This window comes from Notolepis coatsorum (assembly GCF_963971535.1).
Source record: "Notolepis coatsorum genome assembly, chromosome: 9".
In the NCBI taxonomy this organism is placed as follows: Eukaryota; Metazoa; Chordata; class Actinopteri; order Aulopiformes; family Paralepididae; genus Notolepis; species Notolepis coatsorum.
Genome location: NC_140173.1, coordinates 114,696,974 through 114,769,062, shown reverse-complemented (window position 1 = coordinate 114,769,062; position 72,089 = coordinate 114,696,974). Strand labels below are relative to the sequence as shown.

Below are 72,089 nucleotides of genomic sequence, written 5' to 3'. Positions count from 1 at the left end.
TGTCTGTAGATGCATCCACTAGTGGACTGGGAGCTGTGCTTTCACAAGTGCAGGAAGGGTGTGGCACAGCCAGGCCCATAGCTTTTGCTAGTAAATCTTTGAATCATGCGCAGTCTAAATATCCAGCTCATAGGCTTGATCTCGCCATGAAATGGGCTATACACGACAAGTTTAGCCATTGGCTGCGAGGACATAGATTTACAGTGTGGACAGATAATAACCCACTTAAGTACATCCTCACAAAGCCAAAACTTGATGCATGCGAGCAGAGATGGGTGGCTAAGCTGGCACCTTTTGATTTTGACATTCAGTACATTCCTGGGCCTAAGAATACAGTAGCTGATGCACTGAGCAGGGAGCCATTTACTCGGCCTAGGGTGATGCACAGGCTGACAAGGACCTCGTATGATGTCTTGTTGAGGGAGGCTAAAGGTTTGGAGGTGGATGACGTGCAGAACATGTTCCGTCTTACCTGTGAGGAACCAGAGGTGAGGAGGAAGGGCCTAGGATTGTCCACTCAGAGTTCCCTTAAGGCCAGTGGTGAGGTGGGTAGTGATAGTGGGAGCATATCCCGTGAAGAGGTATCTGCTGTACTCCACACACATCGCTGTTGGGAGGATGGCGCAGCTATGAGAGCAGTCTCTCATGTGCAGCAGTTAGAAAGGTTGGTGTCCATGGGACAGAGCCCATTGCCGGTCATCACTCATGAGGAATTGTACGACAAGCAGTGCCAGGACCCTGTTACTAGTAGAGTCAAATTCTTTGTAGATAGAGGCCACCGCCCATCTCGAAGAGAGAGAGTTCATGAGTCAAAAGAAACAAACCGCACACTGAGACAGTGGGGAAAACTCACAAACAAATTAGGAGTGTTGTACCGTGTTTCAAAACACGCTGTGAGTAAGAAGAAGGTCTTTCAATATGTTGTACCGAGCGCTCTGAGAGGACAGGTGCTGAAAGGGGTACATGATGAGGCTGGTCACCAGGGCCAGCAGCGCACATTGTGGCTCACTAGACAACGTTTCTATTGGAACTCCATGGAAAAGGATGTCAAAGAATATGTGAGTCATTGTAAGAGATGTGTATTGAGCAAAGCACCGGAGCCTGAAGCTAGAGCTCCATTGGTATCGATAGTCACCACTGCACCGTTGGAGTTGGTGTGTATTGACTTTTGGTCGGCTGAGGATGCCAATAATAAGTCCATTGATGTGCTTGTTATAACTGACCATTTTACCAAACTAGCATGTTCTTACCCGTGTCCCAATCAATCTGCCAAGACAGTGGCCAGGGTGCTCTGGAATAATTTTTTTTCTGTTTATGGTTTTGCAGCCTGCATTCATAGCAACAGAGGGGCTAATTTTGAGAGTGCACTCATAGCAGAGATGCTTCAGATGGCAGGGGTTGAAAAATCCCATACCACGCCATACCATCCTATGGGAAATGGACAGGCAGAACGTCTAAACCGCACTTTGGGTAATATGATCCGTGCTTTGCCACCTCGTTCCAAGGTGAAATGGCCTCAGATGTTGAACACATTGACGTTTGCTTATAACTGCACGGTGCATGAGACCACAGGGCTCCCACCCTTCTTTTTGATGTTTGGTCGCACCCCAAGATTACCTGTCGATGTCATGTTTGAGAGTGTCCTTTTGGATGGAGATACGGTGGATGTGGATAAGTATGTCCAGTCACTGGGAAAGGATCTGAGGGAAGCAATGGCACTTGCTCAAAAGCATGCTGAGAAGCAACAGACCAGGCAAGCTGAGGTGTATAACAGACAGTTAAAGGGACATTCGGTAGAGAAGGGGGATCGGGTCTTACTGGCAAATAAGGGGGAGCGAGGCAAGAAAAAGCTAGCTGACCGCTGGGAGAGTGCTGTCTATACTGTAGTGTGTAAAAACAGTGTGCTGAACATATACAGTATCCGTCATCCTGTCACAGGGAGGATTAAGACTGTTCATAGGAATTTGATTATGCCCGTCAATTTCCTGCCTCTGCCGTCATGGGATGAGCCAGAGATTGAGGTGTCTGTTCCTGGCACTGTTCCGAGTGAGGAGATGACAGATGATTCTGTTCAGGATGAGCTGAGAACTGCCCGGTGGGTTGCTCATCTTCCTGAGTCCAGTGTGGAGGGGGTAGTAGATACCATGACAGGGACGGGTGTATCAGAGCTAGCAGAGGAGCAGGTGGGAAGTATGGGTAGTGATCAACATCATATAATTACACTTGAGACACATAATGGTGGGGAGCAGGAGTGTATACTGAAGAAACCACGCCATTTTTGGATGGAGGGACCAGATGCAGATGTTGAATCAGAGGAGTCATACTCTGTAATTGTTTATCAGGACAGTGATCAGTCGTCGGACACGACGACTGTGGAATCAGGCACTGAGGACATGATGGCTCCGGGGAAGGCCCCCTGTAGTTCATCCTTACTGGTTCCAGTGTGTGAACCTGAGTCGGCCATATCAGGCACTGAGGACATGATGGCTCCGGGGAAGGCCCCCTGTAGTTCATCCTTACTTGTTCCAGTGTGTGGACCTGAGTCGGCCATATCAGGCACTGAGGACATGATGGCTCCGGGGAAGGCCCCCTGTAGTTCATCCTTACTTGTTCCAGTGTGTGAACCTGAGTCGGCCATTGTCACTGTCATACCGAGTGTAGTTGGGGTACCTCAAGGGGTTTACACTAGGCTGGGGAGGTTCATCAGGCCAGTTAACAGGCTCATTCAGACGATGGCTGTACAAAGAGTCAGGGCTCTGCTGTCATCTTAAAAGATGACACAATTTTTTTTAGTGATTCTTTTTATTAATAATTTTTTTTTCTTTTCTTTCTTTGATTTTGCTGTTTGATTTTCTTTGAGTCATACTGGTAGTTATGGTTGTCTATTGCATTAGACATGATTGAGTAATTTTGGTGTATTCCATGGTATAAATATGTACATGGCATGTTTTTTTTCTATGGTTAGATGAGGGATTAGCTACCCTTTATTTTTCCTGATCCTTCATCGGATAGCTTTTGAGCTGGTCAACCTATTTTCTAGGTTTGGAATTAAGGGAATACACCGAGTTACATGTGACGCGTTGACTCATGGTGATAATTTTTTTATTTTCTATTTCTTTGGTTTATACTTACGCTGTTGAGTTAATTGAAGGGAACAATGTCCATAATCTGGCATAAAACAGTAGGGGTGAATGTAGCAGAGTGAAGTTGTTATGCTAGATCATGGACAGAAACTGTTATCTTTCATCTTAAATAAGTAGGTCAAGACGGAAACACTCTTATTTTGAAGGAACAAAGTGGACCGAGCTCACTCTAGTGTTTTGGAGGGGTGCCTTGGTTACTAGTTTATATTAATTTCCTCATATTGAGTTATTGATTCTCCAAACAAAATCCCTTTTGGTCTTTTATAATGGGTTTAGAGAGGATAGGTCATCTTTCCAGTTGAATATTTGTTGTATTGTAAATACTTTAAATAATGTATATATTGGTTTAGCCGGTTCGTCGGCAAGAGAAACGCCGGCGGAAGTGATCTCTCTCTTTGAGTTTACCGTGAAAGAGAACAGAGGTATGCACTTTCGGTTACCTAATATTGGATTTAATTGCTATGTATAACTTGTAAAATTGATTTATGTTTTGGTTTTGGTACTGAAATTGTCCTGTGTGTGATGACATTAACTCGCCCTGTGTAAAACAGCCACATATACCGTCGTGTGCTAACTCGTATTCTGTTTAACAATAACAGGTGGACTACACGGCTATGACGGTAGCTCACGCCATGTTGTGTGTGCTGTTTTTGGTTCGATAACAGGTATGAACCGTTGTTTTTGTATTTCGGTTTAATTAATGCTTACACACTGTCTTTCATTTCATATTATTTCATATGTTTTTGCTGAAGTTGACTTGTACTGAGTTACATGTATTTGATAGTAGCTAACAATTGCTGTAACTGTGGATGGCGCACTGTTTTGAGTGTGTGCGCTCTCTCTCTTTGAGTTTACCGTGAAAGAGAACAGAGGTGGACTACACGGCTATGACGGTAGCTCACGCCATGTTGTGTGTGCTGTTTTTGGTTCGATAACAGGAGATCACCAATAAAACCAACCATCAATTGAGTACCGTTGTCGGAGTCTACTTCTACCTCACACCAGACACAACGCAGATTGGATCACGCTACATGTACAACAAGATAAAACAACAAAACAATGTGCAGTGCAATCAGTTAAAAACAGTTACAACATGAATCATTTAGAAATTAAATCAGACATTTAAATTCCCTAAGGGAAGGAAGAACTTCCAACTTTAACTGTGATTGAATGTCATTCCAGGACTTTGGGGCTGCATAAGAGAATGCTGTCCTGCCGAGTCCTGTACTAGTCTGTGGTACTTTAAATGTGATCCAGTTACTAGATCGTGTTTGATGGGCTGGAGCATTCCTGTCCAACAGGGCAGCTATATACGGTGACTGTTTGCCGGTCAATGCCTTGAAAATGTACAAGAGCCAATGATAGTCTCGCCGAGCTGCCTTTCTTTCACATTTCATTGTTGCAATAGTATTATATAATAATAGTCCAGCTACTGTAAATGTTGATTTTGTCCATTGATATACTGTAGGTTTATATGATAGATAGATAAATAGATAGCCCTGTATTTCATAGAGGTATAGATAGATACAGGTAGATCAGAATGCAGCACTACTGTAAAGGATCCAATTTAGTTTCCTAGTTATAATTTAAAAAGTAACTTAGATTTCCAATGTTGTAATTATCTGTATTTTCTTACTTCCTGTACCGTTTAGTTATGGGGACTGTTTCGGTAACGAAGGAGACGTTGGTCTGGTGTAATTGACTATTCATTGTTGACGTTGATGGTAACAACCGATGAGGTAGGTAACAACCGATGAGGTACTCAAAAAATTGAGCGCCCTCCAACCTAACAAGGCCACTGGCCATGACAACATCCCCTCCAAATTCCTCAGAGACGCAGCAGCCGCCATCACCCCAGTTATCACTCACATAATAAACCTCTCTATAAAACAGGGACACGTCCCCAAGGACTTCAAAATTGCGAGAGTGACCCCTCTGCACAAAAAGGGCAGCAAATTAGACCCAGGCAACTACCGCCCTGTTTCTATTCTTACCTCCATCTCGAAAGTCATGGAGAAAATAGTCTTCGAACAGGTCGAAAAGTACCTGACGGAAAAAAATCGAATCTACGAATTCCAATCTGGCTTCAGAACGTCCCACTCCACTGACACATGCCTCCTCTATTTGAACGACCACATCAAACAAGAGGTGGACGCGGGCAAATACTGCGGCATGGTCATGCTGGACCTACAAAAGGCCTTCGACACTGTCAATCACTCCATTCTGATTGACAAGCTAAAAGCAATTGGTTTTGATAGCTTATCAGTGAGCTGGATGCAATCCTACCTGGAGGGGAGAGAACAGATGGTAGAGGTAAACGGTACTCTATCCCCCCCCCTCACAGTGAGCTGTGGTGTTCCACAAGGAAGCATACTAGGACCGCTACTCTTCCTAATTTATGCAAATGACATGTCGTCAGCCTGTGACTGCAACTTGTTCCTGTTTGCGGACGACTCAGCCCTGCTGGTCTCTGACAAGAACAAGTTGCAGGTGGAAAAAACCCTCAGCTCTGAACTAGGCAAAATCTGCATATGGCTCGCTGATAACAAACTATCATTACCCATGGGCAAAACAGAGTCCATTCTCTTTGGTTCAAATAACAAACTCAGCAAGACCGACGGCTTCTCAGTTGCAGTGGGTGACAATATTGTCACAAGGAAAGACGAAATTACCTACCTGGGTTCCATCCTAGAGGCAAATCTTTCCTGTGACAAAATGGCATCCAATGTAATATAAAAAAAGTCAACCAACGAACTAGATTCTTGTACCGGATCTCCTCTCTGGTAAACAAGAATACCCTGAAGACTCTGGCAGGAGCACTCATTCAAGGGTACTACGACTATGCGTGCACCTCATGGTACCAAAGCACCTCAAAGGCGCTTAAAACAAAATTACAAACATCACAAAACAAACTGGTCAGACTACTACTTGACCTTACCCCCAGAACCCACCTCACCCCTGCCCACTTTGACAACCTAGGATGGCTTAGAGTAGACGACAGAGTACAGCAACTTGCAATGGGCCTGGTCTACAAGATACACTATACGACTAAGGTACCCATGTACATGTCAAAATACTTCCCAAAGGTCAGTGAATACCACAACCACTACACCAGAGGAAGCTCAACAAATCATGTTAAACCCAGATTCGGCTCAAACAAGGGACTAAACACGTTTCGCAATTATGCCACATCAATGTGGAACGCCCTACCCAAAGCTGTAAAGGAATGTGAATCCCTACCCACATTCAAAACCGCTCTCAAAGAGCACCTACGGGAGGCTGCAATTAGAAACTGGCCACCGTAAATGCCCAAAACCCCCACCACCTCCTAATAGACAGTCTCCTCCCCACTGCATGTATATATTCCCTCCCCGCCGTATGTATATCTCTCTCCCACCCACCCACCCCCTCCTAATGTACAGTCCCCTCCCCATCATATGTATATACTCTGTCAGGATCTAGGGGTAACAGTACTGTATATTTGAATACCGTTTATGTCACAAATGTATCAGTACTAAATACCTATATGTCCCCATGCCATAAATGTCATGTATGTTGTGTATGTCATAAATGTCTATATGAATTGAAAATGGGGGACCCTGATGGAAACAAGACAAACGTCTTTCTCAGGTCTGCATCCCCTTAACAATTGTGTGTATTGAGCCGTACTGTATTGTACCCATTCTGCAATCTGTTAAATAAAGTTTTCATTCATTCATTCATTCATTCATTCATTCATTCATTCATTCATTCATTCATTCATTCATTCATTCATTCATTCATTCATTCATCACGTCCAGCAGCGCCACGGTACAGTGGTTAACCTCAACGTAACATCCACGCGTAGTATACATTCACATACTGTAGGCTACCACTAGGTGGCAGTGAGATCCTGTAACTTCTCCCTTTCTTTAATAACAGTTAGGCTACTGACTAGGCTCCACTTACTACAAGAAACAACATAACATGTTCCATCTTAATAAATAACAATATATACAGTCAAACCCCAAACAATCCTTTAGCAAACAATAAAGACTACAGATCAAGTCTGTTAGGAGCCCGATCTGCCGTCCATAGCGTGACATAGCTGGGAGCTTTGCTGGGGTGGTTATCGGATGAACAGGTTGGTTGGTGGATATTGGATGAACAGGTGGGCTGTCTGCCTGCCTGGGTGGGGTAGCGCATGCCTCGTTACCACCCAGCTCTTCGACCAGTATCTCTGGCTCATGGGGGGCCCATTCCTCAGCATGCTGCTCTCCACACGGTATTCCGTGTTCTGTGGTGTGGTTGGCTCTGCCACACGAAGATCAACTCTGTTTCGGCGGTATAGTGATCCCTGCACCTCGACCAGGTAAGACCGTGGGGCAACCTTCTGCACGCAGGATCCCCGTCTCCAGATGCCTGTTCGGTCACCAGGCAACGGCTTCATCCGCACTGCTTGGCCTACCATGAGCTCTGGTAAATCCTTTGCTGAGCTGTCATAGCTTGCTTTGGAGACCTGTCTCCTGTGACGCAGCTTGTCCAACACCCCCGTCACCACACATGGTTCCAACAGCCTGTTGGCCACCGGTAGCCCCGTCTTCAGACATCACATCGACATCACATCGACATCAGGCGCTGCGCTGGACTGCTGTACATGCCTTCCGTTGGTGTGTTGCGCCACTGCAGGATCGCTTTCCAGGCGTCGCCACCTTCTCTGTGCGCTTTTCTGCATAAGTTCTTTGCTATCTTTACTGCGGCTTCAGCTTTCCCATTGGCCTTGGGATGACGTGGAGATGAGGTGATGTGTTCAAACTCCCACTCTGCTGCAAACCGCTTGAACTGGTGACATGAAAACTGAGGGCCGTTGTCAGAGATGACCCGATCAGGCTGACCGTGGCGAGCAAACTGGGCTTTGAAGCGTTTGATTGTGGTCTCGGCCGAAAGATCAGGTAGTAGATCGATTTCCCAGAAGTCAGAGTGATGATCGACTATCAGGAGAAAGTCTTTGCCATTATGTTGGAAGAGGTCCGTGCTTACAATCTGCCAGGGGCGTGTTGGCAGCTTGTGGGACATCATCGACTCTTTCTGCTGCTCAATGGCATACTCGTTAAAGACTGTGCACTTTCCCACAAAGTCTATGATGTCAGCTCGCATCCCTGGCCAGTACAGCGTGTCGCGTGCTTGCCTGTAGCAGGCCTCGCCCCCTATGTGGCTTGAGTGAACCTGTGCCAACATCTCGGGACGCAACGCTTTGGGGATAACAACCCTGTCGCCTTTGAACAGCACTCCATTTTGAGCTCCTCCTTGTAAGCCCAATATTCTCTCACCTCTAGTGCTGCCTCTTCTTTGTCAGGCCAGCCCCTCAGTGTCACTGATTTCACTGCCCGGAGCTGTTCATCTTTCTCTGTGTGCTGTCGGAGTCTCTTGTCTGTGTCATTGAGATAGTCGGCCTGGTAGATGTGCTCTACATCTATCTGTTCTGCTCCCAGGCTGCAGACTGTGTGCACACCGTGCCTGGAGCTTGTGGGTGTGTCTGACACTGTGGCTCTGCTAAGCGTGTCACTCACATACATCTCCGGCCCGGGCTTGTACACAACTGTGAGAGTGTAGCTCTGTAGTGCCAGCAGCATGCTCTCCAGGCGCTTCGGGGCATTCAGTAGGGGCTTGCTGAATATGGCGACAAGGGGCTTGTGGTCAGTCTCTGCCGTGATGTTGTTGCGCCCATACAGGTACTGATGAAAGCGTTGGCACGCGAACACAATGCTGAGGCATTCCTTCTCGATTTGGGCATAATTCTGCTCCGTCGGTGTGAGCGCTCTTGAGGCGAATGCAACAGGCTGGCTGCAGGACATGCTGGCTCGAGTCACTCTGGATTGTCACCGCCTTCGTCACATCGTAGTAATGCAGCACAGGTGCTGTAGTCACCAGCTGTTTCACTTCCTGCACTGCCGCGTCATGTTTTGGGAGCCAGTGCCACACTGCGTCCTTATCCAGGAGCCTCCTTAGTGGCTCGCAGGCCTCTGAAAGGCGTGGCAGAAACTTGGCCAGGTACGTGACGAAGCCAACAAACCGCTGCACGGCTTTCATGTTGGTTGGGGGGGCATGTCTCTGACTGCCTTCACTTTCTCCGGATCAGCTTTCAATCCTTTTGATGACAGGATGTGCCCGTGAAAATGAACCTCTGCCACTTTGAACTGGAGCTTCTTCATGCCGAGCCGCAGCTTGACCTGTCTGCATCTGTCCATGAGAGCCAGCAGCTCGGCGTCATGGTCGCGTCCTGCCTCTTCGTCTGTATCCCCACAGCCCACGATTAGGATGTCGTCTGCTATGGGCTCCACCCCGCTGAGTCCCAGCAGGAGCTCGTGTTGTTTCCGTTGGTACACCTCCGGGGGCCACGAGACGCCGACGGGGAGTTTCAACCACCGATTGCGACCCCAGGGTGGGCTCGTCTAGCCTGCACTGGAGGAAAGCGTCCCTTGCGTCCACCAGGGTGAAGACCCTAGCCTTGGGGAGCTTGTAGAGTATGTCTTCCAGAGTGGGTATGATATAGTGTGACCGCCGCAGAGCCTGGTTGAGATGCTTTGGATCTATGCATATTCACAGCTTGTCTGGTTTTCTGATGATAACCATGTTGCTGATCCAGTCAGTCGGCTCTGTGACTGGGATGAGGTGGCCCTCCGCCTCATATTTATCGAGCTGAGCCTTCACTGCCCCCCTCATGGTGACCGGGACGTTGCGGGGAGCACACTGGACTGGCTGAACTGCTGCATCTAGCTGAAAGTGCACCACCCCTGGAATGGATTCTACTGGCGCAGTGAAGACATCCTGGTATTTTTTAATGAGAGCATCTCTTTTCAGTGGTACCGCCTGGGTGCTGTCCACAGCATTCAGGTCTGCCGGGACGGTGAACTGCATAAGTCTGAGGCGCTCACATGTGGATCCTGAAAGCAAAGGCTGCTGACCGGTTTCGACTATTTCGAAGTCTAAAGTGTGCCTGCGGTCACTCACAACACACTCTGTTACGAACAGTCCCATCGAGGTCATCAACTGACCCGAGTAGAGCTTGAGCTTGGTGCTGCTCGGTATGAGTTTGACTCTGGGTGCGACGTACCACTTTTTTCCTTTTGCTCCTACGGCCCTGATGCATTCGGTTGCCTGCCACGTGCAGAGCGCCGTTTGCCCCCACGGGAAGCCGGCCCGGAGGGACGGTGCTGAGGAGCCCCTTGGTCACGTCGATCCCTACCGTTCCCTCCGGGCGCAGGGCGACTTCCTCCACTCCTGGCCTTCTTCCTAGAAGGCCCGGCAGCGGCGGTGGTGACGGTGGCGACGGCCGCAGACCTCTGCCAGCGTTGCCTCCTCCTCACGTCACCGGTGGCATCGGGTCGGGGAAAGTGGGGTTGGAGCACGGAGCGCTCCTCCTCCATCTCTCTGCAGGCCGCCGTCATCTGCTGCATAGCCGACCCGAAGAGTCCAGCATCGGAGAGGGGGGCCTCGAGCAGTGGAATCCTCCTTCGGTCCGGCACCGCCGCCTGCTCCAGCCAAAGGTGGTGCTGGATGAGAGTGGCCAGGGCGCGCTCCTTCCCGGCGGCTATCGCCTGCAGCTGAGTCAGATGCAGGATGGCTCCAGCCGCCTGGGCGTGGAGGTACCTTTGACGGTCGTCCAGTACTGCCCCGCCCGCCATCAGCCCTGACATGTAGCGTGCCAGCTGTGCAATGTTGGAGGTTGTAGCCAGGCTCTGTGTCGAGGCGATGTATACCTGGTCACTCCATGAAGCCAACTGCCTAGCCGATTTCCCCTGGGGAAATGGCTTTCGTAATGGCTCCCACACCATCTCGGGCAAAGGATGAATGCCATCGGGCTATCAAGTCGAGGCACCCCGTCCTTCAGCCCCTGGACCAAACCCACCACCCGCGTGACTGGTACGTAGGAGGGGTAAGGCCGAGGATGCGGGATATTACCTCCCCGCGCCACATAGGCCTCCATCGATGGGAAGAATAGGCAGACAACGCCCGCCTCCCTCACAGGACGGCGTTGCCAGAGATGACCTATCATGTCATCGGGAACAGGTGCCGGTAGTGGCTGCGGCGGCCGCCATGAGCTCGGGGAACAAGGCAAGCAACTCCCCTTGCATACCTTCTTCCACGTCACTCGCGTCCCTCGCGTACGGGAGGCTGCACCGGGAACCATCGTCTGACGCGGCAGATAGCTGGGCATCTCGTCTCCGGGGTGGAGATCTTAACCCAGCCCCAGAGTACGAGGGTCCCCAGGGAGACATAGCACTCTCTGCCACTCCCTGAAGGGGAGAGTGTCTCCGCCGGGCCTTCGAACAAGAGAGCTCCCGCCCCCTCCATGAAATCCTTAGTCTCCATCGGATATGGAGAAGGGGCGAGGGAACTCTCGCTCGGCTCCAGCACAACACTGCCACTAGGCCGTTCACCCCCGCTGTTCGCCGTCCTACGACGAGAACGAGCCGAGGCAAAGAGTCTGCGACGCAAATCCTCTGCCACCAGAGGAACTGTCCGCCTGTCGGCCGACTGCCCTCTGGCGAGGGAACCAGGGCCGGAACTCAGCCACCTCACAGGAGATGGGAGCTCAACGGCCCCTCGGCGAAGCACACTCCCCTCCGGGCACCGCTCAAGCGCACCTGTCTGCCACAACCGTGGAGCCAGGAACGCCCCACGGAGGACGCTGCGACAGTGAAGCGCTGGTGGAGGGTAGAGTTGTAGTCGTCTAGACCCTCCGACGGTGAAGACATTATCTCTTTGTTTTTCCGAAAATTTGCGAGAGAGAAAAAACAAAGATACAATGTCAACGTAGGTCCTTTCCAACAAACTACTTTTAGCACTAAACTAAAGTGGTGTATACACAAAAACTTCTCGTGGTGAAAGTAGGGAAGGAGCTGATTGTGTGGCCACGACCCCGCTTATATAGGAGCGGATGTGGGTGTGGCCAGGCGGAGGTGAATAAGAGGTGTACATGTGAAAGGTTTTTTCATTGTTAGAATGGATTAAAGGGATAGTTCCAATAGAGCAGAGCGTAAAGCTATACGATCTATAATTAAACATATGATTAAAAAATCTATGAGCGCATTGCACAAGTAGATGGTGACTTTGATGCAGAGCGTGAAAGGAAGCGTCTCCGTCAGCTACACGCACACGACTATGCCCACTCCATTTACAGCACTCCCTCTCAATCATAACACTCAAGTTGTCACTCAGCATCACTGAGTATAGCAGCCAAGAGAGCAGATGCAGTCGCAGAGCTCGCCGCTAAGAAGTTCAATACAAATTGATGGAAGAAGAAATAGATCAAAAGGAAAAAAATAAGACTAATGGAAGAGCAGCATAACAAGGAGCTAGACCGGCAGAGACTTGAACTAGACCAGCAGAGGGTTAAATTACAGCGACTACAAGTAAAAGGGAACCTGGAGTGGAGGCGTGTAGCTTAATCCCAGCGGAAGAGTGCAAGAGCGCTTCCGCATTCTTCGCCGCGCATGCGCATGAGGTCCCTGCTTAGTTCAGACGCCCCATTCAACACGGTTAATCACAGATATAATATAATAATAATATATATACGCGATGGACGCAGCAGGCGATCTTCTTGCTGTCATTACATCCATGTATGTGATTGATTGATTGATTGATTGAAAAGTGTATTAACAGATTGCAGAATGGGTACAGTACAGTACAGCTCAATGTGCATCTTCTCTTCTGTGTTTGTTTCCTAATTTTGATCAATCGCAGAGAGTGCTGTTCACTCAGTTACCGGGGCGCGTGCGGTCTCCTCACCCAATAACACAAACAATTATGCTGAAGCAGCGATGCGGTTATGTGGTCTGTTACAATGTACAGTTATGGCGATACCGTATGGACGCAGCAGGCGATGTTTGCATACTTCATATATGTCTCTACCTCTTCTTGCTGTCATTACATCCATGTATGTGATTGATTGATTGATTGATTGAAAAGTGTTAACAGATTGCAGATGAATGGGTACAGTACAGTACAGCTCAATGTGCATCTTCTATGTTTGTTTCCTTATTTGATCAATCGCAGAGAGTGCTGGGCACTCAGTTACCGGGGCGCGTGCGGTCTCCTCACCCGGGGAAATAACACAAACAATTATGCTGAAGCAGCTACGACTCCGAGTACCACATAACCGCATCGCTGCTTCAGCATAATTGTTTGTGTTATTTCCCTGGGTGAGGAGACCGCGCGCGCCCCGGTAACTGAGTGCCCAGCACTCTCTGCGATTGATCAAATAAGGAAACAAACACAGAAGACGGAACCAGAGACTACAGTTAGATCTGCTGACCCAAGAAGCGGCAGCCAGCGTCGCCAGCACAACAGATCAACTGCTACCCACACAGACGGCGGCTAACGACATGATCAACGGCAACATTCCTCCTCTACCACCTCTTCAAAAGAACCCACGAGAGGCCACAGCGAGAGGGAAGGAACCGGGGTTCACAACCGAGGCGCCCAGCACGTCGCGGGGACAAAACAGCGAGGCATCGCTCCTCACACCGGCGCCGGAGATCAACAGCATCCACGCAATTGACGCTTAAGCCAACAGTTGCACCAGCTGACCAGCAAGCGGCGACATAAACCTTACCGAAGCCCCAGCAGGCTTGGAGAGCGGCGCGGATCACCAAGGACCCGACGATTAGCTCGGCTGGCCCCGCCATGCCAGCTAGTCTACCCGGGCCGGGGCCAGGACAAAAGGCACCCCCCCTCCCCCACAACGGAGTACTAACAGACACATCTGTAAACAACCAGCCCCCCCCCCCACATCGCGGGCTTTCACACAGAGGAATACAGACTCCAGCAAAGGACAAAGGATCACCCCCTCCCCCCCTCCCCACTCACGGCACAAACAGCAACAACGCCCCCCCTCCCCCCACCACAGGACAGGACACAAATGAACAGAGTTACCTCAAGTGTGACGACATCAATCTGATTACCAGCAAAAATGGACTTCACATATTCCATCTTAATACAAATAGCCTGAGACCTAAACTGGCTGAAATCAAACAGTTATTTTTAAACGGTAAGGCTAACATATTGTGTTTCACAGAAACAAAATTAGACTCATCTGTACAGGATCCAGAGATTGAAATTGAAAACTACTCAATAGTCAGGAGGGATAGGAACCAGTATGGAGGTGGCGTCTGTGTGTATATACACAAGGATACCAAATACATCAACCGTACTGACCTTAACCATGATGAAATTGAAACTGTTTGGATTGAAATCTTATTAGACAGGGCGAAACCAGTACTAGTAGGCACAATCTATAGACCACCAGAACAGAGTGGCTTTTATGACACACTTGATGGGTGTTTAGCTGGGGTGGAGGGGGTAGAAAAAATTCTTATTGGGGACTGGAACATTGGGGGTAGAACACATAGTAGCATACTACAAAAACCTAGGGGTCCACAAAGACGACTTCAAACTTGAAATGGTAACAACCGATGAGGTACTCAAAGAATTGAGCGCCCTCCAACCTAACAAGGCCACTGGCCATGACAACATCCCCTCCAAATTCCTCAGAGACGCAGCAGCCGCCATCACCCCAGTCATCACACACATAATAAACCTCTCTATAAAACAGGGGCACGTCCCCAAGGACTTCAAAATTGCGAGAGTGACCCCTCTGCACAAAAAGGGCAGCAAATTAGACCCAGGCAACTACCGCCCTGTTTCTATTCTTACCTCCATCTCGAAAGTCATGGAGAAAATAGTCTACGAACAGGTCGCAAAGTACCTGGTGGAAAAAAATCGAATCTACGAATTACAATCAGGCTTCAGAACGTCCCACTCCACTGACACATGCCTCCTCTATTTGAACGACCACATCAAACAAGAGGTGGACGCGGGCAAATGAATGCAATCCTACCTGGAGGGGAGAGAACAGATGGTAGAGGTAAACGGTACTCTATCCCCCCCCCCTCACAGTGAGCTGTGGTGTTCCACAAGGAAGCATACTAGGACCGCTACTCTTCCTAATTTATGCAAATGACATGTCGTCAGCCTGTGACTGCAACTTGTTCCTGTTTGCGGACGACTCAGCCCTGCTGGTCTCTGACAAGAACAAGTTGCAGGTTGAAAAAACCCTCAGCTCGGAACTAGGCAAAATCTGCATATGGCTCGCTGATAACAAACTATCATTACACATGGGCAAAACAGAGTCCATTCTCTTCGGTTCAAATAACAAACTCAGCAAGACCGACGGCTTCTCAGTGGGTGACAATATTGTCACAAGGAAAGACGAAATTACCTACCTGGGTTCCATCCTAGAGGCAAATCTTTCCTGTGACAAAATGGCATCCAATGTTGTAACTGAGGGGTACAATTCCATGACTGTATTGATAAGTATGGTATCATTAAACCACTACCGCTTGATGTACTTTAACTTCTGGCCATCCAGTACACGATATCTAAGTATGATGAACACTTTCCCACATATGAAATCAGGTCCACACAAATATAACAGTCGAAGGTTTAATATAGCAAAAGGTATATACAACATTCACTTAATTACATTTATGATTTGAATGCACTTGTAAGGCAAATGAGTATTCGTAGGCAAATCAACACTGAATGTCCAATCTCTGGTTACGCAGGAAGCAAGTATACAACCTGGTTCTTTAGGGAAACTATAGCGATGGTACTTAAGGATTATAGCGGGATACTAAAGGGGTCCTGCTGGTTGTAAGTCAGTAAGGGGGGGGGGGGGGGTTTGGAGAGCCGTCAGCTGCATCCCATCTGGCCAACGATTCCTGGGGAGAATTCAGGTACAGAAAACAGTGCCCGCAGGATCTTGATCCACAGATGAATACACTTGGGCCCTCTTGTAGACGGTAGCTGTAGGTCCACAACGAAGGAGAAGCGAGGCGGCCTCGGTCTGGGTTGAGCGCCGTCTCACCTGGGCTCCTCTCGGGGGTAATTCCAACACTCACTGGCGTTGGCTGTTATCCGCTCCACAAATCAAAGCACCCAAAGCAAATAGATATTCCATGCCGTATAGGCTCAGCAGTCGTCCGGGTAGGTAATCCAATGTGCAGGTCCACTCGTCCTCGCCCAGAACTCCTCGGATGAAAGCACCACGCGTGGTCTGCCCAGCCTGGTTAAGACTCTAGATAACGCAAGGAACGATGGGGGTGCTGCTCACTTTAGAACTCTAACCGAACGATGCACCATACATAATAGACTATTATTAACTTAATAGAAATACGTCCCACTCGACGGTACAGTGCCAAACTATGACAATTCAGCTATGAATTTACACGAGGTCTCAATGCCTATTCTGGGGCCAAATAGGCCATACTGCACCACACGTGGGTAGTGGGTGAGGCTTCACGTCTGTTACTAGGTTGGAGGGTAAAGGACTAATGGACTAAAAGAAAGTTCTACTTTACTTGCGCCCTATTTATATGCACGGTGAACAAATAGTACCATTCGTATTTCGGTAGCCGTATTCCTACGCGGAACCGGGGCTAGTTGGGACATGTTCGTCGGCACTATTGAACTTGACTCAAGGGGCCTGTCTGCTGGCGCCAGGTTCTTGTCCAATGAGAGAATGAACTATTATGGGCTGTAGTAGACTAAAGGGATATTCAGTGTATATGTACAAAGAATATACAAGGGATATCAAACGATATACAAATACTATTAAATATATATCCATAAATAAATATATATATTCGGTTTAATCTGATCCTTCACAACAGCCGCCCCCTAATTAGTCCCACCTAATTAGCTAAGCAGAGACAGATTAACCGCACTGTCTACCACTCAAGGTCCGCTGTAAGGGTCAGTCAACTCACAAAGTCATGGGGTCATGGTCGTCATCGATAGTGTCTGGGAGTCTTGGCAGTTCTATTAGCCTCGCCACGGGTCGTGTGTAAATTCGCCCTTGGACGAGCACTTCAGCTGCTCGGACCTTGCCATCGGCACCGGTGATCACTTTGCTTACGCGGCCAGCCGGCCACATAGCTCTGGGTAGTGACTGGTCGATAATCATGACGACTGTTCCTTCTGTCAAATTGTCTCTCTCTTTTACCCACTTCTGGCGGGTCTGTAGAGACGGTAGATAGTGGAGTAGGAAGCTATTCCAAAACTTGTCAGCCAGTACTTGACTGTACCTCCACATTCTTCGGCCGTTCGCTTCTTCAGGCCTGTACATTGTCTGGGGTAGCGCGGGGTCCAGCCGCCCCATCAAGAGTGTGTTGGGGGTGACTGGGTCGACATCTGCTACATCACTTGAGACGTAACCGAGGGGCTTGGAGTTCAATACTCCCTCGATCTCCGTGAGGACTGTCATTAGGACTTCTTCCGCCACAGTCTGGGCCCCAAGCACGGCGTACAGGGCTGTCTTTATAGAACGTACTTCTCGTTCCCAGGTTCCACCGAAGTGGGGTGCGTTCGGGGGATTAAACTGGAAGTCAATCTGGGATGGAGCGAGGTGGGTCTTAAGTTCTGGGCCCATAGCTTGGAAGCTCTCTCTCAGCTCTCTTTCTCCGCCTTTGAAGTTTGTCCCGTGATCAGACAACAATGTAGACGGTTTTCCTTTCCGCGATGTGAATCTTCGGAAGGCCATAAGGAATGAGTCTGTGCTCATGGTTGGAAGGAGTTCGATATGTATCGCTCTGGTGGTCATGCATTTGAATACAATACCCCACCGCTTCTCGGTTCCTCTTCCTTTCTTTATATACAACGGGCCAAAACAGTCCATGCCTGTGGAGTGAAAGGGCTTGAGTCGGAGGCGACAGGGAGGTAGGTCAGCCCTCCGGGGTATGCTGGGCTGCGCGCGCCACTTTCGGCAGTCTAGACAGGTTCGCTGGAAGCGTCGCACTGCTTCTCTCCCTTGAAGTATCCAATAGCGACGTCTGATCTCCGCGAAGACTCTCTCTGCTCCTGCGTGGTGCACATCCTCGTCGTATTTCTTTATGATCAGCTCTGTGACCTTGTGTCGGCTGTTCAAGACTATCGGGTACTTAACGTCATCCGGTAGGTCGGGGGCTCTCCGCAGACGACCACCCACTCTGATGAGATTATGGGCGTCACTCTCGGGTGCCAGGTGGAGCAGTCTGCTGTCTGATGGGACGGGCTTTCCTCCCTGTAGACAGTCTAGCTCATCGGGGAACGAGTCTCTCTGGGCTCGTTGTAGTAGAAGAAGTCCTGCTTCTTCGTAGTCAGCTGCTGAAATGTCAGTGGTGGGCTGAATCTCTGGGTGGTGCCACAGGAATGTCTTTATCTGCGCACTCTGTAGGGTGAGGCAATCATCTATGTTGGGGGCTGTGGAGGCGACTGTGCTCAATCCACAGAACATAGGTTTCTTGTTTTCAGCCTCCTCTTTACTCGCTTCCCGTGGGGTGGGCGTAGGCCACTCTTCTTCCGGGAGCTTGAGGAACTCTGGTCCGTCACTGTAGATGTTGTGACGGGTGAGGTCATCTAGGGACATTCCCCGGGTGATGACGTCAGCTGGGTTGTGTTTGGTGTCCACATACCGCCAGCTCGCTGCTTCTGTTAACTCTTGAATCTCTGTGACTCTGACTCCCACGAAGACCTTGTATCTGCATGAATCAGACTTGATCCATGTGAGTACTGTCGTAGAGTCTGACCACAAGATTGTTCTTTGCACCGGGATGGTGAGTTCACGTTGGATTAACGTGGCTAGATGCGCTCCTGCTAGGGCTGCGCAGAGCTCTAGACGCGGGATAGATTGTTGCTTTCGTGGGGCTATTCTTGAGCGAGCCAGGATGAAAGCGGTGTGTATCTCTCCTCCCTTCTCTTGGGCACGCAAGTAGGCCACAGATCCATAGGCTACTTCGGAGGCGTCGCTGAAGACGTGTAGATCCATCTTGCATGTCTCTGGCCTCACTGTGGGTGGGAAGTAGCTGCGGCGTATGTTGACGCCTGGGAGTGAGCGGAGTTCCGTCTCCCACTCTCTCCATGTGGAGGCAAGGTGTGCGGGTATTGGGTCGTCCCAGCCCTGGTCCTTGTCCCATAGTGCTCGTACAATCATCTTTGCCCTGGTGGTGTAAGGTAGAATACATCCCAACGGGTCATATTGTCTGGCGAGTGTTCTGTACACACTCCGTCTGGTGGTCGGTATCGCCGTCGACCTTCCCTGCTCCGTGGTCAGGGGTTTGTGTCTATAGTGGAGCGAGTCTGTTTTGAAGCGCCAGACTAGTCCTAGTGTCATTTCTTGGGCTTCTCCTGGGATGGTCGCCATCCAGGTCTCGCTACTGGCTGCCTTGTCCGCGGGGGAGAGGCTGCGCAATACTTGCGGGTCGCTGCTGGCCCACTGCCTGAGATCAAAGCCGCCTTTGATCAGGGAGGCGCGTAGCTTGAGTAGGAGAGCCTCGGCTTCTTCTTGGGTCGAAACGCTTTGTAAACAGTTGTCCACGTAGAAACTGTTCTTCACACTGTGTCGGACCTCTTCATCTGCTGCTGGGTCCTCTGCGACGTGTTTCTGCAGTGCAAATGTAGCACAGCACGGGCTGCATGTGGTTCCGAAGGGGAGGACTTCCCATTGGTAGATGGCTGGGTGCTCATCTCCGATCCTCTCTCTCCATAGGAACCGCAGTAGGGGCTTATCCTCCTCCACTAGTCTCACCTGCAGGAACATCCCTTTGATATCCCCGCTGATAGCCACCTTGTCCTGGCGGAAGCGTAGTAGCACGCCTAGTAGAGAGGGGCCGAGTGTGGGGCCGGGCAAGAGCTCTTTATTCAGATTCTGGGATCCGATCTGGTAGCTGCAGTTAAACACAATGCGATCCTTGCCGTTGTGGTGGACCTTGTGGTGCGGCACGTACCATGATTCGGTCGTCTGATCGGCCTCTTTAATGTCAATCTTCATTACGTGTCTCGCTGTGATTAGCTTCTCAATCTCAGCGCGGTACACACTCTCTTGAGCGGGGTCTTTGGCTAGGCGCCGCTCTGTGTTCAATAGATACCGCTCCGTAGCTTCTTTCGTGGCGTGAAAGGTGGGCATTCCCTCTCGCCTCAGGAGTGGAGTTGCGTATCTCATCACTCCGCCGACTGTGACTCTCTTTGTCCCTTGCTCGAGGAGGTTTATGGCGTAAATGTCTTCTTTAGAACGAATGTCTTTCTTTTCGTTCTTAAAGGGCATTGTCTCTAGTGTCCATAGCCTCTCGACATGCTGCAGGAGAGTGGTGTCTTCTTCTGTCACTCTGGAGTGGAGGCAGCTAGTGGCTGCTGTTCGGTTGAGAGATTTAGCGAGGGGGCCTTGTATGGTCCATCCTAGGCGGGTCTCGACTGCTGCAGGACAGCCTCTGGGTCCTGTATGGACCCGGTCTATCGGGACTATGAGGTCTGCATGGTCGGAGCCTATCAGCAGGGTCGGGGTGGCGCCGTCTATGAGCGGGATAGGTAGTTGACGCAGGTGCACATATTTATCCATCAGCTTGGCGATGGGGTAGGTGTACTGTGATAGTCCTATTTCTTGGCTGGTGAAAGCATTTGTAATCCTATACCGTCTCTCTGGCTGCCCGCTTGCTGCGATAGTGAAGGAGACATTCTCGCCTTTTATCGTCTTTAAATCTCTTCTTATTGTCCGAATCGTCATCTGGTTCTCGCTCCCCCGCAGTCCCAGCTGGGCCGCAGCAGATGCGAGGAGAAGGGTCTTCTCTGACCCGTCATCAAGGACGGCGTAAGTGTCCATGACTTTATCTTGGTGGCTCAATGTTACACGGACTACCTTTAAGAGCACCTGGGCACCGCTGCTGCTGGCGGGGTCAATGTACATGACACTTGCCTTTGTGCTGCTCGATGGTGCAGGTGCAGGCTTTCTTCTGTTACTGTCGTGTAGGACATCTAGGTGGGCTCCGTCACACCGACTGCACCTCTTCTTTAGGCGGCACTCGGCTGCCATGTGACTGCGCGCACATCGGTAACAGCGCCTGTTGGACTTTATCCATTGACTCACTTCTTCTGCATTCATCTTCTTGAACAGGTCACATTGTGACAGCCAGTGTTCCTTCTCGCAGTACGGGCACACCATCTTCCACTTCTCTTTTCTCGAGGGGGTACTGTGGTTCTTACTGCTCGGTACTGATTCTGATTGGTGCATGACAGTCACTGATCTTCTTCCATCGTTTACTCTCCTAGGTCCCTCTCTGGAGCTTGGTGTGCTCCGCACGAATGTATCCAAGCGTAGGCTGCTGACTTCTCTCGTCAGGAAGTCGGCTAAATCGAGGAGGGATGGTTCGGGACTGTTAGGATCACGGTGGTCTCTTTGCCGCCTAAAGCGCTCTTGTCTGGCGGGCGGCAGCTTCTCTAAAATCCTCTCGACGTTAGAGTTGGCGTATAGCTCGTGCATACCCTTTTCTCGTTGCGCTCCCAGCATCCCTACCAGGGACTGCACTTTTATAGACAGGTCGTCTAGTGAGCGATTGTCTGTTGCTGGGGGTAGGCGGTCAATATGCCTTATCTCTTGGATTACGTAATCCCATATACGTCCATATCTCTGGTCCAGCGCTGCTAGAGCCGCGGTGTATGGGGTCGTAGAGGTGGCATAGGCTAGCGCTATATTGTGCGCTCGGGGTACTTTCAGGTGCTTCAGTAATATTGCATACTTGTGGCGTTCGTCAACGACATCCACCATCATTGTCTCTAAGCACATCCGGAGCTCCGTGTACTGTGCTCGATTCTCATGGGTGAAGTCTGGAAACGTCGGTGTGCCAATGTATGACGCCGTGGATGGCTGGCACATCGGTGAGCGTTGGGAGAGAGGCCTCCTAGGCGAGTCTCCTCTTGCGCCTCTCTGTGGGCTGGTACCGGCAGGGTACCATGGCCCGCTGGTCCAGGTGCTGTTCCTCGGGGCTGGTCGTGCGTCATGCTCACCCGTGAATAGAGTCGGGGGTCTGTAGCGCAGCGCCGCGGGGGTATAGCCTGGGCTGTACTGGACCTCCTGGTCCGGTGGAGTACTGTGCTGTCGTCGGGCTTGGTTCTCCTCCTCTCCCTCTTCTTCTTCTGTCAGGTCCTCTAGATCCTGTAGTCGTTTATTTAGCCTCTCCGCAGTGTATGCTGCTCCTTCCTTGTAGCTGGGTCTCGCTTGGACCGGTCGGGGAAGGGGGTCTGCGGGGGGTATAGGCTCTCTCTGGTGGTCAAGTTCAGGGTCGCTTGGTCGGTTAGGGGATGCTGCCCTTGACTGTTGTCTCGACGAGGCCCTTGAACCCCTGGCGGAGGGAGAGGGTGTTGCCCTGGTGATCAGCTGCTCCATTAGCTGCGCTTGTAGTCTGTCGCGCTCGGCTTGTAGTCTGTCGCGCTCGGCTTCGCGCTGGATGAGAGCGATGTCGCGCTCTGCTTCTCTTTGGGCACCGTCAGCGGCGCGCTGGGTGTCGGACCGGTCTCTTGCCATATTCTCTTCCGTCTGAAGGCGTCTCATCTCCAGGCGTATGTGCTCTTCTTCGCTCCGCTGCTGTGTTTGGAGTCGATCGCGTTCACCCTGAAGTCGATCGCGTTCACCCTGGAGTCGATCGCGTTCGGTAGAGGCTGTCAGGCTGACGAGGAACGCCTGTGACAGCATCCTCTCTGCCTCGCTGGGGGAAGACGCTTGTAGAGGTGAGCCGCTCCTGGCTGTCCTCGTTGGGGAGTCCTGGAGCTCTATCTCCTTGGCGCTCTCCTCATCTTGTTCCGTGCAGGGTTCCACCTCTGGAGGGTTGTCTTCCTCCCGGAGCTGGTCGGGGACTACTTCTTCGGTATTGGCGGGGGGTAAAGGCATGTCTGTTCCCTCCTGGTCCCCACCGTGAGCTTGGTCAGTTACATTAGAACCCACTAGGGCCTCTGTGGTCGGGGTAACCTGGTCGTTAAGGTCAGACATAATTTTACTTTCTACTTTTACCGCGTTTACCGTCTGTAGAAGGCTAGGTAGTTGACTGACAGCGTAATCCTCTAAGTACTGAGGTGTCTGTCGTCTGCGCCGCGGGCGTTCTACGTTAGGAGGACCGTTTCGTGGAGTGTTCATCATAGGCCATTTCAATATTAATAACACTATATTAATATTACACTAGTTACCCTCCGGCTCGAAGGACCAATTGTAACTGAGGGGTACAATTCCCTGACTGTATTGATAAGTATGGTATCATTAAACCACTACCGCTTGATGTACTTTAACTTCTGGCCATCCAGTACACGATATCTAAGTATGAACACTTTCCCACATATGAAATCAGGTCCACACAAATATAACAGTCGAAGGTTTAATATAGCAAAAGGTATATACAACATTCACTTAATTACATTTATGATTTGAATGCACTTGTAAGGCAAATGAGTATTCGTAGGCAAATCAACACTGAATGTCCAATCTCTGGTTACGCAGGAAGCAAGTATACAACCTGGTTCTTTAGGGAAACTATAGCGATGGTACTTAAGGATTATAGCGGGATACTAAAGGGGTCCTGCTGGTTGTAAGTCAGTAAGGGGGGGGGGGGGTTTGGAGAGCCGTCAGCTGCATCCCATCTGGCCAACGATTCCTGGGGAGAATTCAGGTACAGAAAACAGTGCCCGCAGGATCTTGATCCACAGATGAATACACTTGGGCCCTCTTGTAGACGGTAGCTGTAGGTCCACAACGAAGGAGAAGCGAGGCGGCCTCGGTCTGGATTGAGCGCCGTCTCACCTGGGCTCCTCTCGGGGGTAATTCCAACACTCACTGGCGTTGGCTGTTATCCGCTCCACAAATCAAAGCACCCAAAGCAAATAGATATTCCATGCCGTATAGGCTCAGCAGTCGTCCGGGTAGGTAATCCAATGTGCAGGTCCACTCGTCCTCGCCCAGAACTCCTCGGATGAAAGCACCACGCGTGGTCTGCCCAGCCTGGTTAAGACTCTAGATAACGCGAGGAACGATGGGGGTGCTGCTCACTTTAGAACTCTAACCGAACGATGCACCATACATAATAGACTATTATTAACTTAATAGAAATACGTCCCACTCGACGGTACAGTGCCAAACTATGACAATTCAGCTATGAATTTACACGAGGTCTCAATGCCTATTCTGGGGCCAAATAGGCCATACTGCACCACACGTGGGTCGTGGGTGAGGCTTCACGTCTGTTACTAGGTTGGAGGGTAAAGGACTAATGGACTAAAAGAAAGTTCTACTTTACTTGCGCCCTATTTATATGCACGGTGAACAAATAGTACCATTCGTATTTCGGTAGCCGTATTCCTACGCGGAACCGGGGCTAGTTGGGACATGTTCGTCGGCACTATTGAACTTGACTCAAGGGGCCTGTCTGCTGGCGCCAGGTTCTTGTCCAATGAGAGAATGAACTATTATGGGCTGTAGTAGACTAAAGGGATATTCAGTGTATATGTACAAAGAATATACAAGGGATATCAAACGATATACAAATACTATTAAATATATATCCATAAATAAATATATATATTCGGTTTAATCTGATCCTTCACAACAAATGTAATAAAAAAAAAGTCAACCAACGAACTAGATTCTTGTACCGGATCTCCTCTCTGGTAAACAAGAATACCCTGAAGACTCTGGCAGGAGCACTCATTCAAGGGTACTATGACTATGCGTGCACCTCATGGTACCAAAGCACCTCAAAGGCTCTTAAAACAAAATTACAAACATCACAAAACAAACTGGTCAGACTACTACTTGACCTGAACCCCAGAACCCACCTCACCCCTGCCCACTTTGACAACCTAGGATGGCTTAGAGTAGACGACAGAGTACAGCAACTTGCAATGGGCCTGGTCTACAAGATACACTATACGACCGGGGTGCCCATGTACATGTCAAAATACTTCCCAAAGGTCAGTGAATACCACAACCACTACACCAGAGGAAGCTCAACAAATCATGTTAAACCCAGATTCGGCTCAAACAAGGGACTAAACACGTTTCGCAATTATGCCACAACAATGTGGAACGCCCTACCCAAAGCTGTAAAGGAGTGTGAATCCCTGCCCACATTCAAAACCGCTCTCAAAGAGCACCTACGGGAGGCTGCAATTCGAAACTGGCCACCGTAAATGCCCAAAACCCCCACCACCTCCTAATAGACAGTCTCCTCCCCACCGCATGTATATATTCCCTCCCCGCCGTATGTATATTTCTCTCCCGCCCACCCACCCCCTCCTAATGTACAGTCCCCTCCCCATCATATGTATATACTCTGTCAGGATCTAGGGGTAACAGTACTGTATATTGGAATACCGTTTATGTCACAAATGTATCCGTACTAAATACCTATATGTCCCTATGCCATAAATGTCATGTATGTTGTGTATGTCATAAATGTCTATATGAATTGAAAATGGGGGACCCTGATGGAAACAAGACAAACGTCTTTCTCAGGTCTGCATCCCCTTAACAATTGTATGTATTGAGCCGTACTGTATTGTACCCATTCTGCAATCTGTTAAATAAAGTTTTCATTCATTCATTCATTCAGAGAAGATGCACATTGAGCTGTACTGTACTGTACCCATTCTGCAATCTGTTAATACACTTTTCAATCAATCAATCAATCACATACATGGATGTAATGACAGCAAGAAGATCGCCTGCTGCGTCCATCACGTATATATTATTATTATATTATATCTGTGATTAACCGTGTTGAATGGGGCGTCTGAACTAAGCAGGGACCTCATGCGCATGCGTGGCGAAGAATGCGGAAGCGCTCTTGCACTCTTCCGCTGGGATTAAGCTACACGCGGAGTGGAGACTGCTCGCGTCAAACTCCAGACTTATGACAGAGATCAAACAGATCGGCGCTGATGAGCGGTACATAGAACAGAACGTCCATGAATATGATGAACAGCTCATGGAACGAAATTACATTCAGCTCCCCTCAAGTCTGTTTCAGAACCCACATGCTGTCAACATCAGCTGTCAGCGGTGCCTCCGGCTTGGCCGGTCCGTCATACTGATACAATTGGCAGTGTCAGCGGGAGGGAAGCTGGTGGGTGGTAATCTGGTCATTGTAAACAGCAACTCCTACAGGTCGGTCAGGGCGCCTGCACAGCGAGGAAGGGATCTGGGTGAGGTAGTGTGCCCTCCCACGCGTTACACTCACCCAATGAGAGTCCTCGCTGCCAGGTGAAAAGAGGCTGCTGACTGTCTCCTATGTATCGGAGGAAGCATGTGATAGACTTCAGGGCTCCCTAGACCGGCAAGTAGGGGGCAAATGTGCGCAACGACCAGGAAGGGGAGGGTGGAATTGGCATGACGACTAAATTGGGATGGGAGGAAAATACAAGAAAAAGTGGATACAAAATAAATCTTGGTGTTATTATTGACTCAGATCTCAGTTTTAACACCCACATCAAACATCAAGTCTATAGAAAATATCAGCCTATTATCATCTTAAGAATATAGCAAAAATAATTAGAGGATACATGTCCAAACAAGACCTAGAAAAACAAATTAACACTTTAACTTCCAGTAGGTTAGACTGTAATAGAAAAGCCCTGACCGACCTGTAGGAGTTGCTGTTTACAATGACCAGATTACCACCCACCAGCTTCCCTCCCGCTGACACTGCCAATTGTATCAGTATGACGGACCGGCCAAGCCGGAGGCACCGCTGACAGCTGATGTTGACAGCATGTAATGTAAATGTAAATGTAATAGTCTTTTCTCAGGCCTTCCCAAAAAAGCACAGCTACAGCTCGTCCAGAATGTTGCTGCTAGTGTTCTAACAAAGACTATGAAGACTGAACATATTACACCAGTTCTCAGGTATATGTATTGGCATAGTATTGACTTCAAAATACTTTTACTTGACTGTAAATCACCTAAAATCACTGCGTCCACACTATGAACCCTCTAGACCTCTCAGGTCATCAAGGACTGGTCTGCTAACTGTTCCTAGGATAAAAGAAAAACATGGTGAAGCAGCATTCAGTTATTAATTATGTTACACATAGCTGATCTTAGATCTGCCCCAACTCAGCTACTTTCTGAAATAGGCTAAAACCTTTATGTTCACCATTGAAATTGAATCACTGATAATAAATGCACCCGAAAATGCACTGACCATTTTTATCTCTTTCATGCTTTTAATTTTTTTTTGTGCTCTTTCCTTTGATCTATTTGATGTAAGATGAATTGCCTCTGTGTATGAAATGTGCGCTACAAATAAACTTGCCTTGCCTAGATAAGTTATTTTTCCAACTTCAGATCAGACTCTTCAAGAATGCCCCACATTGATAGTTGTTGACTCTGTGCTGTAGGAGACATATGGATGATCTCAGCAGGAGAGGTAAAAACTGGGCCGGAAGCCCATGCCCAGGCATTTTAGTAGTGTGTGTGTTAGTGTGGCATGGCTACAACAAGCCTGTGTGGGTGGGCGGGCGACTGGGTGTGCGTGGGCGGGTGTGCGTGCGTGGGTGGGTGGGGCCCTGGGCATGGCACAGCTGAGACCAGAGTGTCATAAACACTGCTGCTCCTCTTCCCCCTCCAACCCAGTCACAGAAGAGTCTCACCGTTTGTCCAGTCACAGAAGAGTCTCACCGTTTGTCCAGTCACAGAAGAGTCTCACCGTTTGTCCAGTCACAGAAGAGTCTCACCGTTTGTCCAGTCACAGAAGAGTCTCACCGTTTGTCCAGTCACAGAAGAGTTTGACCGTTTGTCCAATCACAGAAGAGTTTGACCAAAGCCTCTTTGTCTATGATTTGCTTTCCCATTGATGTTCCAACTAGTACTGCTGCCATTCTGCTCATTTGGTTTAATTTGATCAGGGCTGCAAACGCACTTTACTGTATCGCTAAACACAGAACCACCAGTCATCCAGCAGTAGCATCTTGGATGGAATTTGACTTTATTAGGACTGGAATTATTACACTCATAATTATTCAGTTTGCAACTGCACTCTGGTAGGTGTGTAGCGATTCAGTCCAATGATTAAATTGCGATTATTTAGGTGACAATTTGATGCATCAAAAAAATCTTGCATTTTGACCACCATTTGATTAATTTAGATTTAAAATCTGCACTCTATATAAAAACAATTGTCAGGGTTGATTCAAACCACAGTAATTAAATATAATGTATGCTATTTTAATCCTCACACACAACATTTTTTGTTCACAAAATAAAATCAATTAATTACAAAAGTCACTGTGCTGTTCTTTTTTTTTAAATCTTTAAGCATTACTGAAATATTTTGTGGTAATTGGCTACCAGTGTATTTAAAATGTGTCTTAAACACCACATAAACCCGTGAAAGTCACTACATTTGACTAGAATGGAAGATAAATGCACCTCAGATGATGGATGGATGATGGCAGATGTGGTGATGACTTTCATGAGTTAATGTGGTGTTTGTTTTATTTATGTGGTGAATTGGCAAAAAAAATAATATATCAGTAAAGGTAAAAATCAATGCAAGAATGACTCGGAACCCACATGTCAAAAAGACTGGTATGGTCAGTAAATTCAGAAAGCCGAATTATACTTCTGTGTGGGACGTGGCTCCTTTCTGCGACCATCATACCTACACGTTGTCATGTCGCACGATGTGCAGTTATATCTTTGTCCGACTGCATTATGCCGCTAGCAGCGCTACCCTCAGCGATTACTCGTGTATATGTGTATACTCGTGTATACAGGAAATAGGTTTGAGGCGATAAAATCTCTGAGCGATCGATCTGTCGCTCTGTCCTCTGAGGGGGAGGAGTTCTTGCAAAAACAAAGTGTCCCCACACTAAACTATCCCAGTTCAAAAGGTAGGCGATACTGCCACCTGGCAGGATTCGATCGTCATTGCAATTGTAACGTAGGCAGATGTGCCAGGGAGACCCAGGGAGCTCCGGCCGAGTGTCTAGAATGGGAAAAAGATCAAAGGATAAAAAAAAGTCGGGTTTGACGCTCAACCGTTGGCGACGAAACCTGACTTTTCTCGGGTTTGGCGGGCAAAGAGTTAACACTCACTTTAGACACTTTAACACTACATTATATTTATCTATTTTTTTGTATCCACTTTTTTCTCCCCATTTTCTATTTTTAATGTTCCCATGACTCATACAGAACTGTTTGCTCTATAATGTTCCCATGACTCATACAGAACTGTTTGCTCTATAATGTTCCCATGACTCATACAGAACGAAGGGTTATGTATATAACCCAATTCTGTGAGTTATGGTGCGCTCAGCACCTGTCTGCATATATCTCGCTTCAGCGTATATACACTGAATAAAAAATTCCACCATGTACCTTTACATGCCCGCATTCATCTGACCACACCCCCATCCGCTTACCTTCATAAGCAGGGGTGGGGCCACACACTCATCTCCTTCCCAACAAATTTCACCACAATGAAAAATCAAGGGCCGCAGAGGCGTCTAGGTGCTGAGCGCACCATAACTCACAGAACTGGGTTATATACATAACCCTTCGTTCTGTGTCGTTATGGCTTGCTCAGCACCTGTCTGCATAACAGGGGCTGAGCGGAGCCATAGGCCGACAAATGTACCCCGCTGAGGCCCCCCACAACCATCAGACCGGGGAGGACCGAGCCCCCCCGACCCTCCCTAATGGAGGATACCCCCCCTATTGGAGGTTCACAGGAGGGCGATGGATCCGACCGTGCGAAGAGGCACTCAAGCAACTCAACGCACAGGGTGAGCAGACCGTGGCTTGACCCCACGACTACACACACGCACAACCCGTATGCCACCCGGGAACGAACGGAAGGAACGAACGGAAGGAACAACCTCGTTACTGCCCCCAAAATCACGGGGTCAAGAGCAAACCGAACCCTGTGGCAAGGCTGTAGCAGCGGAGCGCGAAGGAAGACCCAGACCCACTGAAGGGACTGGATCCCCTGAAAAAGGGGGCCCGGAGAGGTCAATGACGCCAGGCATCAAGACCCCACCAGGTGGTCACTTAGTGACACCGCCCCCCACATCGCCAGCGTATTCGGATAAGGCCCCTCCAAGAGCGGGCCCTTTCCCCCCAATAGCACACCGCCTGGCACACTGACCCTGCAGAACAGGCAGTCAGCATGGCCGTAAGCACTCAAAAGGTTAACCAACGGAAGCAGGCAGCGCACCGGGGAAACCAGGCAACAGGCTGTAACCTGAGCCTGGAGCACTGCGGATGAGACAGGTGCCAAAGGAGTCCGCTGAAAACAGCCCCCCCGGCGGAAGGGGCGTATGCTGGCGTTGTTGATCACCATGACGAAGCCTCCATTAAAAAAAAAACACCCAGAGGGGTCGAGGCAGAGAAGGCTGACATGATTGGCAGACGTCATGAACGTGCAGGGGCACACTCAACCGGGTAACCCGGGAGTTGACTCTGCTCCAACACACCAGGGAATCAACCACCCTCTCTGTACAGACGGTGGTTGTTCCTATAACCCCTCAAGAAAAAACTCCAAAACACACTGGCTATACCGCAGTACAAGTGTTTCAGTTTTCAAAAAAGGGTTATCCCAGGCCTACGGTATCAACGAAACTTTACTTCGGACCGGGCCCGGCGGCACGGGAAGCACAGGGTTACCAGAGGAGGTCCAAGACCACCCCAACAGCCCCCTCTTCGCCACGCGTGAGAGAGGAGCGAAAAGAATGGAGAACCAGCCCTAAGCACACCGCACTTGGTATTCCCAGGCGGTCTCCCAACCAAATACTAACCAGGACCGAACCTGCGTAGCATCCGAGATCGGACGAGATCGGGCGTGTACAGGTTGGTATGGCCGTAAGCCATTACGATAGTGCAGAGTACAACATGTACCCAACAAAGGGTCTCCATAGTGCCTAACCCAGTGACACCCGGACCGACCCGGCATTTTTCCCCCCGAAAAAAGCACAAGTCTCTCAGTGGCCCACCCCAAGGGCGTGAGACCCCTCTACCTATGTTCTGATCTATTCCGTTAACACCCCCCAGATATGAACGAGAATTCATCGAGACAACCTAGTAAACTGGCGCTCGGAAGAGACAAAACTCCATCCCAGTTGCCCTATAAAAACGCTGTTTTAACAAGCAACCAAGGCGCACTTAGCCCCTGTGTGATTCTTTAACAGAAACACACGAGCCAGCACTATGTATGCGTCGAGACCCAAACACATCAATGGATAGTCTAGCAAGACACCAAACATTGTTCCTCCAAGTCGCCTGGGAGAACGACACGGAGCCGTCGTGCTTCATGTACCTTCCTCTTTTTATTCAAAAAAGAAAGAACACAGACTGACATGAATCCCACGTGACGCAGCTGAGGGTAATTTTTTTTTACATTTTTACATCCCACCATCCTCGCCATAGGGACGAGACGGAAATCCCCAGAGAGACATCCCACGCGAGCTGTATAGATTGAAAAGAATATATTGCAACATTGAGCTATGTAATATTTGGGTTAGGGCTCTCCGAGGAGGAGGCACTGAACCAATACACACTCAATAATCGAATTGAATCGAATACACACACAATAGAGCAGAACTCCTTTTTGAAGTTCTACCCACCTTGACAATCTGAGGAGGAGGCTCTGAACTCTGAGGAGGCTCCCTCACAGGGAAGGAGAGTCCTAACTCACAGAAGGCCCGAGGAGGAGCTTCGTGAGGAGGAGCTCTGACAACTCCCTGAAACAGATCCATCACATGGACCTGAACAACTCACGGAAGTCTTACCAACAGAGACGCGCACAGTGACGTACTCTATGGCGGGGGAATTTCTGCGGTGCACACGCCCAATCTTCCAGGGCGTGGGACCAGGAAACTCCCCCCCCCCCCCCTCTTACCCTGTAACGTGCCGAACAGCAACGTGACAGGAACCTTGAAGGACAGGAGGTTTTAACCCCTGACCAATCAAAAAGGGGACGAAAGGATTACCAGTTCACCCCTTTACGACCCCACACCCATGATACGATGTAATGACAAAAAAGAGCATGACACAGTCATAGTCGGCTACATGAAGTGTCTAACAGCTTCACACAGCTCATGTGCTAACCTGCTATCTGATTTTTACTAAGGAAAAAACACAGAATAGAGAGGGCCCCCTTAAGAGCCCCGGTACCAGACTTACATATGTGCTTCTGTGGCCAAACCTAACCCAGTTGTAGATCACAAGACACACACAACCCTTTATCACAACAAAAAATGGCAAGTACACTCTTGCTACAGAGGAACACCGTTTTTCATAACGAGAGAATACAGAATCCTCGATTATGTATTGGCCACAGGCCTTGCTAAGCACACACGATAAGCGACCAAACAATCTTTTCTTTAGGAAAATATAGTTTCTCAAGCGATTAGCACAACCCCAGCAATTAAGCTAAGGGTTACATCGTATCCCCACAAACACAGTGACACAATATATTGTAAACAACATGTCTGAGAGGAGGGTGGGGAAGCCCCAGGGAAACTGGGGGGATCACCCCTCCTACCTTACCCTTGATACGGCCAAGTTGAACAGGTAACCCTGTTAATATGTGAACACACTGTTCATTGTCATTACAGGCTGAGAAAAGAATTCATTCTTCACTCATATGTCACTAAGCATAGCTTTATAGGTTAATTAACCCCCTTAGTTGTGAGTTCACGGTACATGAACACACATGTTCTCAACACAACTAACCAGATCATTTTTACACATGTAAAACAACAACCCGATTTCTATGGAGAGAGAAGCCATACCAGTGACAAGACAATTCACACACAACACGCGTCGTATCCTCAATATATTGCAGCAACACCCGTTTTGGAAAACATCGTTATTACAAAACATTTAGAAGGGAAGGAAAGAAGAAGTGTTTAAGGTCCGGTCGGGACCTTCCTACCCTGAGCGCAGGCCAAGCAAACTGCAATCTGGCTAACGGGGCACCGACGTTGAACACAGCATTCCTGTGTTGACGACAAGGGCAGCGTCGCTGCGCCACCCAGCCGCTACAGTTCTCCATGTTGATGCAGTCCTCGCCGGCCGGGCTCCCGGTAGGTTCGACTAACATCCTCTGTCAAAGATGACGTCGTAGTCAGAGTGTTTAAGGCATGTTATAGTCACAGAAAACGTTCAACAGTGTAGCATTAAGCTAACAGCCGTTCGGCTGATAGCAACAAGCTAACGATTACTAGCCTGGTAAACACAGCGAGCTAACGCCGCAGCTAACAGCTGACTGGCTAACACAGTAGTCCACAAACTAGCATGCAAGCTAAGCAGCTATCACCTGAACTGTACACAATGACATAACAAGCCACACTTCAGACAGGCCGCTGTCCCAATCCCTCCCCTAACAGGGAAAAGAAAAAGAACGTCAGAACACAGTTGTCAACGGTGATCCAGACATACAGCGGGGCCCTTTGAGCATGGAACTCCCGATAAAGAAGATCCTATGCCCACATTTCCTCGTTAGGGTATACTTTCATTTGTATATGAAAGATGGGGCCTGCACGGGACAGAGAAGCATCCGCGCGAGAATCCTGGGATCACCAGGACCTAGCGCGGCCCACTAGATTAACCATCATGGGCGTCAGACCAAGATCCTCCGACCGCCGTTTAAGCCGAGCAGAGGACCCTAGTCTGGAGTCGGCGTTTCGTAAATTGTTAGCTAACCCCCACAGCATCAACAACAACCAGAGCTCGCAAGCAAACAGTACGTACCCAACCTGGAAACAACCGCTTCTCACAACAGTCGGTGCGTCCTACAGTCCAGCTGTGTTGCTGGAGGGTAACCCCATCCAACCTCAGCAAGGAGGACTGTAGCTGGGAAGCATGTCAGCGGCGTGAGCTCCTAATACGAAAAAAACGTTGAAGGTCGGAATGATCCAGACACTCCAGTAACGAAGACAATATCGCCGTATTTTCTCGAAAATAGTGAGAGAGAAAATAAAGATATGATGTCAACGTATCTCCTTGTTCTGTTTTCCTTTCCTCAGACTAAATATTTTTCTCCACGTCAAGTGGGCATATAGCAGGCACTTCCTGTGGATGAAATTTGAGAAGGAGATTAGTGTGTGGCCCCACCCCTGCTTATGAAGGTAAGCGGATGGGGGTGTGGTCAGATGAATGCGGGCATGTAAAGGTACATGGTGGAACTTTTTATTCAGTGTATATACGCTGAAGCGAGATATATGCAGACAGGTGCTGAGCAAGCCATAACGACACAGAACTGTTTGCTCTATAATGTTCCCATGACTCATCCAGAACTGTTTGCTCTATAATGTTCCCATGACTCATCCAGAACTGTTTGCTCTATAATGTTCCCATGACTCATACAGAACTGTTTGCTCTATAATGTTCCCATGACTCGTCCAGAACTGTTTGCTCTATAATGTTCCCATGACTCATACAGAACTGTTTGCTCTAATGTTCCCATGACTCGTCCAGAACTGTTTGCTCTAATGTTCCCATGACTCGTCCAGAACGGTTTGCTCTATAATGTTCCCATGACTCATACAGAACAGTTTTCTCTATAATGTTCCCATGACTCATACAGAACTGTTTTCTCTATAATGTTCCCATGACTCATACAGAACAGTTTTCTCTATAATGTTCCCATGACTCATACAGAACTGTTTGCTCTATAATGTTCCCATGACTCGTCCAGAACTGTTTTCTCTATAATGTTCCCATGACTCATCCAGAACTGTTTGCTCTATAATGTTCCCATGACTCGCCCAGAACTGTTTGCTCTATAATTTTCCCATGACTCATACAGAACTGTTTGCTCTATAATGTTCCCATGACTCATACAGAACTGTTTGCTCTATAATGTTCCCATGACTCATACAGAACTGTTTGCTCTATAATGTTCCCATGACTCATCCAGAACTGTTTGCTTTATAATGTTCCCATGACTCGTCCAGAACTGTTTGCTATATAATGTTCCCATGACTCATACAGAACTGTTTGCTCTGTAATGTTCCCATGACTCATACAGAACTGTTTGCTCTGTAATGTTCCCATGACTCATACAGAACTGTTTGCTCTGTAATGTTCCCATGACTCATACAGAACTGTTTGCTCTGTAATGTTCCCCTGACTCATCAGCTTTCTCCTATTTTGCACCGTGGGCATGGAATAATCTGCAGGAAGAGCTGAATGTAGTGAATCTCATACATCTGGGAGAATTTAAGTCTTATACAAGATACTGTAACTGAGGAGTGTAAATGTTTTTGAGATGCCATGTTTTCCGCCAGACTGAACAGCTGTCTCTGTGTATTGTTTTATGTACTGTTGACTGTTGTATTGTCTGTAATTATTGTGTAGGCCTACTGCTGCTAGCTTGGAGTGAGTCTTCCTGGATAAATACAGGTTAAGCGTAATCATTTGTATTATTATTAGTGCTGTCAGGCGATTAACATTTTTTATCTAATTAATTACAGGATTTGTAATTAATTAATCTAATTAATCGTATTTTAATCGCATAACCATTTTAGGCCTGATATTCTATATGCTATAATCATATTTCAAATGGCATGTGTCCGGATGCCAGAATTCAGTACTGTATCTACAAAACCTTCTGTTTAATCATCTTCCATTTATTCATTTGCTTAGATTTTTCAGGTCTGGTCAATTTTAGCATGGTGTTATTCACAGTCAAAGCTAAAAAAAATATTATTGATATTCTCATTTGGTTCATTACAATTTACTCAAGCCTAGTAACAGACACAGTATTTCTGACACTTGGAATACATTCCCTGAGATCCATACATGTCCCTAGAATCAGATACCAAGAACATGCAAATGGGCCATATTAAAAAAGTCTGTAAATGTGTATTCTATGTTCTTATGGAATTAATGAGATGAAAAGAAAATAATATATATATATTTAATTTGTTTATTGATTTTGAGTACATTTTCATAACGCGATAATTTGCTGTGTAATTAATTAATCTAATTAACGTGATAAACTGACAGCCCTAATTATTATTAATAATAATAACAATAATAATAATACATCCACAGGGCTTTTAGAAAGGTGCAGAACATGTTTTTGATTAATTACAGGTCCAAAATGTATGTTGTTGTTTACATGCATGTACATGTATCCCCTCCCTACTTCCCATTTACCCATGTGGAATGCACCTGATTGGATAAATGACATGCTGGTGCTCTAGAGCTACATATAGTGGTTGAATGTTATCTATAGCATGTTTAAATTAAATAAATAAAAAATGCAGTGAGGTCTGGGCACCCCCATGGGTCCTTGAGGGCCCCCAGGAAAAAAAGGGAAGTAGTTTAATTTCACCATTCCATTCACTTGAAGCCCAATGAGAGAATATGAATGACTTCTGATGATTGGTTTCACTTTCTCCATGGTTATCTCCTCAGCTGCTGTATAGAGACAACTGGCCCCATACAAATGTCCTAACCCAGTTGTATAGTAAATTACCAAGTATGGCTTTGTCAGTATTCCAATGTACAGTGTACTGTACAGTGCCCCCCCCCCACCCCCTACCCAACCCCACCCCACCTACCCAACCTCCTCCAATGTACAGTTTCTACGTCAAATGTATATACACTCTTTTCTGGACACTTTTTTTTATCACAAACGGTACTGTATTTGCAAATCTGGTATGTCATAAATGTATAGATGTAGCAGTACTGTCTATCTGTATGTCGTGTGTGTCATATATGTTATGATGAATTGAAAATGGGGGACCCTGATGTAAACAAGACGAAAGTCTTTCTCTGGTCTGCATCCCCTTAACAATTGTATGTATTGAGCTGTACTGTACTGTACCCATTCTGCAATCTGTTAATAAACTTTTCAATCAATCAATCAATCAAAAACGATGGAATTCTGAATTTAACCATATCTGACAACCAACATCTCCTCTCAGATGGGGGTCCCTGGCAATATATTATCAAATGGGGGTCCGTGGCCTTGACAGGAAAAGGTTGAGAACCACTGGTGCCTGGCCCTGTCCTGCACACAACAGACCGTGATGGATTTATTCCCAGTTCCAATTGATCTCTGTGGATTACAGGGTCATCTGAAGCGCCGCTGCACAGTAAAGCTTCTTTAACCACTTCCAGTGTCAAGATAAAGGCGTGGATGGATGGATTGACACAAAACAACACAACGCAACGCAACACAGGTGTCTTTGGGTATCTTGGTGGGTGACTGCATGTAGGCTGCATGCGAGTGGCGAGTCTGTGTACACTCTCAATATTTCTTTATTAGGAGTTACTAGGGGTTTTCAAAAATGTTGAGTTTTGGTGACCTAAAAACGCAGTTTGCGTTTTGAAATGGTATGTAATGTAATTTTATTTTACTTACTCAGAAGCATTTCATAAATGCCTAAACATAAAATGCCACTTATTTGTCAAACGCTTACCCTGAAGACCATTGTGAAATGGTCCAATTTCACTCCAATCTCTTTACTGGGCACTGCCATAATGAATTGAATGCGACAAATTTTACGTTGTAACCGAGATGTTAGTGCCCAGTAAACGGATACATTGACATTTTGAGACATTGGACCATTTCAACAACTTCAATAAAAAGGCTTCCGAGTACGTAAAATGAAATTACATGACATCACCCAAGAGATTAAAGGTTAATTTCAGTCCCAGCTGTGATATGAAGCAAGGAAAGCGTAGTGTTCATATATAGCCAGATATATACAGTATTAGTAAATACAGCAAATATGTTATTATGAGTATGAACTGATGATGTAAGGATGTACTTCAGTAGTTTATATGTGGCCTTAAAGGGAAAGTGTAATGTACCAGTATTGAGTTTTTATTAAGGCTGTCAAAGTTAACGCGGTATTAACGCGTTATCGCCCGATTCTATTAACGCCACTCTTTTTTTTTTACTCACGATTAACTTGCATTTTTGTTTTTGTTTTTACTAGACTTCACTCAGGTGTATTATTGATGCTCTCATTGATACTATGTTTGTTTCTGAAGTGTGTGTGTGTGTGTGTGAGAGATATAGAGAGAGAGAGGGGGGTGAGAGAGATGAGGAAGGGGCAAGAGAGAGAGCTGGGAGAGTGTGTGTGTGAGAGAGAGAGGGGGGGGGGGGGTGATTACTCAGCCCTTGTGTGGGTGAATGTAACAAGCTCCTAATGTTTCATGCACACTTTATTCATTGTTTTAAATTATTTTTTTCTTTTATTTTGTGCATCACTCTGTTTTGAATTTGATGCAAATTTGCAATGCATGAGGGTCATCCTTTTGTGTTAAATGGCTGCATAAAGCAAGCATTTGTTGACTCATGTTGATAAGAGTATTAAAACTTGGAACTTGAAAAAGATCCATTTAAGGTAGATACATATTTTTTTAAATGCGATTAATTTGCTAAATTAACTATGGACAATCATGCGATTAATCAGATTAAATATTGACTGCCCTTAAAAATTTTACTTCACATATGTCAAAAGGTATTGATACTATACATGCAAAGTAAATTCACCACAAGAGCGTGAATGGTGCAGGTAGTATGTGTTTGCATGTGTGTTTGGGTCAGAGGTGTGTCTACAGTGGCGTGTGTTGGTGGGGGTTGGAAAGGGGAAGTGTGCTCCGAGACGCTCCTCACAACAATGGTGTACTTTGGAACCGCTCCCTCTCACCAGCCTTCAAAGTGGAGACCAGAGCCAACGATCACTGATGCAGGTGAGGTGAGTGGGTGGCAGGTGTGTGTGTGTGAGAGAGAGAGAGAGAGAGAGAGAGAGAGAAAGAAAGAGAGAAGTTGTGTATGTGAGTGAGAACCAGAGAATATGTTATGTGTGAGAGCTTTTGTGTGTGCTTATGCACCTGTGTGTGTGCGTGTGTGTGTGCACGTGCATTGCTACATGTAAAGAGGAGTGGTTTGGCTAATATCAAGGTGTAAAGGACAAGCCCTAACCTGACACTGGTGTATGAAGGTAACCAGAGAACACACAAAGGACAGGACTGCTCCTCAGAGCCTCGCTGTCACCACATCACATGCTGAGCATGCTGAACTTCTTAAAGGAATCCATTAGTTACAGATCAGGTAGGTCTACTTGTGTTGTATGACAGCTTGTTTGTTTGCTGGGCATTTTTTGTTCCTTTAGGTGAGGATTTCTTAAACCTTTCAAGTCCTTTCAACCCAAATTAGGGTTGAAACATTGCTTTTTAGTCAATGAAGTATTGGGCTGTAATATTCTCTTCTTTTAGTCTCCACGTGTATCTTTATCCTGCACCTGGACGTGCACATAACTACTCTATTGTACCCACACTCATTGAAACAAATCACAAACATATTACTACTGTCATGTGGGGACCCACCAGAAGAAGGCTTAATCCATTTTGGGTCCCAACCCATAGATTGAGAAACCAGGCTTTAGGCGCTTTTGAGTTATGTACACAAATGTGTGAAAAGCTGCATAGCTGGCACTTTGGAGAGAGAGAGAGGGGGGGGGTGCTGGGAGAAGAGAGAGAGATGGAGAGCAGGGAGTAGAGAGGGAGAGCTGGATGGCAAGGAGTAGAGAGAGAAAGCTAGAGGGCAGGGAGTAGAGAGCTGGAGGGCAGGGAATAGAGCGAGAGAGTTAGAGGGGGAACAGAGGAGTCTAGATAATGCTGTCAAGTGGTTATTATTATTATTTACAACAGTGTCTGGGATATTCTGGATTTACCCTAATCTCTGCCTTGTCTGCATCCTCCACCACCGCTGCAGATCCTTGCTGTGAGCGCCATAACTTTTTATTCAAATCTTCTCAAATTTGCAGTGCACATTCATAACCCCTAGACTAGACAAAGAGCCCTATTCATTTAGGTGACCCCATAACCTTTCCTCTAGCTTTAAATGTTCAAATGAGCATTTTTCCTTTTGTTGTTCAGTCGCAGAAAGAAATTATATCCAGAGATGCAGCTTTTTCCCATAAGGTCCTATGAAGTCCACCATATTGGATTTTCTGCCATTTTTATTATTTTGAAAATCTTATTTCCCCTAGGCTGTTCACTTGATTCTTGATGTGTGGCATTTACGGACCAAAGTCTTACATAATTGAGCATAATTAAGCCAAACAGTATGACCAATAACATTTTGGGAAAATGCATTGGTAAACAGGAAGTGACGCGTTACTTGTTCACACCAAACTTGACAAATATAATAGCAAGGAGGCCTGTGATGTTTTGTGTCATTTGGCCTCATGGCACCATTATCAATTCTCACAAAACTAAAAACATCAAGAAGTGGTGCAAGCCTTGGTGGCTTGTGTGATCATGGTGATATTTGAAATGTGTTGTTACTTTGTGATGTCCAAGCTTTGTTATCTATATGAAAGTGACGTACAACTAGGGCCATTGAAATTTCACAATTTTGTTTTAAATTCTCTTATTCCTCCTAAGCCATTCACGTGATTCTCTCTAAACCTCTGTTTCGTGGATATAGCCGGTTCCAACCAACAGCATACGTCTGGTTTAACTAGGATGATCCCTTCAGCCAGTAGAAATCTCTCAAAACATTCTTTGAAAACCCCCAATGTTCTTACTATCAGTTTCTTATGAGGATTTCATTGACAATTTTTGTATTTGTATTTGATTTATTAACACATAAAGAGTTAAACAAAAGAAAAAAATACATAACCATATTGAGTAGGAGAAGTTTAGAAGCCTAGAGGCTTTATAGAGAACTTGCCCTGTTTTATAAAATCAAACATACAAAAATATACATATTATTTTTTAAATACCAGTAATACATTCAAAAGATATGTGTAAATACAAACATACATACACACAGTACATAGATGCATATATACTGTGTACATAATAATACATTACCACCTACCCACCTGCCTACAACCCTATACATAACCAAATGCATACATACATGTATATAGACCTATTTATCTATCTATACTGCTTTTTGGATATAAGCATTTATTTGTAGTTTGCTTTAGAAATAAGCAGAGGAATGGGTGATTTGATCACTTGATGAAAGCCTTGTGTTTTGAACTACCTCCCCTGAGAGAATGTCCTCCTTTGAAAGCTCATGCTGTTCTGTAATAGGTTTGAGAATAATGGAAGCCTAAGTAAGTAACCTTAGAGCAGTGTATCTTTACTGTGACCAATTTCTGACATCATACATTTCCTACAAAGAACGCACATACAGTACGTCATTGCTGATAAAGGTTGTTTTAGTGCTGTTTATTCAAATAATCAAGGACAGATTGTGTAATTGATGTAAGTGCGTGCACGTGTGCATCTTTGTGTGTGTGTCAGACAGAGAGAGGAGGATCTATTCAGTCAATCCCAGGACCCATATTATACAGTTTTTGTCATTGTCGATCTCTCTGTCTGTAATTACAACTGAATGCACGCAGACTGTTCCTGTCTCTCAACAACGCCAGTTCCCTGGATAGATAAGCTGCATGATGGATGAGATTATGGTGATGTTGGGCCGACGGAGTTGCTGAGTAACCCAGTAGTTGCACCAGTGGAGTTGAGATATGAGATCTAATTTCATTGAGATCCGCTCCACAATGAGCTTCGTTGTCTGGGTGATCAGTAACTGGTGAATGGAACACAAGAGTAGGTTGGTCTCAGTCACATTCATTAGCTGTTTCTGGGCAATAGCCATTCATTAGGACACATACTGTAGCCTAAATGTGGGCATTGGGCACACGCATACATGCATGACCATGCGCACACACACACTTTTATATATAGAAAAGACACACAAACGAAGAGTAATATGTTCACACACACAATGTGTACATATTACACACAAGCCATAACATAACACACACACATACATTGGATGCTAACAAAATATTAAGTTTACTAAAAACACAGGTTGTTGATCCAATACAACCTTTTGAAATCCGACCCTTAATCTCTGCACAGCTGTCTCTGGAAGCAGCTTCCCCTGCCCCCACACTCCTCCTCAACCCCATCCAGCCCCCACCCTCCTCCCCCAGATGTTCTCCCCGTCTTAATGACATGCCTTGCTCTTTATTAACCTTCTGCTGCCCCACACACACACTCATACGCACTAGGGTTGGTGACTATACATTGATTCAAAAGGCAGTGACACAATACATTAATGCAATGAACTATCAATTCAATAAACCCCACAGGCAGTTCAGAATGCACGATTTCTTTGAATCTGTCAAGCATGTTGGTTATGCTTTTGTTTTTTTAAAGTAGTCAAAATCTAATTTGAACAATTTATTAAATAAACTAGTCTAAATCAGATTCTTTTTTTTTTATTATTATCTTTGCCGCCCTTCTTTTTCCGTTTTTCTCCCCTCCCAATGTTATTCGTTATGCCCAATCCCCTTCCTGGTCGTTGCGCACTCTACCCCCTACCGTCGGTCCGGGAGGGCGGAGACTATCACATGCTTCCTCCGACACATGTGTACCCAGCCCACCGCTTCTTTTCACCTGGCAGCGCGGACTCTCACTGGGAGAGTGTAACGTGTGGAAGGTCACACTACCTCTCCCAGATCCTTCCCTTGCTGTGCAGGCGCCCCGACCGAACTGTAGGAGTCGCTGTTTACAACGACCAGGACCCACCCTTGCCGGGTTTCCCACCCGCTAACACTGCCAATTGTGTTAGTATGGACGGTCGGCCAACCCGGAAGCACTACAGCTGGATTCGATCCCACTGTCTCTGTGGTGGTAGACAGACGCTTGGTCCGCTGCGCTACCCGGCCGCCCAGTCTAAATCAGATTTGAATGATTTATTAACTAAACTAGTCTAAATCTAATATTAATGATTTATCAAAGAAACTAGTCTAACATTTTTTTTTTATAATTTATTAAATAAACAAGTCTAAATCTAATTGTAATGATTTTCCAGCACCTCTTTCTTCCTTTGTATTAAACACATTGAATTCATTATTTCCGTCCCTGTCTGTCCGTCCGTCCCTGTCTGGCTACTCCACACAAGAGTAAGACACCTGTACAAACTGGGCAGTACATTCGGTAGGCAGTGTTAATTGATTATCCAAAGCTAATTAATTGCTTGCATCCCCCTAGTGTGGACATCTGAACATCCTATAGGCTTGTGAATCTGAAGACTTCAAACCCTGGCCAAACAGCAAGGAGTAATTTTCACCAGTGCCTAAATAACATTTCAGACTGACCAGAACTGGGGAAAAAACTTTTTTCACAATATTTTGTATCATATTGATCATGTTACTGAATTTAATCTTATTGTATTGAAGCAAAATATGAAAATATGTACAATACTGCATTGTTCTGCATACAGTGTAATTCACTATTGACAATACCAAACCATTTTGACCACTAGAGAATTCAAATGACCAATGGTAAAATAAAGGTGAAATAAAAATAGATTACAAAAATAATTTCTTTGTCCTGTTGTCTGTCTTTTTATGACACCAGAGGCAAGTTTACTGCAGCAGTAAGAGTGACAGAGAAGGGGTGAGAAGATTCTGGTCTAGACGGAATGAGCGAGAAAGGGGGAGCAGGGCAGTAATAGCTCAGTTTAATCTAGATTGGGTGTGCTATAGGAGAAGCACATGGGAACCGCTGTAGATTTATTAGATTCTATGTGCGTGGGAGTGCAGTGTAATCGGGTGTAAGGATCTTCAGGTGTGTGTGGGAATCTGGAACAAAGATAAGATAAAATGCTGAAAGGACCACATTGTCTGGAATGGGAACATCCATGCATCAAGAAATAAGGGTTGAATAATCTGGCTGAACCTGTTGCCCTGGATCTGATTGGTCCTGACATAACGAGTGCAACCTGAACACCTCGTATTCAACTTGGTAACGTGATACATTTCCAAATTTACCAAGCTAATGTACATGTACATAATGTACATCTGTCTGTCTGAATGACGGGTACTGAGCCTTTTATAGACTGTGTCTTTACTACTACACAGTGTATATATATTAGGTACACCTAATAAAGTGACCACACTCAACTTTGTGTGTTGGGTGTGGCTACAGGTGTTGCTAATAGAATGGCCACTGTGTGTATTTGTCTTGTGTATAATGTGATGATGGTGATCCTGTCTGTTTAACAGACTGCATTTGAACCTGATATTCCCACAGGAAGGGACATTTTGCTAGCCTGGCTAATGCTGCTCCGACCAGAAAATAAACCTTAAATGTCCTGAATTACCCCAAGGGGATCAATAAAGGAATATCTTATCTTATTTTATCTTGTATTCAATTCCTACCCTCTGTACTAATTACTGGAAGGAAGCGTAATGGCTGCAAAATGATCAAAATAGTATACTTCTTTAAAAAAATATATTATAAATGGGATGTCACACAAAGAGCAAGCTCTTATGTACCGATGCATCCCTGTTGAGACAAACATCCAAAATTACCTTGTGACCTCCTGGAGGGTCCCAACCCCCATATTGAGAACCATTGGTGGAAGGAACATAGTCTGAGATAAAAGGGGTTTGTAAATCCTGGGTGTAGCAGTAGACCCTGCCACAGGCCACCTATAAGTGGCTTTCTCTAAGGGCCCCTCCAGCACAGAGACGAAGGGTAAGTAGTGAAAACAGACCAGTTTATTGAAGAGAGTGGCACTATAGTACAAGCCAGAGGAGATGGAATACTGTCATGACAGAGGCTCTCTCCTCAATGTGTGATTGATTGAAAACTTTATTAACAGATTGCAGAATGGGTACAATACAGTACGGCTCAATACACACAATTGTTAAGGGGATGCAGACCAGAGAAAGACTTTCGTCTTGTTTACATGAAAAAACTGAAATCCTAATAGTCGGTCCTATAACAAAAAGAGAAATGTTAGAGCAATATGGGGCAACTTACTCCTTGGATCAAACACGAAGTTACAAGTCTTGGTGTTATAATAGACTCAGACCTAAGCTTTAAATCACACATCAACAAGGTGACAAAAACATAATTTTTCCACCTTTAGAAATATAGCTAAGGTACGGCCGTTTATAAATCAAAAAGATGCTGAAAAACTGATCCATGCCTTTATCGCAAGCCGACTTGACTACTGTAATGCACTCCTCACTGGCCTCCCAAAAAAAACACAGAACGACTCCAACTCATTCAAAACTCGGCAGCTAGGCTACTAACTAGAACCAAGAGGAGAGACCACATCAGTCCTGTTAAAGTTAGAGGTTATATATGATTGCTAGTAACTGAGTAACTGTCTACCTATACATAAGCTGATGCCGACTCCCCCTCTGTCTCTTCCTACCTACCTCTCACGGAGAGGAGATCTCATGTGCTGCTGTTGTGAAATGTAAATAATAAACCACGCCGATTAAAGGCTAAAGGTAGAAACCATGCCTCATGAACATATTATTGTCGCCCCATAGCCAGTTCTGTCAACAGGTTATGGGCCCAGATCACGCAGGGGCGAAATAATAAGGGTAGCAAGTTTAGCTGAAGTATAGGCTAGTTTAGCGCCGGGAGCACCGCCTGGCTAAAGGCTATACCAATAGAGCTAAAGCTACACCTACCATCAAAAAGGAGGATGGCGACCAAGGGAAGGAGCAAATGGCCCTCATTCAATGGAAAGGCAGAGGACTATGAGCTCTGGGAAGAGCGCATGTTATGCTGCATGCACGGTGTGGGACTGAAGACGACGATCTTGACGGCCCCCACGGGAGACCTGACGGCGGAAGCACAAGCCCTGGACGACAAGCATAATGCAGACGCATACTGTGAGTTAGCACCACTGCTCGACGACACAAGCTTGGGGCTGATATTCCGTGACACAAAGGCAGAGAAAGTGTTGAGAGAACATTATATCGGGCAAGGAAGACCCCGAGTCGTGTCCCTCTACATAACACTAACAGCACTGAAGAAGGGGCACACCGAGACTGTGACCGAATACGTCATCAGAGCTGAGCAGATCATTACGGCGTTGAAGAGTGCAGGAGAAGCACCAAGCGATGGGCTAATGGTGGTGATGAGGGGACTACCGGAGCTGTACAAACCGTTCACACTCCTGGTAACACACGGTTCAGCGGACATGACGCTGGGAAAGTTCAAGGCCAAGTTACGAAATGTCGAGGCCTCAGAAGATATCCACCCAGCCGCCGCGGAGGCGGGAGAGAGGGTGCTGAAGGCCCGAGCGACGCCGAGGGAGAAGACCAGGCCCACGACGGAGCTGGCGTGTTGGCGATGTGGAGAAAAAGGCCATCGGAAAGGTAACTGCACAAAGACTGTCTGGTGTAGCTTCTGCAAATCCACGGGGCACACAGACAGTGTGCATGAAGAAACGCGACCAGAGCACGGGGTATGCGCATGGACAAGATGGCGGCAGTGGACAAGATGGCGGCAACGGTGGACGTGAGACGAATCGAGACGACGCCCGGAGAGTAGCGGGACAAGAATTGATTGATTGATTGAAAAGTTTAACAGATTGCAGAAAGGGTACAGTACAGCTCAATACATACAATTGTCAAGAGGATGCAGACCTGAGAAAGACTTTCGTCTTGTTTCCATCAGGGTCCCCCATTTTCAATTCATCATATGACACACACGACATACAGATGTAGTACTGCTACATCTATACATTTATGACATACCAGATTTGCAAATACAGTACTGTTTGTGATACTAAAAAAATCCAGAAAAAGAGTGTATATACATTTGACATAGAAACTGTGCATTGGAGGAGGTTGGGTAGGTGGGGTGGGGCTGTACATTGGAGGTGGGGGGGGGGGGGGGGTTGGGTAGGGGGGGGGGACACTGTACATTGGAATACTGACATACATTTGACATAGAAACTGTACATTGGAGGAGGTTGGGTAGGTGGGGTGGGGTTGGGTGGGGCTGTACATTGGAGGTGGGGGGGGGGGGGGGGTTGGGTAGGGGGGGGGGGGGCACTGTACATTGGAATACTGACAAAGCCATGCTTGCGAAGACTTCATCTTCGGGGGGCAGACAGCGTGCATCACCAGGCCAACGCAGCTGCAGCAGGCCCAAATGAAGGGACTGATCGTGGACACAGGGACGCACCACATCATCAACGACAGGAGTCGGTTCAAGAACTTTGACAACACTTTCGACCCGGAGAGACACAGCATGGAGCTGGCAGACGGGAAGCGCACCTACGGGTTGGCGCAAGAGAGAGGAGACGCACAGGTATTCCTCATAGACAGTGAGGGGCGCGGGTGTACAGTGACATTAAAGAACGCTCTCTACGTACCCTCGTTCCCACAAGAACTATTCTCTGTAATGGCTGCTACTGCGAATGGTGCCAAAGTATTCTTCAATGAAGGTAAACATTTTCTTGTAGAGCCTGATGGTACGCAATTTAACATAAAGGTGTACAAGAGAATGTATTATCTACATAATGTAATGACAACGACAACTGTAATAATAATGATATGTGTAACGTGACTGTCAGTCACGATATTCAGACATGGCATGAGATTATGGGTCATTGTAATTACGAGGATTTACTGAAACTGCAAGCAGTGACAGAAGGCATGCACATTGAAGGTGAAAAGCGTAGACCTGACAGAGAATGTGTAGTGTGCATAAAGGGGAAGTTTACTCAATCGAGAAACAGAAATCCCACAGAAAAAGTAAAGGTACCACTTGCGCTAGTTAACACAGATCTAGCCGGTCCAGTAAGCAACGAGTCCATAGGAGGCTTTAGATATGTACAGTCTTTTACAGATGTGTGTACAGGGGCAGTGTTTGTTTACTTTCTCAAAGCAAAGAGTGACACACTCCAGGCCATGGAGAAATTCCTGGCAGACGTAGCCCCTTATGGTAACATAAGATGCTTGAGGTCCGACAACGGAACCGAGTTCACAAATAGAGAGTTCCAATCACTGTTGAGAAGGAACAAGATAAGACACGAGACATCATGTCCATACTCCCCACACCAGAACGGAGTGGCAGAGAGGGAATGGCGCACTCTTTTCTAAATGGCTAGGTGTAAGCTAGTAGACAGTAACTTACCTAAGAGTCTATGGCATTATGCGGTGCAAGAAGCCGCTTATACCAGAAACGGGTGTTTTAATAAGCACACGGGCACCACCCTGTATACAGCACTGACGGGAAAGAAGTGTAATCTAGCTAGGATGCACCCATTTGGATCAGTGTGTTATGCTTACCTGCAGGACAGAGGATAGCTCGAGTCCAGATGTGAAAAAGGAGGGTATTGAAGGCCACGACAAGTACAAAGCCAGGTTTGTAGCTAAAGGTTACAGTCAGAGGGAGGGGATAGACTACGGTGAGACATTCTCCCCCACAGCCAATCTGACCAGTGTAAGGGTAGTGATGCAGAAAGCAGCTGAGGACAGTTTGATTTTACACCAGATCGATGTGAAGACAGCCTACTTGCACGCACCCATAGATAGGGAGATATACATGGAACAACCTGAAGGTTACGAGAAGAAAGGAGAGAAGCTAGTGTGTAAGCTAGAGAAATCCATTTACGGCCTGAAACAGTCTGGGCAAAATTGGAACGAGATGCTTCATACATGTCTCATTGAAGATCACTTCCTACAGAACCCAGTAGACCCCTGTGTTTACTCAAGGGAGTCAAAAGAGTCAGGAAAGGTGATAATTGTCATTTGGGTGGATGATTTGATCATCGCAGCAGACAACACTAGAAACCTAGAGCAGGTGAAAAGTATGCTCTCAACCAGATTCAAAATGAAAGACCTAGGCAGGGTAAAACATTTTCTAGGCATGGACTTCGAACAGTCTGCCAGTTGTGTAAAAATATCCCAGAAGAGATATGTGGAGAAGATCCTGAAACTTTTTGACATGCAAGAATGTAGAACAAGGAAAACACCATGTGATCAAAAGCTAGACTACCAAGAGGATGCTCAGAAATTGACAGATGTAGGTAGCCTCATTTATTTGACAACATGTACTCGCCCTGACCTATGTTTTGTAGTGAGTAAATTGTCACAGCATTTTGCTGACCCCACAGAGGAGCACTGGATTACAGCAAAACATGTTTTTCGTTATCTCAAAGGTACAGCAGATAAACAGCTGTGTTTCAGAAAGAGCAGCGAGGGCTTAGGGCTTAAAGCCTACAGTGATGCAGACTGGGCAGCTGACACCACAGATAGAAGAAGTACCACAGGATATTGTGTGAGTTTGAACACAAACAGCTCACTGGTTTCATGGAAAACAAAAAAGCAGCCCACAGTGGCACTATCAACTTGTGAAGCCGAATACATGGCTCTAGCTATGACAATACAGGAATGTATTTATCTAGAACAACTGCTCGAAGGAATGGATACCTATGTATATAAGAAAACTGTTGTTTATGAAGACAACCAGGGAACCATTGCAATTGCGAGAAACCCTGTGTGCCGACAGAGGTGTAAACATGTGGATATAAAATATCATTTAATCAGATCTGTCATCGGGGAAGAAATGACTTGTTTATTGTCCTACAGACGACATGGTAGCAGACGCTTATGAGGAAGCCTGTTTCCAAACTGAAATTGAGAAGATTTGCAGAGGTCATGTTTGGTGTGTAAATATTGCCTATTGACTGACATTGACGTTGAAGATTGTTTTTGAAAAAGTTGTACAGTATACAAGACAGCCGTAAGTGGGAGTGTTAAAGTTATGTGATGTATACGATTGCATGTAACTGTCTTAACTGTTTCCACAAGAGGGCGCTATAGGCGGAGCTATTGACGCTGGCGCCAGGTAAGAGGGTATTTAAGGGATTGTTCCCTCCCTCTCTGTCTCTTCCCACCTACCTCCCACAGAGAGAAGGTCTCATGTACTGTGTACCAATGTGATAATAAACTACGCCGATTAAAGGTCCCTCTGTCCCTCTGGTCTGGTATGATGGAGGTGTTGTCCCTCTGGACTGGTATGATGGAGGTGTTGTCCCTCTGGTCTGGTATGATGGAGGTGTTGTCCCTCTGGTCTGGTATGATGGAGGTCTTGTCCCTCTGGTCTGGTATGGTGGAGGTGTTGTCCCTCTGGTCTGGTATGATGGAGGTGTTGTCCCTCTGGTCTGGTATGATGGAGGTGTTGTCCCTCTGGACTGGTATGATGGAGGTGTTGTCCCTCTGGTCTGGTATGATGGAGGTGTTGTCCCTCTGGTCTGGTATGATGGAGGTGTTGTCCCTCTGGACTGGTATGATGGAGGTGTTGTCCCTCTGGACTGGTATGATGGAGGTGTTGTCCCTCTGGTCTGGTATGATGGAGGTGTTGTCCCTCTGGACTGGTATGATGGAGGTGTTGTCCCTCTGGACTGGTATGATGGAGGTGTTGTCCCTCTGGTCTGGTATGATGGAGGTGTTGTCCCTCTGGTCAGCCTCTGGACTGGTATGATGGAGGTGTTGTCCCTCTGGACTGGTATGGTGGAGGTGTTGTCCCTCTGGACTGGTATGGTGGAGGTGTTGTCCCTCTGGACTGGTATGATGGAGGTGTTGCCCCTCTGGTCAGCCTCTGGACTGGTATGAGCTCTGACATCCCCACACACCTTGTGACAACATGAGGAGATCTGGCTCCTTCTGCGGCCCCAGCTTGTGTTGGAGCTGAGCCTCCAGTAAGTCTCTGAAAGCAGTCTCATGCGGCTGCCTCTGGCTCCTAGGTGTCCTTGGGAGACTGCACAGCTCCTCTCCATCCAAGTCACTGGATGAGGGTTTGCAATGTTTCTCTGCTTGCTCTTTGTAAGCAGGCTGGGAGTCACAGTCATTGTGTTGGTTGGACAACAAGCTTTTGTGTGAACCAGCCTCTTCAAATAGGGCCCACAGTGTGTTTATTATGTGTATTTTTGTTTCTGCTTTGTTATTGCATTTTTTATGTAACCTCTACTAATGTCACCTCTAATCATGCTCACTAGGGCTGCACGATTAATCGAAAAAGAAATCCGATCTCGATTCATAGACCTATGCAATCTCATTTCTAAATTATGAATAATTATTAGAACATATTTTTTAATTTTTTTTACTTTTTACTTTACTTTTTTTAAATAATGACGAAAAATAAGAATCGTGTGAGAGAATCGTGATCTCAATTCTTAGTGATCTCAAATCGTGATTCACATTTTAGCAAGAATCGTGCAGCCCTAATGCTCTCACACACACACACACACACACACACACACACACACACACACACACACACATACATACATACACTTAACCTCTCCCCAACCAGACACTCAATATGAACAATGAAATACAGAATCTCTGTGGCTCACACTAAAATCAGATTATTAGCCAATTAGACAGATTAAAGGTTATTTCTGTCTCTGTCGCCGGCCAGCCTGCACCATAACCTCCACCAAGAAACCCAAACAACTCCTACACTGAGAAACATGATCTTCGGAAAAGCCTTTTGTTATGTCTGTCTTTTACATTGGCTTCAAACATACTAGTTCAAGTTTCAAGTTTCTTTATTAGTTGTCATACAGAAGTACAGAATACTTTTATACAAAATGCTTCTTTCTGTTTCGCTCCAGGGACTGTGCTAGACAAAAATAGATAAGTATAAAATAAGTATAGCAGTATAAAATAGAAGTCAAGTATGTAGACAAAAGTGTTCAGTATATACATATATAAAATGTACAATGCAGAGTAGAAGTAACTGAGTTACAATACAATATACTATACAGTACAAAGCAGAAATGGGATGAGGTACAATTTACAGTAAGGTGTAATGAGGTATGGGTTGTAGTGCAAATTCTTTACTAATAAATATAAAGTGTGTTTAGGTGTTCTAAAGTGTGTAGAGTGGGTGCTGCAGTGAGTTGTTTGTTTAAAGTGAGTGTGTGCGTATGGATGTGTGTGCTGTGAGTGCATTTGATGGTTGTTGCATAGTGTTATTGTTCGTTGAGCATCCTGATGGCCTGGGGATAGAAGCTCCTTCTGAGTCTCTCTGTGCTTGCCATGAGACTCCGGTATCACTTGCCTGACCGCAGCAGTTCAAAGAGGCAGTTGTTTGGGTGGCTGGAGTCTTTGATAATTCTCTTAGCCTTACCCATGCACCGCTTGTTGTAAAATACATCATCATCTCCACTCACACCCATCTCTCCATATTCATATCCCACCTGTTGCCAGAGTGAAAAGGGACCCCTCGCATGGCGCCGCCCATCCCCCGCTTCCTGGATTCACACTGTCTTCCCCAGGCTGGCCTCCTATAGGCCGGTGCCTTTTCAGTACAGGCCTGGAGTGGCAATTATTAGATAGGAAATTCTATATCTGTAGTGTAAGATGGTATAACGATTTCATGTCACATGGGCTTTAATGATGGGATTTCATCCTGAGGCTGATGGATATTTAAATTGCTCAATGTGTTTTCATTGGTGTTGATTGTAGAATATGTTGTGTTGTAAAATGTATGCTGCTCAGTTTGCTTTTATTCATCTGCTGCCACCCCCCCCCCTATAAAGTGTATACCTCTATTGTGTGTATCCTTGATAACCTGTTGATAATGAGAAGCTTCAGATGCATGTTTTTTTTCTTTTAAAGATTATTGAATAAATCAATCAATATATCAATCAATTTCATGAAGGATACTGGCAGATGCCTGTCATGACACGTACAACATGTCCTTGGGAGACAATCTACAACCTACTAATAGAGCTTAAAGCCATAGCAGACTGGGTCAACAATAACAAACTGGTACTGAACATTGCAAAAACAAAAGCAATGGTGTTCGGATCGAGGGCACATATTAAAAGTCCCGTGTTCTGCTATTCCTTTCACTATTTGGGCAATGTTACACAATTCCTGTGAGTCTATGGAACACATCTGTACGCTTTTTTTTTTTTTTAATGCATTGTTTTGTATTTCTAATCAAGTACTCTAAAGCAGCATTTTTCAACTTCAAGATTTCAAGCTGTTTTGGGCTGGGCTCCGCCCATAAGCGCTTTGAGTGACAGTCACCCGAGAGAGACATAGAGAGATTGAGGGGGATACTAATTCATTTCGCCACAGGGGGGCATAATCCCACGGGACAATGCATTGGTACCTTGTTTCAAATGACAATAATATACCCCTGTGAATATTATTGCACAGATCGGACACGTTGTAATTTTTCGGCTGATTATCCAATCATCCTGAAATCAATGCTAGATTATTGGTATTATATCCCCCCCCCTGCCACCAACGGTACACAGCACAGACAGAGTCCACACACACAGCTTCGATCGCGGGACAAATAAATATCAGATCTCTGCATTACATCTGGTCTCTGATGTAATGCAAAAAAAATAATCCAATTATTTGATTGCCATTCCAGTTAGCCACAGCAATCCTGTCCCCGACATTACCGAGCGTTACACATGAACGGGCGGGCGGGGTTAGTGTTCCATGCCATCGTTGTAAGCGCCTGCCTTGCCTGAGTATTTAAACCCCACCCCCACGGCTCAGATCGGCTCAGAAAATACACCAGACCATTTCAAATGGAGTGCAATACCTCCGCAAGGCAGTAGAGGGCGGTGTTGACCGTCTGCCAGCTCAGACACATTCACCAGGGTCTGCAGAGGATGCAGCCATGAATTATGAATAGATATAGCGAATAAAAGAAATAACGATCATAAAAACGAGTTAACTCATTGTTGGCGTTATTCGATTGGTGGGCAATAACGACTTAACTCATTCTTGGCGCAGCATGTGTTAAGGTCCCCTGTCTTATAAATGGCCTTTTCCAGTGTTTAGCATTGTTTTCTAGCAATGTGGGGTTGTATCAAAAATGTCTGTCTCAGATTCTCATTTTGGCGAATTGCTCCAATTCAGATGAGACAAGATCCTCCCCCAGTGAACTAAGCCATTCTGATTTGACTTGCTATCCTACGTAGCAAGGAGCTGATATCTAAGCCCCCTCTGTGGTTGAAGCCACCGCCCACAATCAACAATTCGCTCAACAACGGAGCAGTGGGAATAATGCGAAAGCGGTTTCCCTGTCCCTGACTCTCCCTCTCTCTATCTCTCCACCTGCATTTTTACGCACAATCGCGAGTCGAGCCGCTCACACAGCGCACACGCGCGCTCACGTCCCTGACTCTCCCTCTCTCTATCTCTCCACCTGCATTTTACACACAATCGCGAGTCGAGCCGCTCACACACGTTTTTTGAAAAAAATACGTACAGGTGTGTTCCATAGACTCACAGGAATTGTGGAAAATTGCCCAAATAGTGAAAGGAATAGCAAAACAGGGGACCTTTAATCTCTAAGTAAACAGTTTTCAACAGCTTCCAGTTCCAATATCAAATCATACTGTATATAAACCATACTTAATATTACCTCTGTGAGGGTGGGTAGCGCAGCGGACTAAGCGTCTGTCTACCACCGCAGAGACACTGGTATCTGGCAGTGTCAGCGGGTGGGAAGCCGGTGGGTGGTATCCTGGTTGTTGTAAACAGCGACTCCTACAGGTTTGTCAGGGCGCCTGCACAGCAAGGGAAGGAACTGGTGAAGGTAGTGTGATCCTCCCACGCGTTACACTTCACCAATGAGAGTCCGCGCTGTCAGGTGAAAAGAGGCTGCTGGCTGTCTCCGATGTATCGGAGGAAGCATGTGATAGACTTCAGGGCTCCCTAGACCGGCAAGTAGGGGGCAAATGCACGCAACGACCAGGAAGGGGAGGGGGGAATTGGCATAACGACTAAATTGGGATGAGAGAATTTTTTTTTAAATTAAAAATAAATAAATAAATTAAAATATTACCTCTGTGTACATGCATTTGCAGACTTTAAATAGCTTCTCCCAGATTACACACGAGAAGGTCCCATCTGCTTTCCTGTGTGGTTGCTTATCTTACTCTACAGCTGGTCAATTGCCTCAGCTAGTCTGCTCTGACCTTTCATCTCTGCACCAAAGACCCGGCTTTGCCAACTGTTTTATGGCTTCTGCAGGACGTTGTCTCAGCTTACAAACTGAGAAATGTCTTTTGAAAACCGCTTTCTCACTGTCAGCTTTACAGTAATAATACACATTCTATCTAACAAGCCTTCTATTATTTATAGAGATTTCATACATTATACACAAGATTAATTTAATCGTTACGACAAAGTCATCCAGGCACTGGTTTTGTCACATCTTGAGTACTAGTGTCCGGTCATATGGTCATCAGCAGCAAAGACACATATATACAGAAATGACAAATAGCTTAAAACAAGGCTGCCAGACTAGCTCTCCACTGTTCAAAGCGCACTCATATTGGAGTTATGCACAGAAATATACCATGAATTCCGGTTGAGAAACGTCTGCAATCTCGTCTTATTACTTTTCTCAGAAATGTTCAAGTTGTCAAAAAATCTCAGTATTTTTATGATCAAATAGTTTACATAAGAGAAGAAAATGACCATATGACCAGACAAGCTATGTCAGGCTGGGCACCTAAACCCAGGACAAATCTACTCACATTTTCTGAGACTTACAGAGCTATCATGGAATGGAACTCATTGCCAAGCTACTTCGCTGAAATAGAATCCAAAACTACTTTCAAGAAAAGATTAAAATACAAGCATGCACTGAACCGTTATGGCATAGCGGTGAAAACCAATTGACTGTTTGTTAATTGTATTTATGTTGATAGAGTGAGTGCTGCTCAGGAAGCACTATTTATTTTATTTGAATACTTTTATATACTGATAAGTATCTTGTACAATGTCATCCTTAACTGAGGATGAGATTGTTAATGATGTTGATAATGATGTAATGTCTTGATTGAATATTGTTGTATTGTTTTAAGTGTCGGACCCCAGGAAGAGTAGCTTTTGTCAAGTACAAAAGCAAAAGCTAATGGGGATCCTAAATAAACATAAACAACATGATGCAAATGCAAATTGACACTTGTTCCGTGTGACTACCATCATGTTATCAATCTGAAGCATAGTTTATGAACCATATACACAAATGACTTTGATGACAGCGTGGTGTGAAGTCGGACGTGGCTGACGTCACTTGACAACTGTGAACACGGTCAGTTCCCCGCTGATGAGTTTTGGCTGGCTGTCGTCTCGCTGTGATGTGAGAAGAAGAAAAAAAAGAAAGAACATTCAACAGAGTCCCATTGAGTATTGCAGTTTCCATAGCAACAGCGGTAGAGTGATGGACGGAGAGAGATGGGGAGATGGGGAATGGGTAACGCAATAGGTGTGTGTGTGTGTGTGTGTGTGTGTGTGTGTGTGTGTGTGTGTGTGTGTGTGTGTGTGTGTGTGTGTGTGTGTGTGTGTGTGTGTGTGTGTGTGTGTGGGGGGGGGGCATGGGAGGAAAAATAGGGTATCCAGAAAAAAAGGAACAAGAGACTATTTGTGGGGCGTCTGTTTTCTTTTTGTCCCGTTTTTCCTCTATTCATTCATGCATTTCTCTCTCTCTCTCCCCCCACTCTCTATCTCTCTCCCCCTCTCTCTTTCTCTCTCTCTCTCCCAGGTGGATGGAGTGGCAGTGACGCCGGCTGCCTGACTATCTCTCCTCATTATCATTTCCCCTCCCCATCCCCCCTTCCTCCATCCAATCCCCTCGCTCTATCTACCACCACCACCACAGCTAAACAACCCGACCACCGCCAGCTATCTCTCTGTCTCTCTCTCTCTCTCTCTCACACACACACATAGTGGGAGGATTTGAAGATTCTCAAGAGCAGCCTTCACATTTGTAAACAGATGTACGAGGGGATTATCTCAAGGTTTCCTCCATCTTGTCCACGGCTGGGATAGAGAGGGGGAGAGGGTGAGGGAGAGAGAGAGAGAGAGAAAGGAAGAGGAGGAGAGCAGAGAGGAGAGCTGAGAGCGAGGGAGAGCATTGTGAATAGTGTGTGGCAAGAGAGAAAGAGAAAGAGAGAGAGAGGGGGAGAGAAAGAGGGAGTGGGAGAGAGGAGGTCACCTGTGGATGTGAGAGAGGAGGAGAAGGGAGCCTCTCCTTTTTTCTTTCCAGAATCTTTTCTGGACTGACGCAGGTTCTCTGGGGAGCCGCACTGCTAGCTGGACCCAGAGGGGGAGAGGAGGAGAGAGGGAATAAGACAAGGAGAAGAGAAGAGGAGGCGTGGAGCTCAGAGTAAAAGGTGAGTCGAAGGATGAAAAGGTTAAAGTCTCTTTCTAAATTCTACAGCTGAGAAGTGCAATGTTCAGATGTCAGAGGTGTGTGTGTGCACAGGTGTGTACATGTGAGTGTGTGTACATACATTAGCCTATGTATGTGTGGAATATGTGAAATTGTGCAGGTGTTTATATATGTGTGTGTGTGTGTATGTGTGTGCGCATGCTGGCTGTGTGTGTGTATGTGTGTGCGCATGCTGGCTGTGTGTATGTATTATTCTGAGCCTGGTCGGGGAGTTTGTTCCACCTATCAAGATATTTTTAGCACCCAAAAGAGATAAATGCATACAGGCCTTGAGAGTGTGAGTCAGGAAATAGTCACCACCTGCCCTTTCTCCCATACACACCTCTGATACACTCTCACCTTTCTCTTTCTTTCTTTCTCTTTCTTTTCTCTCTCTCTCTCTCTCTCTCTCTCTCTCTCTCTCTCTCTCTCTCTCTCTCTCTCTCTCTCTCTCTCTCTCTCTTTCTCTCTCACACTTTTTCTCTCTCTCTCTCTCTCTCTCTCTCTCTCTCTCTCTCTCTCTCTCTCTCTCTCTCTCTTCTCTCTTTCTCTCTTTCTCTCTTTCTCTCTTTCTCTCTTTCTCTCTTTCTCTCTTTCTCTCTAACTCTTTCTCTCTCTCCTTATCTCTATCTTTCTCTTTCTCTCTCACTCTCACTCTCTCTTCCTCCTGTGTTAATTTCTATTACATTTATGTAGGATGTATCTAAGTAAAAAGATATGTATTACCATCCTGTAGGAATGCATGTAGACCAGTTTGGTTGTTACCTGCAAGGCATATAAGTAATGAACTCAACTGAAACACTTCTAGTTCCATTGGGCTGACTGGGTCAATGACATTGTGTTCCTATGCCCTTTTTAATATTAGCTCTAGGTCCCATGCCTAGGGAACAGTCATCGAAATGCTTATAAAAAGCCTTAATCATCCTTAATCTATGCACACACCCCTTAATAGAAATCAAGGGGTACTGCAAATACATGGCTGTCCAAATTATTTCAAAATGGAGATAAATAGTTATTTGGTGCAAGAGGTCAGTTGTCCTTATGTTGCACTCTTAGTAGAAAGACCCCTTAAACGTGCCTTAATTTCAGTCAGGCACCTTAATCAGTAATGTCAGGGTAAATTAAAGAACTTAAGAACTTAATTTAAGTTTAGGGGTTGCATCTGGTTTTTAAGGGTATAATTCAAAGGTTTTGCTTAATTTGACTTAATCCATGCATAATTCTACTGTCTTTCTTAATTTATCTTAATTCTTATTTAATGAATATTGTTATTTTTAGGGAGCTGCTCCTAGGCTGACAAGCAGATCATAGAGACCACAAGTAACAGGCATTTCTCTCATAGATTTGGCAGATTTTTCAAAACAGCTTGACTGTGGGTTGCATGGCTGATTGCATAACAACAGATAATGAGGTAATAGAGGGAATGTAGCCTACACTGTAAAAAATTTATGTTTTTTCACGGGAAATTCACTGTATTATTTTACAGATTACTTTTGTTTTTCTACTTTAAGTGTAAATGCCATAAAAATACAGTAAATTACCTTTTATCAAAATATTAACCATTAAATAAAGGTATTTGAATTTACGGTAATTTGACAGTAAGTATTTGGAAACCATTGATGCCAGATATTTACTGTTTTCTTGAAGCTTTTTTTTTTACAGTGTACATTATGTTATTCCACTGATCACTGTTTCTCTGATTCCTGTGTTATGCAGAGTTATGATGTTTAGGGGGCAGGTCGGTATTGTAAATATATTGGAATCTGTGGAAATTATGGAAGTTTGTATAACAATTATTTACTTTCTATATAATCCATGCTCAACTATGTGTTGTAAAAAATATATTTTTTGATGCGTTTGGATTTGTAAATTTGTTGAATGAAAAAGAAATGGCGTCCATTTTGTTCTTTGCGACTGAAAGCACTTGAACACGTGATGACTCGTAGTTGGAGATTCCGAGAATGACTTGAAGGTAACAGTGCTATATATTAGAGTCTATAATATATGCAAATGTTTTACACTGGAATAAAATGTTAGTTTTTTTTATTTAATGTGACCTTTGCCCCAAACATTTCTGTAGGTCTAATGTTTGATAACGTCAGGGCTCAATGGCATCTTGTGATTGAAAACAACTCTCCTTCCGTGATAAACAATTCAGAAGAAAGCCTTTTATTACAATTAGTTGAAATGTTTATTTATTTAAATTTTTTATTTTTTAAACCAATCATTTCCTGTTGATATCCATTTAAGGGTGAATCCGTGAATGTAGCTCCTCCCTTTGAGTTGGCGGAGGCTCTCATAGACCACAGTGTAGTCAGTTAATATGTGAACAGCTTGAGGCTGCGTGTTGGGCTGGAGCTAGACTAACTACAAGCCTGTGTCAGACTCCCAGGGGGAGGAAATGTTACTGATTATGTAACACTGTTTCATCTATTCTAGGCTCCTCTGGGATCCATAACGATAGGTTATGTAGATAACCTAGTTATATTAGTATTGGCTAAGCGTCCCGCTCTGAGCCTTACGAGATACTCTATATCTCCTGTGATACCTAATGTATCTCCCACGAACAAAAAACACATGCACCCCACCTGTATGGGGCCCCGCCCCTTATGGTGGTACCACCCATATAACCATGACTCTGGTCATGAAACACCCTTCCTCGCCAAAAACCCGTCCCAGGAAAAGACCCCTCAAGAGGGAACTCAGGGCGCGCAGAGCGGGACGCTTAGCCAATACTAATATAACTAGGTTATCTACATAACCTATCGTTATATTTCGTATAGCATCGCGTCCCGCTCTGAGCCTTACGAGATAATGGGGAAGAGCGGGCGCGAGACCCGACAGATGTACCCCCTGAGGACCCGTAAGCCCACATCAAGGGGTGCGGGGAGCCCCGTCACCCCATCCTTCCTAACGAAGGGGGGGCGCAGTCAACTCCACCTGAATGCGAACAAGAGGGAGCCAGAACCCCTTGAACACACCGTACAGGCGGAACCACGTGTGACTCAACACACTGCGGCCCATACCCATACACTCCTGCTACCCGACCAAAGGACGGGAAGCAGGAAAGGCCACAGACCCCAGAACCGCCTGGGAGACAGAACCCCCGGTCATGTCCATGAGGAAAAACCTTACAAAGGAGCCCGGGGAGGACCATGAAGCTGCAGCACAGATGGCCTCCACCGAGGCCCCACCCAGGAGAACGGCAGAGGCAGCCACCCCACGAGTGGAGTGCGCCCTGACGCCCCCAGGGGGATCCTGCCCAGCCAGCGTGTAGCAGAGGGTAACACCCTCGCACAACCAATGGGACAGGCGCTGCTCCGACAGTGCCTTACCAGCACGAGCCCCACCGTAACAGACAAAAAGCTGGTCGGTAACCCTGAAATCCTGAGTACGGCTGAGGTAAATCCCCAAGCACGGACTGGACATGACAGGTGAAGGCCCGCATCTAACTCACCAGTGTGAGGAGGAGGACGAAACGCCTGAACCACAATATCCCGGGAGCGGAAGGAACTCCGGATATTCTTAGGCACGAAAGCAGGATTAGGTCGCAGAGTGACACCGCAATCGGTCCGAAAAGACAGGCACTCTGGACGTACCGAGAGAGCACAGAGCTCACCTACGCGTTTAGCGGAAGTGACAGCCAGAAGGAACGCGGTCCTGAAGGACAGCTGTCCCAACGGCGCCCGCTCGAGCGGCTCAAACGGGGCCAAGGACAACCGACCGAGGACCAATTGAAGATCCCAAGTCGGAGCCAAGGAGCGTTGCACCGGCTTAACGCGTCGAGCGCCAAGCAGGAAACGCTTCACAAGAGGGTGGCTGAACAAGACATCCCCTCAAACCCCTCATGATAGGAGGATATAGCTGCTGCATATACCCTCACCGTCGAAGCCGACAGTCTATCAAGGAGAGACTGGAGGTAACTAAGGACAGCAACCAGGGGGCAGGAGACTGAGTCCTGGCCCCCCGCCTTACACCACACTTGGAACATACGTCATCTGCCCGCGTAAGCGCGACAGTGGAGGGAGCATGCGCATTCCAGATGGTAACACCATCAGGATCAAGGACCTGCGCCCCTCAACGTACCCGTCCCAACAACTGACCTAACAGATGTATGGGGAAGAATCCCTGGCGGCACGGCATCGGTCCCAGACCTGCCTGGCCATGTCCAGACGCAATCCTCACCCGTCAGGATGAGGGCCGCCCCGCGACAGTACACCTGCACCCACATTCTCCCTGCCGGGGATGTGGGGAGCCCTTAGGCCGCGCAGATGGAGGACGCCCATAGCCAGCCGCCCGCCGCCTGGTGCAGACAGGGGGAGCGTACTCCTCCCTGTCTGTCGATACACGACACTGACGTCGTATCGTCCGTCCTGATCAACACCATTTGTGGACCAGAAGGACCGCTTTCAACACCAACACATTGAACGTAGCGCAGACCGGGCAGCATGGTTTGCCAGCTGCCCCCTACTGCGTTGGCCCGACGCGTCACCAGCGAGGGAGGCGTCGGTGAAAACGCGACGTGAGACAGCGCCGTAACCGTCCTAGGACGGAACCTCCCGAGCGTGTTGACAACACGCTCTGAGATGGATGCCCATAGCCCTCCAACCGTTGACTGGGAAGAGGAATACTCTACATCCAGTCTACAGCAACCCCAGGCTGGTAGAGACCTGCCTGGTACGAGACCTGACGATCCACCTAGACCGCGAAGGACCAGAACGTCATCAGGGCAGAACACTCCGTAACCCCGGATGACGCAGAGGCCCCAGTGCGGCCTCCACGCACTTGGTGAAGATGCGGGGAGCCAGAGAAAACCGAACGGCAGCCTCTGGTACTCATACGCTAACCCTGCAAAGGAAGCGTAGGTAAGCCCTAGGATGGAAGATCGGGGATGCGCATACGCATCCTACAGGTCTATGGAGGAGAACCAGACCCCCACCTGACAGTGTTCAACAGGTAGGAGACGATCCAAAAAATGCTGAACCTTCCCATGGGACAGGTCCAGCCTGGGTCTTACACCCCTCCCTCCCGACTTCTCGGGCAGAGAACACCGGGAGGAGAACGCCATGACGATGGCTTGCTTCGTCCACAGAGATTGGATCTCGTCGACCAGAGCTGTCCCTGCTGGAGACCCCGACAACAGGGTCTGTACCAAACCTGAAAACGGGTGGGGTTGTGTAAACACAAGTCCCCGCCTCACCATTCTCTCCATCTACCTCGACATATGGTACTGCCGTAGTCATATGTGACGACACTCCCAACGCACCCGCCGTCACGTGGCGCAGGTCCGCCAGGAACTGTAGATAGTTGGCCCGGTCCCCCCCGCTGTGCGAAGACAACCCTGGAATCGTGCGAGGAGCGCGTTCCGTGTCGGAACACCTGACCCTGACACCACCCACGAGGCAATCGCACCCAAGGGGGAACCCCGACAGAAAAGGGCCTGTCTGATACGGGGGGCTTCCGATCAAAAAAGCCCCCCCCACTGAACACCCCTCCAGAACATGCTGAAGGAGTTGTTCTGCAGCCGGACATGCAAGGTGTAAGGCCCCCATGGGTTCCTACACACCGTAGCCCTGCAGTGATATCACTACCACCCCAAACCATGTGAGCTGCGACCACTTGCCAATATTCCAGGAGTGGGAGCACCAACATGATACCTGGCCTGGCGAAGGCGAGGCCGGGGAAGCCCGCACTGTGTGCCTCAAAAGGTTTCGAGCCCCCCTGCTGACAACACTTAAGTTGACAGACGTAACACCAGGCTCAACCAACACAGTTCAAGGTGTGGGAGCCGCTTGACAGCACAACATTCTCACGGACAGACCCAGGCTCAGCCATCAACTGGGTGTCAGCCCCTGTCTCCATGAGAAGCGAAGAATGGGGCCGCATACGCTCCAAGAAGGTCCGCGGCCCGCAGCCAAAGGAACACACCCAGAGCCCCGCTTCTGAGGGTAACAGAAAGCGGACTGAGCGGGGAGCGGGCTGCTCGCGGCAAAATGACGACGGAGTGGTTTACCAACACCGAAATCACCCAAAATGGCCGATCCCTCGGCCGCCAAGACTGTCGGCCTCGCGATACCCTGTCGATTCTCCAACCAGGGCACCACTGGCGGGGGAAACATGGCCGCCTGTCGAGGGCCCCGTCATCGCCGCTGACGAGGCCGTGCTCTCTCTTCTTCTGGCTGCGCGGTGTGAGGCGGTGTAGGGCCTAGGACAATACCGCCCGCGCTCCAGCAGAAGACCAAAATCCCCTGCGGAGAGGGGAACCCTGAGCGGTTATAGCTTGCGGCTGGGTCAAAGCTAATAACGTCAACATCCTCGACGGAGTGGTTTACCAACACCGTGCGCGATGTGTCGACGTCGGCCGGCCCTCAAGGCCCCTCCACCAGACACCATTTCTGTAATAGAAAAAACACCAATTCGAACACAGTTCTAATCGTTGCCAATTCCATACCGTGGCGGTACAAGCCTTAACAGCCCACCAGCCACTCGCCAGGCCGACCCATGGTGTCGGCCGGGCGGGGCATTGTTTCAATATATCAAAAACAAAGGACTGACGTTAACATGGAGCACCAGTGGTGATTGCAAACAGCACCCTCCACTGTGGTGTGGACCATGAAAAGGTTAAATGAATAAAAGAGCTAAACCACAAAAACTGTAGAATGAGCAAACCCATACACAAAAGTTTAAGGGGAGACGGACCAGACCCGTCTTCATTCAAAATATTCACAACAGAACACCAGCCCTAGTTTAGCCCATTTACCAAAAAAGGTAAACAAAGCCCCCCCCCCGCACTACTCCCCCAGTATACCGATTGACCGTCAGTATGAATGGTTTGAGAGGAGAGAAAGCTTGTAGCAAGACAGACCTTCTCATAGCAGAGTGACAAAATGAAACAATAGCCCCCTACACAGGGCCGCCCCAGGAGATGGGGGGCCTCGCGTCTAAAAACGCACAGGGCCTCACATTTCTCCCAAGCGGCCCTGCCCTTACACTACTGCAGCCTAACGCCAGGCAATGTGGAACCCAAGACAACAATTGCCTGTGCACAGACACGCAACATGTTTACCATGTCGGCTGGACCCATAGCCCCACTACCCGACGCCAACCCAGATGGGAACACCGTTCAACAAACCCCGCCGGAACACAAGGTAATACCTGGCTAGAACCTAGCCACGACCTACCCCGTTGTCAACCCATTTACCCGAAAAGGTAAATAGAACTCAAAACCCCACAACAGCTACCGACTGACCTTCATTGATGAACCGGGCAAGAGGCGGGAGAGTGACAACATCTCACGGCGGAGACATTAAAACAGCATAGCAATTAGCAGTAGTGATAGCATGCGGCAGTAGCGATAGCATGTTAGCATAGCTTTAGATGTTTTAGCAGCACGCCCAAGACAGCTTGGAAACCGTTCCCTGCAGAGAACGTTCACCAAACCATCTTGCCCCTGGCGCCAACACACAACAAGGTTGTGTTAACAACACAAACCAGCATTACTAACACTAATACCCATGCCTGAAGACACAGGGCCTACCTGAGTACAAGCTGGCCCGACAGCCAGCCTTGTACAGCTGAACCTCGATGTGCAGTCATCAAACGAGGAACATCACAGGCCCGTCGTGTCGCCGAAAACATGCGTCGAAGATGCCAGGGGCCAGCAACCTCCGGTAAGCTTCCAACATTATTAATCTTCCTTAATCTTTTCATTCCGCTAGCTCGTATGGTGCAAGCATCCAGTACGCTGGGACGAAAATAGAGGAAGGGTGTTTCATGACCAGAGTCATGGTTATATGGGTGGTACCACCATAAGGGGCGGGGCCCCATACAGGTGGGGTGCATGTGTTTTTTGTTCGTGGGAGATACATTAGGTATCACAGGAGATATAGAGTATCTCGTAAGGCTCAGAGCGGGACGCGATGCTATACGAAATATAACATGGGAGAAGAAACAACATGATATCTTACAATAGCCATAATGCAATACTATTCTGTCTTTGTCGAGTTTACTGTTTGTGGATTTTGGTGAAGTTAAAGAGATAATCACAGCCTTAAAGGGATAGTTCACATTTTTGGAACCCTAGCCCTATTCCCTACTTAGAATCCTTTCTCAGCACAATCCGCACAGATAAACATGCCTATAAATTATGTAATTGGGGGGGATCGTTTGGCTTAATGGGTAAATACAGTTGGGTGTTGCCTGCATAGCAGTGAAAATGAATGCCAAACTTACAAATAATTTCACTGAGAGGTAACATATAGATAGAAAATTACCAGGACAGAGCCTTGTGGTACACTGAACTGCACTTTGGAGTACTCTGAAATCATATTATTATGGACTACAGTACACAATATGTTCTATCAGTTAAATCGGATCTAAACCAAAAAGAATGTCTGGTCCCTGAATACAGCAAAAAAAAAATGCATAAAGACAAAAAGATGTTATTGAGGATTCGGACCGTTTCATAAATATACCCCCTATCTGCCACAAAATACACCTGCTAGTTGACCAGATGAGGGGGTAAATGTATTTTCATCCTGAATGAAAGTGTGATCACATCACCCACTGTCTGCGAGAAACTGAAAACACTTGATGGCAGACTGAACAGAGCTGTAAAGAAGCTGTGAAAATCAAGCTGTGAAGTGTCACATGCCATTGCTATAATGGGCCCACAGCACACACACAGACCACCGTGGAGATGACTCTCAGACCATGAGCCGAGGAAGCCAGTTGGAACGGTATAAAGTGACTGCATTTGTTGGGTTGTCTTTTTTCACTGCGCCTGCTACTTGAGATAATGAAGTGTGAAACTCCCACACTCTGAGTCTTTTATTTTACATTTTTTTCCCCCTCCTTTTTCCTCCGATTTTCTCCCATCCCAATGTTAGTCGTTATGCCAATTCCCAATCCCCTTCCTGGTCGCTGCGCACTTACCCCCCACAGTCGGTCTGGGAGAGTGGAGGCCATCACGTGCTTCCTCCGACACACGTCTAGCCAATCAACCGCTTCTTTTCACCTGGCAGCACAGACTCTCACTGAGGGGGTGTAACGTGTGGAAGGATCACACTACCCCCCTTAGATCCTATCCGCGCTGAGCAGGCGCCCCGACCGAACTGTAGGAGTCGCTGTTTACAATGACCCGGACCCACCCCGCCAGCTTTCCCACCCTCTAATACAGCCAATTGTATTAGTGTGAACGGCCAGCCAAGCTGGTGACAACGCCGGATCCAGCGTCTCTGGTGTTGGTGACGAACGCAATCTCCGCTACGCCACCTGACCGCCCCCACACTCTGAGTCTTAATGCTTTGTGTCTGTCTCTGTATCCTTCTTTTTTTTAGGGATTTCCCATGGCGGAGGGCGGGCATCCCACATCAGAGCTATGCCCACCGGGGGGAACTGTTTCCTCAGACGCTGAGCTGTCTGCTGAACCCCTCCTGACCATCTCCAGGAGCTCTGTGGACACACTCACATCCACTAGGAGGGCGCAGACATCAGAACCACCACATCCCATCTGTCAGGAGGACCTAAAGGAGGCCACCGGCGAGGGATCCAATACAAATCCAGTGCCCCGTTCTACCGCAGAGAATGATGACAACAGCCAGCCGGTCGGAAGAGAGCCTGCCATGCCGGTTGCTGCTCAGGTCAGCCCACGCAGTGTCTCAGAACACCAACCTGAACGCGGTGCCACGGCCAGGACTTCAGACCGCCCCCGTAGTGTAGCGGAACCCTATGCTTTCTCACATCCCCACGAGGAAGTGGTGAGAGTGACCAATCAATGCCCCCGAGCCGGCGGAGGCACAGCGGAAAGACTGTTACCTGCCTCCCTGCCGGTCCAGAGGAGCCACTCTGATACTGTCCATATAGTTAGAGATGCATCTGTCCCTCAACCCCCACATAGTGAGACCTGTGTGACTGCTTACCATGGGGGAGACCTCAGTACTCAAGAGGCTCGGGGCCAGTCCATGCAGCTACAGCATTGCAACACTGTCACCACCGTTTGCAGAGGGGGCAACAGTGGGCATGACACCCCAATGCCGCAGGCTCAGGGCGGGTGTCTTCACATCTGTATGCCTGGCCCCGCTAACACAAGTATGGAGGGAGGAGTAGAGGCTCATCATGACCCACAATATGAGGAGGCAGTTTGTTATGGCTCTTATGTTCACCATGGCAACCTGGAGGACACATTTGCTGCCTACTGTCACCCCCAGTCCATCCCAGCCCCTGCCCAGCTACTACCACGCCTAGCAGGCATGGAGGTTGACTGCAGGGACCAGCGCCAGTTGCCACCTCACCTGTCAGCGGGCCTCCTTACTCTCCCTCGCCTCATCTCGTCTGTCAGTGAGACAGGGCTGGACGCCAAACGAATGCTACACTGCTGCAACCTAAACTGCTCCTGGGTCGGCGCCCTGCCCCCTGGTGGAGGACCCCAATTGCATCACCAGCGCATTGGGGAGGAGTTCTGCAGTGGTACCAGCAGCAGCAGCAGCAAGACCAGCACCACCAGAGACATGGGAACAATGACAGCCCACAGGGAGCTCAGGAACATTGGAGTGCAGACAAGCCAGACCAGTCTAGAGACGGCACGCATTCATCCTCCACCTCACATGTTCCCTCAGATCTGCCTGGTGGAGGAGAACGGAAATGGGACCAACGGTGACCAGAACGTCACCATGGAGGGCGACGGCCCACCGAAGGCTCCAGTGAAGGAGGTGAAATGGGACGCGGAGGGGATGACATGGGAGGTGTATGGCGCTTCTGTGGACCCAGAGGAGCTGGGCCTGGCCATTCAGAAGCACCTAGAAATGCAGATCAGGGAGACGGCCAGCCGAGCCGTCAAGCTCACCCGCCAGGACACCAACACATCCCGCCACAGTGACGCCTGCCGGAGGAAGAGGGGTGGAGTCATGGGCTCCATCAGAACCCCGGCCTGCTGCGTCCGCTCCACCACTGCTGTGGACTGACAGACTCACTGACTGACTGACTGACTGACAGACTCACTGACTGACTGACTGACTCACTGACTGACTGACTGACTGACTGACTGACTGACTGACTGACTGACTGACTGACTGACTGACTCACTGACTGACATCCAGACTCACTGACTGACTGACTGACAAGATTAAATCTGTTGAACCTGACACTGTGCTCAATGGTCAGTATGGCCACATACTATAATATCCTCAGCCTCAAATGTCACCCAGTATAGAGGCCTTTCACGGAATGTTTGGAATGCCTATTTTTCCTCCATGTTGGAGGAGAGAACGGTTGCTATATGAGAAATACATATTAACAGACATTTTTATAAATAAGTGTTTTATTACTGGTTCTTGTGAACAAGTCACAGTGGAACAGTAATATGCTTTTCCAATGTTTTACCTTCTATACTGAAATTAGGCTGCAGAGAAATTAGGACATTTTCTTTTGAGAGTGGTTACAGTGGTTACAGTCAGCCATGTTGGAAGAAAGAGAACTACACAAACATTCCGTGCAAGGCCTCTGTTGTACTACAGTATAGTCGGTAAAGGGATCGTGAGATTAGGGGAATCCGTGCATAAGAGCCACGGTGTGGCATGCATACGAGAATACATAAAGACACTGGGTTGACATGAAGGGAAATATAAATTACAGTATATGGATATGTTTCTTGTCATAATAGGGGGGGGGGGCAGAGAGGGAAGCTAGAGAGACGAGGAAGGTATCATAGATTTCTGTTCTGTAAAATAAGGCTTATACTGTCTGTCTATGATTCAATTGAAATATACTGCAGATTTCAACACTCATACATATTATCAATCAACAGTTTGCTGAGACTGTGGTCTGAGACTGAGGGGCTATTCCTAGAATGCACAATAGTGCATCCTAATTAAAATGAATTACTAAACTTAATTTATACTATGGAAAAGGAAAGAAAGAAAAAAGCAATTTCGAACTGATAACTGATGAAACTTTTGGTTGACCTGAAAGTCTGTGAAAGTTTATATTACACTGTGATACAGAAGGAAACTATGATAAGAAATACAAGAGCAGGTTTCGGGGAATCGTGTCATAATAACAATACTATACAGATGATACTATACTGTTTAAACCTTTTTGTTTTTCAATATAAACATCAAACAAAAAGTTCGAAAATTTGTGTTTAGTCGATTATTTCTCTGTTGTACCAATGCTTCTTGGCAATACATTTTATACCGTTGGAAAGCCTGTTTATTTCCTTTTTAAATGGTGCCCCATTTGTAAGGAACATGCATTTGTGGGATGGCAATTTTACAATTTATTAATTTAACAAACAGTCAGGAGCCTCAGTAGCGTGTGGACGAACCATACACAGCCACAACAGCCTGGCACCTCCTCCTCATGCTGGACACCAGCGCGGTCACACCCTGCTGTCGGATGGCATTCCACTCCTCAACCAGGATTTGTCGCAAGTCAGCCAACGTGGTTGTGTTGGTCACCCTAGCACAAACAGCACGCCCAAGCTGATCCCACAAGTGTTCAATTGGGTTGAGGTCAGGACTGTTGGCAGGTCATTCCATTCCCTCTACTCCCAAATTCTGGAGGTAGTCTCTGATAAAGATATGGGAGATATGGGATTGCCACTGGTAGGGGGTAGGTGCGGAAAAGTGACCATAGCTCAGCGTAGGAAGGTCCGATCGAGGTCCAAATCTGAGGAGGTGCCAGGCTGTTGTGGCTGTGTATGGTTCTTCCACACGCTACTGAGGCTCCTGCCTGTTTGTTTAAGTTTAAGTTTATTTGGATCCCCATTAGCCACAGCCGTGCTAAATTAATGAATTGTAAAACTGTAAAATTGCCAATATGTCTTGTTTCTTCCTTGTTAGTGATAGACTTCAATCATCCAATCCACCCAACAACACCAAACGAGTCAATAGTAACTGCAGAATAAGCTGTTTGGCATTGGCAGAGAAGATTTGGCAAATTGTTCATGGGCACAACCAACATACTCGGCTGTACTGCTCATCCCACAAATGCATGTTCCTTACAAATGGTGCACCATTTAAAAGGGAAATAAACAGGCTTTCCAACGGTATAAAATGTATTGCCAAGAAGCATTGTTGCAACAGAGAAGAAATCTACCAAACACAAATTTCTGAACTTTTTGTTTGATGTTTATTTCTTTTATATTGCATAAACTTTGGGACAGGGGCAAATTCTGTTCTCTGCTTTATTATTCTTGCAAGCCAGATTGCGTGTGCTTTCTTTATATTCTGTGTGAATCAAATTCACAGCCAAAGAATGATTTCTGTGCTAACCAGAGAGTTCAGTGGATGTGTATGAAATCAAGCCAGTTTTGTGTTGGGTTCATTCATAATAGAGGCCTTGCACTGAATATTTGTGTAGTTCTCTTTCTTCCAGCATGGCTGCCTGTAACATAGCAACCGTTGTTTTGTACATGGCAGTGAAAGGGACAATGGTTTCTATGTGCAAAATAGCGGTTGCTATGTGTTGATATAAGAAATATATCTACAAAAACATAATACTTTGGTGTCTTATGGCTGGATCTTGTAAACAAGTCACAGTAGAACAGTAATATCATGATTTTCCAGTGTTTTACTTGTTCTACCACTGCACAGAAATTAGGCATTTTCTTTTTAAAGTGGTTACAGGCAGCCATACTGGAAGAAAGGGAACTACACAAACATTCCGTGCAAGGCCTCCATTGACCTATCTCAAACCCTGCCATCTTTTCTTGATCCTCCAATCACAACTGTTGCTTCTGAGGAAAGCAACAATTGTGATTGGAGGATCAAGAAAACAGGGTGTGGTTGGAGATAGATCAATTGACAGCTTAGACTAGAGGACAGGACGATTGTGGGTAGCAGTTTTACAATAACTGTATTCTGTCAATACTGTGCCATACTAACAATACTTCTCACTTGCTTTTAGAGTGGATGCTTTGCATCTTGTGAGTTGCTTTACCTGTAAGTAGGTATTGGTTGTGTATAAGGAAACACTATATTGGATAGATTTTAATAATCCGACCAAACGGGTATTAGATTAGAGGAACAAGGTTGTTCCTACAATACTGTACGATATACTCGAATCATGAGACAATATCGTAAGTTGTGAAAAACTGAGATACCGGTAGATGTGTTTGCTAAAAGAAATGTACATCTAAACTCATCATCATCAATTGAGACTAGGTACATTTTGTGTATTAGATATGACAGACTAACCATAGGTGGCATAAACTCAGAAGGGCTCTTTTGTTCTGTACAGGATGATTTGAATTCCACTCATGTTTTGGGAATAACAATTTCTAGTTCAAACATTACGCAGTATTGTTTTGTTTGTAGTGGAGGTCTACTGCTTTTGACATTCAGTCTTGGACTGAAATAAATTCTCATGCCAAATGTCAGTTGATTATGTGTCATAAAGGAATGGTCTAAAATGTGTATTTCATGAATATGTGTTCTGTCCTTGATGCCAGCAATAAAGCAATTTAAAGAAATGGTGGTTTTCTTTTTTTCTTAGTTTCTTTTTTTAATGTAGAAACTATCTTGATTATGTGAATAATGTGATCTGTTGACCTCCAATTCCTTATTAATTGAGTACCTCAGACAAAGAACCATATAACTCCATTTTAGGTTTTCAGAGGAACAATGTTTTGAAACGTTTATACAGTTGGCAGTGTAGAGTGTTTGGCAGTAGAGGTTGAGTACTTTCTTGTGACATCACATTCACACTCCAAGTGATTTAGATTTACTTTACACCTGCAAATACATGGGCTGTCCAAAACTAAATTTGGTTATATGGTTCTTCAATGCAACCCTTAGTAATTCATTAACCATACTGACCTTCTGTACTCGCAAAAGGCCGGCTGTCACAAAACAGTCACATCTAGGGACCTCAAAACCTACTCTAGCGAGGCCTTTAACCAAGAACTGGAGAGACTGGTCAGATGAGCTCAGTGGTACACTAGCTGAAGAAACATGGCTTGGATTCTAAACCAAATTCTCAACAATACTAAACAACATGGCCCCCCTAAGAACCACCAGGGTTAAAAACCGTGCTGAGCCATGGATGCACTCAGAAATACTGACCGCTATGAAAACCAGAGACAAAAAATG

General features: G+C 46.8%; 1 protein-coding gene across 1 annotated transcript; it reads left to right on the top strand.

Moving 5' to 3' along the window:
• The first annotated feature begins 38,740 nt into the window (after nt 1-38,740).
• Nucleotides 38,741-71,453, top strand: LOC311234312 (uncharacterized protein). Its single transcript, XM_084321451.1, has 3 exons — nt 38,741-39,052; nt 56,332-56,962; nt 66,339-71,453. Exon 3 carries the CDS (start codon nt 66,348-66,350, stop codon nt 67,959-67,961), a length of 1,614 nt encoding a protein of 537 aa, XP_084177577.1. The 5' UTR covers nt 38,741-39,052; nt 56,332-56,962; nt 66,339-66,347; the 3' UTR covers nt 67,962-71,453.
• The last annotated feature ends 636 nt before the right edge of the window (nt 71,454-72,089 follow it).

What these genes read in the sequence shown, in the direction of transcription:
- LOC311234312 (XM_084321451.1), top strand. Translation starts at nt 66,348, where the DNA reads ATGGCGGAGGGCGGGCATCCCACATCAGAGCTATGCCCACCGGGGGGA.